Raw genomic sequence first — 72,089 nt, forward strand, 5'->3', positions numbered from 1 at the left:
AAGCATCTTTGCTCTTGTGTTTGCGATTTCTGAGAACTTTTATCTAAGCCCCATGATGGCGTTTCATGGATTTTCATAGGTTATTGGTTATGTGTACGAATTGTGTGTGTGCGTAATTAAATGTACAATAATAATAATATATTTGTAACGTCTATCCATCCATCCATCCATCATCTGCCGCTTGTCCGGGGTTCGGGTTGCGGGGGCAGCAGCTTCAGGAGAGGCACCCAGACCTCCCTCTCCCCAGCTACCTCTACCAGCTCCTCAGGGAGGACACCGAGGCGTTCCCAAACTAGCCGAGAGATATAATCCCTCCAGCGAGTCCCGGGTCTGCCCCGGGGCTTCCTCCCTGTAGGACATGCACGGAAAACCTCTCCGGGTAGCCGCCCAGGAGGCATTCGCACCAGTTGTCCAAACCACCTCAACTGGCTCCTTTCGACGTGAAGAAACAGCGGTTCTACTCTGAGGCCCTCCCGGATATCTGAACTTCTCACCCTATCCCTAAGGGAGAGCCCAGACACCCTGCGGAGAAACCTCATTTCGGCCACCTGTATTCGCAATCTCATTCTTTCGGTCATTACCCATAGCTCATGACCATAGGTGAGGGTAGGGACGAAGATGGACCAATAGATCGAGAGCTTTGCTTTTTGGCTCAGTTCTTTCTTAGCCACGACTGACCGGTTAAGCGCCTGCAAAACTGTAGACGCCGCTCCGAATCGTCTATCCAGCTCCCGATCTCGCCTACCCTCACTCGTGAACAAGACCCCGAGATACTTAAACTCCTCCACTTGAGGCAGTACGTCTTCCCCGACCCGAAGAGAGCAAACCACCCGTTTCCGGCTGAGAACCATGGTCTCGGACTTGGAGGTGCTAATCCTCATCCCTGCCGCTTCGAACCGCACCAGTGCATGCTGGAGATCCCCAGCAGATGAAGCCAACAGGACGACATCGTCTGCAAAAAGCAGCAAGGCAATCCTGAGGCCACCAAACTGGACACCCTCAACACCCTGGCTGCGCCTAGAAATCCTGTCCATAAATATTATAAACAGGACCGATGACAAAGGGCAGCCCTGGCGGAGCCCAACCCGCACTGGGAACACATCCGACTTATTACCGGCAATGCGGACCAAGCTTCTGCTCCGTTCGTACAGGGACCGAATCGCCCACAACAGCGGACCCCGGACCCCATACTCCCGAAGCACCCCCCACAGAGCACATCGAGGAACCTGGTCGTAAGCCTTTTCCAAATCCACAAAGCACATGTAGACTGGATAGGCAAACTCCCAGGCCCACTCCAGTACCCTTGCAAGGGTATAAAGCTGGTCCAGTGTTCCACAGCCAGGACGAAAACCGCATTGTTCCTCCTGAATCCGAGATTCGACTATCGATCTCACCCTCCTCTCCAGTACCCCGGAATAGACTTTCCCAGGGAGGCTGAGAAGTGTGATCCCCCTGTAGTTGGAACACACCCTCCGGTCCCCTTTCTTAAATAAGAGGACCACCACTCCGATCTGCCAATCCAGTGGCACCGTCCCTGACCTCCACGCACTGTTGAGAAGGTGTGTCAGCCACGACAGCCCCACAACATCCAGAGCCTTCAGGTACTCCGGGCGGATCTCGTCCACCCCCGGGGCCCGGCCACCACGGAGCTCTTTAATCACCCTGGCCACCTCAGCCCCAGTGATGTGCAAGCCCCCCCCCAGCACCCTCGGGATGAGGACAGTGAGCAGGCAGCAGGAAGATGGCAGGATCAGGACAGCATGCAGGCAGCAGGGAGATGGCAGGATCAGGACAATGTGCAGGGAGATGGCAGGATCAGGACAATGTGCAGGCAGCAGGGAGATGGCAGGATCAGGACAGCGCGCAGGACCAAGAGGTGAGTTAGAAATTAGGCTGTACTTTAAGATCTACTGTATCATCATGACAGATATTAGTCTAATAGGCATATATTTATTTCTGAAGGCTGTTGGAGCTGAGGGGCCTGAGAGGGCAGGAATAACACCAGACTGCTGGATCAGACCAGGCTGTTTGTAAATGTATAGGCTTATTACTTTTACTAGTATACTTCTTCTAGGATAATTCCTAGGAGTTATCAAAACCAAATTCTTTTGGTTTGGGATAAGGATAATGCGATCTTCTGTATTGATTCTCAATTTGTCTCATGTCCAGACCATGACCGTGTGTTGCATACATGTTAGTAAACACCCCTAGCACATCTTGCACTCTTAACATTGATCCTGGTGGTCACTATTCGTATTGACGCGGTAGCGAACCATAATGGTCATAGAAGTGTTATGAAGGCAGTACCCCCCAATTATGGAGGGGTAATTCACACTCTGACTCCACATGAATACATTTTCTTGATGAGGCTGAATTTAACCTCACTATAAAAGAAGGACATTATTGGGTAGCATGCCATTGTGGAAATTCTTGGGCAGCGGGGAGGTAATGTGACCATGTGTGCAGCCATAAATGAATATGGAGCTCTCCATCACCATTCCATTCCGGGCCTTACAACATAGCACATCTGTTAAACTTCCTTGATCACCTTTTTGAGAACAATTGCTGAACAACGACAATAAATTGAAGCTAGCAGGGCAGAGTTGATTCTGAGTTGACTGTTTGCTTTTGGGCTGGAAGTCTGGGATTTGCACAGATGAATGAGTGTTATAGTATTGTGTTGAAACTTCTGAGAGAATGAGAGCACCTTCAGGAAAATGTGTTTAAACAGCTGGGAAAACTGTAATAAGTGCGTCAAATGTTCCGCCCTGATGTTGGTAGGGTTTATTTTTGTCTTACACTTTGCATTGTTTTCATTTTCTGTTTTCCAACTCTAGCATCTGATGCCATGGACCAGCAAAACATGCTTCCCAGTCAACACTTTCCTCACGCATCTGACCTGTTACCATCAGTCCATGGACAACAGATGTAAAATAGCCATTTTGGCTAATTCTGGCACATTTACATTCTATGTTTATTAATGTGCACTGTCCATGTCAAATAAACCATAAATAAAATAAATATGCATATGGAAATTAATCTAGGGCAAATGCAGCTGAGTGATATCATGGTTCTTAGAATGGTACTATACTGGATCAAAGTGTGATGTTCTATTTTGCGTCAAAGTTTCAGCCACGTGGTGTACACATGGTGTGTTCATAGGAAGAGTCTCCAGAGACATGAATGTGGCTGCTAAGGTAGGTGAATCTCTCGACAAGGTCGACATTCTCCCCGCAGGTAGAATCACTACTGATAGCTATGCCTAAGAAGTCATTAAATGCCTGGATCTTGGTCTTTATCCAGGACACCCGCAATCCCAGACACTCAGGCACCTGATCAGGGCCTCCACTGACTCCGCTAAGATCACCACATCGTCGGCAAAGTCAAGATCAGTAAATGTTGCTTCATCAACAGACGCCTCACAGCTGCTGGACCCCACAACCCTGCCCAACACCCAGGTCATACAAGCATTGAACAGAATAGAGAGATTGATAGATAGATGGATGGATGGATAGATAGATAGACTTTAATTGTCATTGTACAGTACGTGCTTATGCAGCCTCTAAAGCAATACTCACATACACACTCACTCAACAAATAAATACAAATTGCTAATAACAACAAATCACAATTGAGTCCCATTGTATTACAGTAATTTTAAAATGCAACTATACAGCTGGAGGGGTGGTATGTCTGTTCAGTTCTGCAATGGCCCTGGGGTTAAAGCTATTTTAAGAACATAAGAACTATACAAACGAGAGGAGCCCATTCGGCCCATCGAGCTCGCTTGGGGAGAACTTAACTAATAGCTGAGTTGTTAAAATCTTATCTAGCTCTGATTTAAAGGAACCCAAGGATTCAGCTTGCACTACGTTATTAGGAAGACTATTCCATACTCTGACTACACGCTGTGTAAAGAAGTGCTTCCTTAAATCCAGTTTGAAATGTTCTCCCGCTAATTTCCACCTATGGCCACGAGATCTTGTATTTGAACTAATGCTGAAGTAACTATTCGTTTGACCAGCATCCAAACCTGTTAGAATCTTATAGACCTGGATCATGTCCCCCCTCAGTCTCCTTTGCTTGAGGCTGAACAGATTTAGCTCAACTAACCTTTCCTCGTATGACATTCCTCTAAGACCAGGAATCAGCACTTTTTCTAAGGCCGCAATGTCCTTTTTAAGATATGGTGACCTAACCTGCACACAATATTCTAGGTGAGGTCTCACCAAGGAATTGTATAATCTTAGCATTACCTCCCTTGACTTAAACTCCACACACCTGGAGATATACCCCAACATCCTATTGGCCTTTTTTATTGCTTCCCCGCACTGGCGAGAATGAGACATGGAAGCATCAACATACACACCAAGGTCTTTCTCATAATCAGCTACCTTTATTTCAGTAGGTCCCATAAAATACCTGTACTTTATATTTCTGCTCCCTACATGGAGTACCTTACATTTGTCTATGTTAAATTTCATTTTGCAACCTAGAAGTGCGGGCTTTAAAGGCCCTATAACGCCTCCCAGATGGGAGCAGGGGAAAGAGTAAATATGTGGGGTGTGCTATGTCCTGCAAAATGCTGTTTACCCAGTGGAGACAGCAGGTCTTAAAGATGCTAGTGAGGGCAGGGGAAGTCCAATGATTCTCTCCGCAGATCTTATCACCCGACTGAGAGGCTTCTTGTCCTTGTCTGTGCAGTTGGCATACCATGCAGTGATGCAGTATGTGATGACGCTCTCAATGGAGCATTGGTAAAAGTTTTTAAGCAGCTCGGCAGATGATGATGACGGTGATGATGATCACAGAGCTCTCTCGTATGGTTGACCTGGTTAATATATCCAGTCTGACTTCGTCCATCTTATTTCCGAGAGATTGCACATTCATGAGGAAAAGACTAGGCAGTGGTGGTCTGTTCGGAGCCTAGCCAGATTGCCAGACCTGCAGTCCCGCTTCTGTTTACGTTCCCTCCTCCGTCTCTTGGACTTACCACTCGGTGAAGCAATCCATGGAGATGCCATGTATGTTTGAATAGGAGCAAGAACACTGGCAAACCCTAGAATCAACTGGGAAGAACATACTGCACACTCCCTCCACTCTACACAGCACTCACAGTACCAGTGTACAGGCTGACCATGACGTCCAGCAACTTTGGGGGATCCCACGAAGTCCTAGGATGTCCCACAGGGCAACTCGATCAACTGAGTCAAATACTTTATGAAAATCAGCAAAGGGAGCAAAGAACCTCTGCCGATATGCATGCTTATGGTCGATAGTACGGTAGATGGTACAGTCGATAGTAGACTTCTTAGTAAATCAGCTGGCCAGTATTTGGCATTTTTTAATGTATTGGCATCGGCTGATATCCGAGTGTAGTATGCCGGTTTACAGACAGACACATCTGTGGGCAGCCCAGTGTTATTGTTGCTGGGAAAAACGTGACTGCCTTGTGCAGGACCCCAATCAGAAGGTTTGGAAGTGTCCTGGGAGAAAACGGTAAGGCTTAAATTCTGATCTGTCAAAGACCTATTTATTTAACTGGTTTGCTATGAAATGTTGCTTTAAAAGAAAACAGGAGCACTTTTGAAAGAGAACGCGAATTATGCTGTCGGGAACTGCCGTAATGGTAATGATCCTGCGTTACATTTGCCTTGGGATCTGATTTTCGGATTCCGAGATTATGTCATATCCGCTAAAAACTGTGGGAAAACCCATTTCATTTGCTGTTGGCCTCATGGCTCAACACATTGAGCATCCAGTTATTTGTGAACCATTCTCTTCTGTGTTTGAATCCCGCCTCCTCTGTTTTTGTATTTTGCTCCCTAGTGTCTCATTTGAATTTTTCTAGTTCTTGTGTCTGGTGATTTTGTATTTGGTTTTGGTTTCGTTCCTTGTGCCCCTGCTTGTGTTTTTACCTGTCTATTTCCCCAGTGTTAGATTCTGTTTCCCTGTTTCCTGCTTAGTTCTTAGTTTCCCTGTTTTAGTTCCTTGAGTTAATTAGTTTCACCTGTGACCTGTTTTCCCAGTCTTTGTTAATTAGTCTCACCTGTTCTGTGTTAGTCTTGTTACCCAGTTTTAGTTTCAGTATTTAAGTCCCTGCTTCTGGGGGGTATTCCAGAAAGCTTGGTTAACTTACCATTTGGTAAATCTTAACCTCTGGGTTGATATACCCCAAACCCGCATACCATGAGTATGTCGGTTCCAAAACACCTGAGAAGAGTAAGTTCAATCAACCTCCTATTGCTTACCCAGAGTTAATGCGCGTGCACCGTGCATACATAAAGACGTTTTCAATTGATCGCCGATTTCACGAGTCAGAATGGAAAATCAAAGTGAAAAAAAGAGAGCGGCATACTTCACAGAGGCGGAGTTGGAAGTTTTAATGCACGCATATGAGGAATTCAAGCCAATAATAATGAAAAAAAGCAATACGGCTGCATCGGCTAAAGAAAGAGTTGGCTTGGCAAAAAATAAAGGACAGAATAAATGCGTGTGTATTAAATTGCAAATTTGACATCGCCTCCCCTTTTATTATAATGCAAAATAATTAAACACATAACCCTTCCGCATCCTTTTTACTGTTAAATCACTATGAAAGCATTTACTTTTCCTGCCATTCATTTCTTTAGGTTAAAATAACAATGTGTCTCGACTAGGAATATATGGTTTCTTATTTAATAAGGTGTAATCCTTCTGGAGACAGAAGAACTTTGAGCCAAGTCAAAATGAAACACAAAAACATTCTGCAAAAAGGTTATTGATTACACGATCACTTAACTATTTATTAAACACGATTTAGTATATTCTTTCTGTCATGTAGCTAATAGAAAAAAGGCTGAAGCCCGTCTAACTGGCGGGAGCCCACCACCACCTCCCCTCACCCCATCTGAGGGCAACCAGTGGTAACCAGCATTGTACTGTCCTGTAATGATTACCTATAGTTAGTGGAAAAAAGTAATGAGTTTGATGATTTTAACAAGGCAAAAAATTAAGGATACAATAATACTAGCTATCTAACATAGTCTCCCTCATTTATTAAAGGAGCTTTAATTGGAATGTAGGTGCCATCAATGCACCCAATTATGAATAAATGAATGAATGCCTTTTATTGTCACTATACATGTATTACATGTATTCCAAATTACATTTGGAAACCCTGAAATAGAAAGTCATATAGGGAAGTATCAAGTGTGTGTGTGTGCAGGATGAATACATGTATGCTATAGATATAAATAGTATGACTATATATTAAATATGCATCATAGATTTTACTACAAAGGACAAACCTACCACTCTGTGGAATTCCTCTTTAATAACACGCAGAGCTTTATGGACAGGGAACTGTATAAACGTGTGTAAGAAGCGTTAAGTACCAGACATACTGTGCGAACGGCTCTACACACAGTTGCCTTTCCTATATGCTCTGCGTCGCCCATATTGTACAAAAAATGCCCTGACGCAAAAAACCGAAGCGCTATGTACAGAATGTTTTCTGTGCTAAGCGCAGACCCGCGGTTTGGGTTTGTGACATTTGCAATATGCGGTTTCAAGAGATGTTAAGTAAATGAACGATTCTTTTGAAAACTGATAACGCTTTTTCAAATAATCATTAGGAAATGACAAGACATCAATACGCGGTCTTATAACTCTCTCCCGGCGAAAAAAACCTTGTATAATTTATGCCTCCACGTTCACAGGATCGTCATCAAAAGGGCACGCCATGCTCAGTAACCTTCTGCAACAAACTGACCCTGGAACATAACCTGATCAGTAGCAGGTTATCTTCAGAGAGTAAGCTGCTATGGTTACGTACATACCCAGAAAGTTAACCTCCGTTTTTGGAACCGAAAGTTGAGGTTATCCACTAACTTACCCTTAAACTTACCCGGGTATGTCACATAACCTGCTTTCTGGAATACCCCCCCGTTCTGTTCCCCAGTGGTTTGTTTTTTGATGTTTGTGATGTTTGTGATGTTTGTGATGTTTGTGATGTTTGTGATGTTTGTGAGTAGTTAGTTGTTGATATTCTGTTAGTTGCCTGCCTGCCTGACCGACCCCCTTTGTAAATTTAGTCTTTGTTTATCCCCTTTTTATTTTTGACCCTTTGTGGTCCTTTGGTTTTGTTGTGTTCATAGTGTTTTCTGTTTTGTTAAATAAACCCTGTTTCTGTTCTTGGAGCCGCCAGTGGGTCGTCTGAATTTCTGCCTGCACCATGCCACGTTCTCGTGCCCGGACCACCCGAATCCCTTACACCAACATCCCATACAATGTTATAGGTTGTACATTATTTCATTGTGGATAACATAATGATGTGGCCTCAAAGTACACTTTATCATTTAACTTTGACTGTATTGCACTTTTGTTGTATTCCAACTTATTTATTCTATTTTACATTTTCTTTTGTATTATTCCGTATTCTTATTTTTAGCCACCATTCATTTCATTGCTATTTCTGTTCTTGGGCTGCTGGAATACCAAAATACTACTAAATACTACAGTAACTTATTCATATCCTCAGTATCCAAGTGAAATATTAAGTGCTCCATGAAAAACAAAACTTAAAAAAAAGACACAGAATCACAAATGATCAAATCTTCTGTTCCTTTTATTTTGTAATATTGCCACATACTGTACCTTCTATTATCAACAATTTCCTGGCAGAATGTCAACATGTCATCGATGCAATAGTACATAAACTTGAAAGGCTCCAGGATTGCCTCACTGTCCTGCTCATCCATGTATTCATGGCACAACTTTCCATACTTTACAGCAGCCTCTGCCTATTTCTCTTCCCCCATGTACAGTACAGCAGGTGGGTCCACTGTGGCAGAGAACATGTGCTTGTTGGCCTCAACCCACTCTGCTGCATGTTTACAATTAAAGAGGATCAGAATCTCACAGCTAGATACTGGGAAACAAGCCCACCCCTTCAACTATTGTCTCCACATCTTCAGGTCTAGCTGAGTCTTCAGCCTGCAATGAAAATGTCCCACATTCCTGCAGCTCAAATTGCAGCAGCAGATCACCTTATCTAAGAGCAAGTCAGGAAACAGTGTATATTAGCCAATGGCAAAAAAGTTACATGTACATGTGTATCTTTTCTATAAAATTTTATTGCATTGCCTTCAAATTTAATGCTATTTTTTATGTGGACCTCCAGGTGCTGCTGAAGCCTGGATGACTTACTGCTGACTCCGAGGACATTTTCGGACATTTCTTTGCCGACTTCGCTATTATGCGATGTGTATTATGTGTATGGACTGTGAAGCGCTGGCAGTGTCCGTTGAGAAAATGTATACAATGTAACACGTTTAAAATAGATGCATCTGACTGGTTGCATTTGAATTGAGGCACGTCCTCTTTTTTTTTCCTCATCCCATCGAGACTGCTATGTCTGAGATCAAGACAAGACCGAGACCAAATAGAGTCGAGATCAAGACAAGACCAAGACCACTAAAAATTGGTCTTGAGACCAAGACCGGTCTCGACAACTACAGCACTAGTAATACAACAGTTATTTTATTTTCTGCGATTGCTAGATTCTGATTGTGAGTTTGGCTTGTAAGCTTGTCTGCTAACAACATAAACAATATGTTAATGAAAGGTTTTGGGCCTTGTACACAACTCATCATACCATGATGCACTTAGTTACTAGTGTTTTTTTTTCTTTCAAAATGTGTTAGAGTGTAATTGTTTTAACGTGCATGGAATACTGGAATTGTAGAATGAACTGAAGATGAAGGCACTATAATAAAAATGCTAACCTTGCATTTTTTCTTCTGTTTTAGTAATTGCTGTCTGATGGCTGAACAAAAATCTAATCCTGTATGGCAACATTTCACCAAGTCAAGTTTGAGTTACTGTCAGGGTCGGCCTCCCGCTGTGGTCCTTCCGTGCCCCTTCCCCGTTTGACCAGCAGGTGGTGCTGGTCATCCCGTCCATATGTCAGTCCTTGTTTCTCCCCTGTCTCTTGTCTGGTCTCCTGGCTCAATGTATTAAGCATGTGCTGTCTGTTTGCCCCTCGGTCCTGAGTTCCCTCTTGTTGTGAGTTCGAATCCCGCCTCCTCTGTTTTTGTATTTTGCTCCCTAGTGTTTCATTTGAGTTTCTTTAGTTCTTGTGTCTGATTTTGTAGTTGGTTTTGGTTTTGTCCCTTGTGCCCCTGCTTGTGTCTTTACCTGTTTAATTCCCTAGTGTTGGTTTCTGTTTCCTTGATTAATTCTTAGTTTCCCTGATTGTTAGTGTCTTTGAATTAATTGGTTTCACCTGTGTCCTGTTTCCCTAGTCTTTGTTAATCAGCCTCACCTGCCCTGTGTTAGTCATTACCCCTGTAGTATATTAGTTCCTGCCTTTGTTCTGTTCCCCGCTGGTTCATCGCGTTGTGTCTCGTGTCTATGATTGTCGTTAGTTGATGGTTTTGATATGTTCAGTGTTCTGCGTGTATTCGGTTTTTGTTATTTAGTCTTGTTTATTCCCCTTTCTGTTTTTGACCCCTTGTGGTCTTTTTGGTTTAGTTGTGTTTATAGTGTTTTCAGTTTTGTTTAATAAACCCTGTTTTTGTGTTCCTGGAGCCGCAAGTGGGTCGTCCGCCCCTTATTTGTGCACCAAGCACTGTTATCCCCCTGTATCCTCAAGGACCCAGAGATGTCCAACATCCTAGCTGGATGGTCAGTTTTAAGCAACAGATCAAAGTACAGTGCCTTGCGAGATGAAACACCTCCTTCTGGGTATACTGGTAACACCAACACAACCCCTGGCAACCTTCAGGGTCTTATCATAAAACATATCACATTAGTGTCAGCAGTCGCACCCAAGACTGCAAGTTCCTCACACAAATTGCGTGCAGATTCATCAGAAACAGCTTGATCTTGAAGTCCAACCTCCTTCTACTAGTAGAAGGCAGCCTACTGGATCTAAGCTGAATCTTCAGAGTAGCAACAACAAGTCTATGGTCAGACTTCATAAACTGGGCACTTTCGCAGGAGTCTCAAGCATCTGCCCACGAGGATGTAATTGATCTCCTTCGCCGCACCACCAGCATTGGAGTACCAAGTCCAACGATGCATCTCAAGGCGTTGGAACCAGGATCCAGTGACCCACAGCCCCTGACCTTTCGCAAAGTCAGGGAACATGGAGCCACTCTCACCCCAGTCTGAAGACCCATGGGGACCAATAGAATCCTCATAGCCAGACCTGTAAGTGCCAATGGTCGCACTGAAGCCACCCATGACCAGAGGAGTGTCACCTTATGGGCACCATTCAACCACCAAGTGAAGTTGTGAGTAAAATGTCTCCCTCAACAAGACATCACTCACCGTGGTCAGACCATACACTGAGACAACAGACAAGACACGCAAGGAGTATGCAGCAGCTGATGCCTAAGCACCACACCAGCTCCAATCCCCAACAGACCTAACCCTATTAGCTCTCCACTGATTTTGACTCATCCAGGGATGAGGCTCCCGACGGCTTTCCCCCATCCCCTTCATGGAGCATGCAGCCTTCCTGCAGGCAGCAGAGCTACTCCCGCAGTGAGCAGAAGGGTATTGTGTCTGTTTAAATCAAGCAGTTGTGAGTTGTTTTGCAGTGGCTGGAGTGCCAACCCACCACCAACCCCCAAAAATTGTTTCCCTGCAAGACACTCCATGACTTGCAAACAATTGTTTAAATGTGGTTGCTGTTTCAGGGTCTGAGGATGTCAGCTCCACTCCAGATGATCTTGAAACAGGGGTTGGATGCCAGACTCATCTGACTCTGTATGAGTCATGTGCTGCCCCCAATAAATATACAATTAATATATGCAAAGACCATTGATATAAATGCAAACAAATATGTCAACATTACACACAAATGTGTGAACTTCTCCATCTTTCTTGGCATGAAAACCAGTTGTTGCAGGAGTAATGGAGACTCTCTGGGAGTGGTTAAACAAGTGAGTAACATCAGCAAATATATAGATCTTGAAACAAATACATTGATCTGCAGTTTACCTATAAAAAATATTCACTTATATGCAATCAGACCAAATTTGTTGTAATGACAATGAAAACAGGCACAGCAATGTAACATTAACATTACAGCTCAGAACAAAGTAATGGCTAAACGTTATTAAAAAATGTGAAAAATTACAGTTTTTCTTAGGTGCTGAACTGTATTGATCAAGCCATCAGTGTGTGTTGTCAATTCTAAACACATATGAGCAGAACAACAAACATTTTTGCAAACACTGTCTTATTAGTTTCACGTCAGTTGGTATTCCCAATGAACTTTTGCCAAACAATAGACAAAGTGCTTATTTCTTCATACGAAAACCAAATGAAAGCATCTGATCAAGCAAACCTCAACAAAATGGCTGCAGCTGCTAATTCCCAATCCCAAAACACATCCTCAAATTAGGCCAGCCATTCAATTGCTTAACCATTGCCTGCAAATCTAACTCTAAACCAATCACCAGATGCTAACACAATATAAAAAAGGGTTTTGGTTGTTATGTAGTTTGACTTTAAACAAATGTTTATGGGAGGTACAGGCTGCTGTAATTGCAGACCACATAATATTCATTCAGTACTGTAAGTATATTAACTGTTGATAGGGTCTTGAAAGGTCCCAACATAACCATGTACTGTAACATATACAGAGTGCCATTTACAGTTTTTCTCAGGCACTATGCCATTAGTCCAAGTACATTGACTATGCCATTAGTCCAAGTTATCATTTCCAAATAAATATAAGCAAATCAGCAAACTTTTTTGCATAACAGATACCATGTTATCATTGCTTGCACATCACTTTTCATTGTTAAAGGATTTTTGCAAAACACTAGTCACAGTGACCATTTGGTAACACCAAAATCACATCAGAGTGTCTGATTAAGCAATTAACTTCAAAAAAGTGGCAGCTGCTAAATCCCAAACCCAAAGCACTAACGAAACTGGGCCTAACTTGCAATTGTTTGCACTACTTGCTACAAATCTAACTCTCAATCACTCATAAGTTGCTAATAGGGTATAAAAGTAGTAAGAATGATGTGTAATTTTTTAACACACAATGCAACAAGGCCGGAGAGGACGTGGACGTAGGTGTGGAGGAGGAAATGGTGGGCAACGTCAGAGACAACCAAGAACAGTGGTCAGCCATGAAATTAGAGCCACCATCATTGACCATATCATTAATCATGGGCTCTACTTGCATGAGGCTGGTCAAAGGGTGCAGCCTAATATTTCCCGGTCATGTGTTGCATCAATTATTTGAATATTCAAGAGGGACAAGAGGTATGTACCATTCACTTATTGTAATTCAAATAAAGACCACAGTTCTTACATTATCAGATCTATATTTACTGCAGTATTCTACATTACATATATGTTTCTATAGAATTGACAGACCTGCAGCTGGCGGGCGTGGCAGGCTGTTCACTGCAGACCAAGAAGCAGCAATTGTTCAGATGGTGCTGAGGAACAATACAGTCCATTTACGGGAAATACAGGCTGCTGTAATTTCAGACCACACAACATTCCACAACATTGATTCAGTCAGCTTATCAGCTATTGACAGGGTCTTGAAACGTCACCACCTGAGCATGAAGCAAATCTACAGGGTACCATTTGAAAGGAACAGTGACCAGGTGAAGGAGCTAATATACCAATATGTACAGGTAAAAAGTCACTATATGAGTTCACTATGTGTTTACTGTACGTCTGTGCAGGACCTGCAAAATTTCATATGCATTCATGTGTTCCCTTTGGGATGGATGTTGTGATTTCAGAGGATCATGGAGTTCAAGTCCAGTGCTGAACCTCCTATATTCTTGTATGTGGATGAAGCTGGCTTCAATCTGGCCAAGACCAGGAGGCGTGGGAGGAATATCATTGGGCAACGAGCAACAGTGCAGATACCAGGGCAGAGAGGTGCAAACATTACAATGTGCACAGGTATCAGAGACCGTTCCGGTGGTATACATCCCAACAGTTGGGCCATATAACTCTGAGAAGCTTTTTGCGTTCCTTGATGAGCCTTTCAGAGCACTTCTGGAGTCTGAAGGGAGAGAAGATGCTACAGTCACAGCTCAGCATAATGCTGTCATATGGGACAATGTTCCTTTCCATTACACAGCTGCCGTGAGTGACTGCTTTGTCGCTCATCCACACATCGCAATGGAATTCCTACCCCCATATTCTCCATTTCTCAATCCAGTTCAAGAATTCTTTTCTGCATGGCGAAGGAAAGTCTATGATCCGCATCCATATAAGCAACGGCCACTTTTAGATGGCATGACAGAGGCATGTAGAGCGGTCACAGCGGCAGACTGCCATGGCTGGATCAGACATTCTCGGAGGTTATTCCCACAGTGTATTGCCAGGAAAATATTGTTTGCGATGTTGATAAAAACATGTGGCCTGATTTCGGAGATTGAAGAGATCAGGCAGAGTAACTCACATGGCTTTTTTTTATCACATGGCAAAATTTATTTTCTTGATATTCATGTTTGCATAAACAGCCAATAAACCCACTTTACCTGCAGAGAAGATGTGTGTTCTCATTTTTGTACGTTGTTGCTCCCTCTGTGTCACAGATTTTACTGCAGTGAGTATTTTGTCTGAGTGTGTTCACTGATTGCTTGTATGTGTCTCCTGTTTGACTGGGTGTTACTGTTTGAGTTTTGCAATAGCTATTTAGTGTTTTGATTCACATAGAGGAGTTGCAGGGAAAATGGGGAGTTCTGCCAGATTTGTTAGTGTTATGCATTGGCTAATTTGAGAATGTGGTTATTGTTCTGAAAGTGCCTTAGAAACTGTAAAAGGAACAGTGACTGGAGGAAGGAGCTGAAACATCAGTATGTACAGGTAATAAATCATCATTGAGTCATAGCCATTCACTTTAAGTTTCCTGTAACTCCATGCAGGACCTATGTTTCTTTTCATATGGGTTTTGGTAGTGGGTTGACTTCATGTCGCCCTAACTAGTGGCCCCAGATAGGAAGAGCGGGGGGAATCCATTAAATAGCGCAGCTTTGTACAGTAGTAATGCACTTAGTAAAATAAGTCACACTATGAATTGACTACCAAATAACCACACTTTATAATACTGGGAATATATAGTTAGACAGACATATTCTATTTTTTTCGGATATCATTTATTTTAGACCAATGTTGTAACGGTGGGCAGAACGAGACATCGCACCGACAACAAACGATAAACCGATTTCTTCAGTCCTGAAAGATCTAATGTGCAACGAACCCAAATACAACACCGAAACACAGGGAGGTCAGACACTGGACTGTGATGCTCATACTGTACATGGTGGGTAATCTATACACTAAACACTAAAGACAAGCTCAGATCATACAGCGTTCACACAAGACACGGGCAAACACACGCGCGACGATAGGGAAATACAACACGAGCATTTACATTAACAAATATATACAAAGGGCTATTTACAAGTGCTCGCAGCATGCCTAGCACTACGCGGAGCCATCTCGCCGGCGCTACAGTATAAAACCAGTCTGCACGCCACCAAGGTGTACTGGTTTACTTTCTACTAATTATTGACAGTGTTGGGGGATGGGTAATGTATTGATGCTCGACCGTTTAAATTAACACAAATGAATGAGAAAAGGTCTAACCATAGGTGCCCAGTTTAGAAAAAAGACGAAAGATGGGGTGAAACAATATACACAGGGGCGGGCCCTGGTCCCAGGGCCCTCCCCAGGATCATAGAGGGCCCTCCCCCTAGCCATAAGAGGCCCCTCCCATATACTAAATACACACGAAATTATGCCGATATAATTTCTCCCGAACTGTTAATTAAATTTTTTTTTTATTTAAAAAAAAAAAAATCTGTAAAATCGCTACAACAAACTTATTGTTTGTTATATTTTTTAATTAAAAATATATAATACATAGTAATGTTTTGAGGTCAAACTAAGCTGTTCCTTTTGTATTTAATGGTTTATAATGTCTTTAGAATTTGCAAAAAACTGCAGTGCATGATGGGTAGGATCTAAAGGCTGCCTAACTACTAGGAAGGTGCATGCCTGGATGTGTTTGTTGGTCCAGAAAGTAATTCAATTTCATCATGTAGGCTACGTTCTTAAAAACTGCTTTTTGTTGGATATAGCCCGATAATATGCCGTGGGCCTTTTAATTTGCTTGTCTGCAATTTCGCCAGGTAGGCTACCTTCTTTAAACTGCGTTTTGTTAGACTACATATTTCGTGATGTTTTAGTGTAGTCTTTGTGAATAGGTATATAGTTTAGCCTAACCCAGCCACTTAAGGGAGCAAGCCAGCTCAGCTAGGTGCAGGTGTTCTGTCGAAAAATACTACCTATCGAGACGTGCTATCGAGCCTTTCTGCGCATGTGCAGTTCCACCGTTTTGGGATTAGGGTTAGGTTTTAGGGGTTAGGGTTAGGGTTAAGGTTAGGGTTTTGGGGGGTTAGGGTTAGGGTAAGAGTTAGGGTTAGTGCTATCTATTAGCACTACGGTAGCATTTTTCGACAAGGCAGCATATATCGACAGAACACCTGTCCCAAGCCCGGATTAATGGGTAGAGTTGGCGTCAAGAAATAAAGAGACTGTCTCTTCACTGCATCACTGATGTCAAAATGTGGGAAATATGTGGTTGTATAAATAAATGCGTTAAAGTAGGTTAATGATTCTGTGCTGTCTAAATTGTATAAAAAGTTAGGGTACATAACATTGAATGGGCTATACCCGGATGCATGGACGCATTATGAGAATGAGATAGACGGTGCGTGCACACTAATTAACCTATACCCTATTTACTTACACAATACACTGTAATTTTTGCAACAGAAATGGATGAGATGGGCAGGCAGCTGGTAACAACGTTGTTTTCTAGGCAGAGCCAAACAAATCTCCTCCTGTCTGAAAAGGCATAGAAAATGCAATTTAGCCACTGAAAACTTTAGTTTTTCTGGCGACCTGCTCAGGGTGTACTCCGCCTCTTGCTCGATGATGCTGGAATTGGCTCCAGCTTCCCCGCGACCCAGATGGATAAAGCGGTATAGATAATGGATGGATGGAAAACTTTAGTTTTTGTGATGGACAGTCAAATTCTCTCGTTAAATGTTTTGTGTTCTTGCACTCACTTTAAAATTCATTTCAGCGCCACCACATATACGTATACGTGTGTGTGCGTGTGTGTGAGCACGGGGGGGCCCGATCGGTGTTTTGCCCCGGGGCCTTGTGTGCAGTTGTTCCGCCACTGAATATACAATAATACAATATAGTATTATATGTTATGCATATAATGAAATAAGCTAGTATAACACTAGTATATGTTTCTAATAGTGTAATAATTTGATTGTTTTTTATTTACTACAGTTTGTTTCTATTTGTCTTTGATACTGCTTTGAAATTTATGAATCTTAAGTACTGTATATAATATAGTAGTTTGAAATGTAGTACTTGAAATGACAGTGCCGGATAGTGCAGTTTTGATAGCGAAGGGGCGGGGCTGGGAGTTACGGGGGAACCGCTAAAGTTGAGGTTTGTCCAAGGCTCCGTGGCGCGCCATACAAGCTAGAACCGTCACATAGGTGTTTGAAGGGGAAATGGACCGGCCCTTATTAAAACTAGTGGTACAATATTCCAGGGAGTAAAATAGTCTTTTTTAATAGCAGAAAATAAGAATTAGTTCGTTATTGAATGAGTAACTTTAACACCTCAGATCTGCAATTTTAAAAGAAAGGATTAAACACATGAAAAATCAAAGGCATTTTAATGAGATTAGTGTACTTATATCGCGTGTTATATCATACTGTTGCCTCACATGGAAGGGAAAATATTACCATTAAACTATAAGCGCAAAAAAGAAAAGGAGGAAAGAGCGAAACGTAATACGGAAATGCAGGCTCTCTGCTTCCCTCCTCTGGAGGGCATTAGAGTCGCTGTGCCTGTGTGTAACACACCCCCTCGATAAGATCGGCCTTATTAGGGGGAAGGAGCGCTCCTGCCATGGCGCCTAGGAGCCAGCTGAAGGTAAGTACGGACGCCGGACGCACTGCACAATGGAGGATCGGCGGCCATGCGCGGAGCCTGCTCATTTGGGACGGACAGAGAGTGAACGTGCAGGCGCGGCGTCATTTTTAGTCCGCAATCTTTTCGGAATAAGTGCAGGCGGTGGGCCGGAGGTTGACATTGCTGAATGACAGCGAGATGGATATGGGAAACATATGGCAGGTCGTGACACTTTGATTCATTCATTTATAACAGGTCGATGTTCTTTTCTTTACCTTTATTTGAATGTGTCCAAGTGTAGATGTGTGTTTTTGTGTCACTGTTACGTATTTATTTCGGGCGAAATGCTACTGCAATCAATAGCACAGTCGGGGATTTTGGCGTACGAACACTGTGCATCAGCTGTTGCATCCGAATCGGTAAGCCCATAACATTGAATATAGCTTTTACTCAGAAAAAGACGTAATTATTTAGGAATGTCATTTCTCATCTGCTCTCTTAGAACGCCGGGTACTTTGATCAATAGGATGTTATCTGCTGAGAAGCTTTACGGTCCTCACATTCGGTTTCTAGTGTGAGGGCATCAGGGACAGAATCTCAAAACAGAATCTCCGTGATCATTATTAGCCTCTGCTTTTCCTACAAGACGTGTTAGTATTGAAGTCAGCGCACAGCCCGAACAGTGATTCAAATATGTGCAGCTGCAATACATATTCTGACTATATTTACAATAGTTTTGCCTGGGTATTTTACATTTGTTTTACAAGAGTAGTCCAGTCGGTATTTTGCAATAAAATGTGGTGTATGTTACTATTTTCTCCCAAAGCCTCAATTTTGAGGATATTGAAATTGCTAATGTTTTTGATCAAATAATTAACATACATCTTACCGTTGTCAACTGAGGCCACAGTGGACACCTTTCTAGGTCTCTCTGCTGTTATAATTTTGAAGACAGTAGGGGAGGGGCTTGTCATGCAGACAACCTCATTTTCACGATCAGCCTACTTTACCATCACTCTGTCCCCCTCAACTCCATGTAGAGCAGGGCCACCATGTGGCATTTATCTGTATCGTGAAGAGCAGGGTCACCATGTGGCATTTATCTGTATCATGAAGAGCAGGGCCACCATGTGGCATTTATCTGTATCATGAAGAGCAGGGTCACCATGTGGCATTTATCTATATCGTGAAGAGCAGGGTCACCATGTGGCATTTATCTGTATCGTGAAGAGCAGGGTCACCATGTGGCATTTATCTGTATCGTGAAGAGCAGGGTCACCATGTGGCATTTATCTGTATCATGAAGAGCAGGGTCACCATGTGGCATTTATCTGTATCGTGAAGAGCAGGGTCACCATGTGGCATTTATCTATATCATGAAGAGCAGGGTCACCATGTGGCATTTATCTGTATCGTGAAGAGCAGGGTCACCATGTGACATTTATCTATATCATGAAGAGCAGGGTCACCATGTGGCATTTATCTGTATCGTGAAGAGCAGGGCCACCATGTGGCATTTATTTGTATCATGTTGGGCAGGGCCTCTGTGGTATTTATCTGTACTATATAGAGCAGAGTCACCATGTGGCATTTATCGGTACCATGTAGAGTAGTGCCACCTGGTGGTATTTATCTGTACCATGTAGGGCAGTGCTACCTGGTGGTATTTATCTGTACCATGTAGGGCAGTGCCACCACATGGAATTTATCTGTGCCATATAGAGAAGTGGTCACCAACCCTGCTCTGCCACCCTGCAGATCTTAGGTGCAGGGCTTAATTTAACGCACCTAATACAGATAATCAGGCCCTTCAGCAGCATCTCAGTATTCAGCTATGTTGAAGCTATTTATCAGGTGTGTTAAATTAGGGTTTCCACCTAAGCTCTGTAGGGAGGTAGATCTCCAGGAACGGGGTTGGTATCCACTGATATAAAGCAAGGTGACCATGTGGCATTTACAATTAGGCCCATAAGTGATTGGACATTGATGAAATTTTTCATAATTTTCTGTCTGCATACCATCACAATGGATTTGAAATTAAGTAATCAAGATGTGACAGAAGTATAGACTTTCAGCTTTAATTTAAGGGGTTTAACAAAGGATTTCCAATTAGCTTTTAGAAATTACAGCCATTTTTCACAGTCCCTCCATTTTCAGATGCTCAAAAGTATTTGGTCATGTCAGTACAAGTAGTTTCATTGCCAGGTGTGATCTATTCCCTTGTTAGTATATAAAAGGTCTGGAGTTAATTGTAAGTACTGATTTTGCATTTGGTAGCTGTTCACTGGAACTCGACAGGAGGTTCAAAGAGGTGTCAATGCAAGTGAAGGAGGTCATCATTAGGCTGCAAAAAGAAAATAAACCAATCAGAGAGATCTATAGCTAAAACTGGAGGAGTGCCCAATTCAACAATTTGATACATTCTTAAAAAGAAGGAAAGCACTGATGAGCTTTGCAACACCAAAAGGCCTGGGAGACCACAGAAGGCAACTAATGTGGATGATCACAGAATTCTTTCCTTGGTGAAGAAGTACTCCTTTACAACATCTAGTTAGGTTGTGAGTACGTATGAGGAGGTAGGCACATCACTGTCAAAGTGTACAATCAAGAGACACCTAATGGTGTCAGTGGTGGCCTGATGGTTAGGGAAGTGCTCTTGTAATTGAAAGACTGCTGGTTTGAATTCCCGACCAGCAGGGTACCGCCCCCAAGCACTGCTCCCTGGGCACTGAATTAGTTGCCCCCTGCTATGTCACGGTGTCACATATGGGTTAAATGAAGAGGATACATTTCGTTGTTGTACACTGTGTGCTGTGGTGTGTCAACACTGATCACCAAATTCTTAAAAAAAAAAATAATGAATGAACGTAAATATAGAGGGTTTACCTCTAGAAGCAAACCACTGGTAACACTGAAAAACAGGAAGGCCAGATTAGACTTTGCCAGAAAACATGGTGGAGGCAGTGTTATAGTGTTATGGCATGGGCATGTATGGCTGTCAGTGCAACTGGGTCACTGGTGTTTATTGATGATGTGACTCCTGACAGAAGCAGCAGGATGAAATCTTAAGCACATAGTGCTGTACTCTTTGCCAAGATTCAGCCAAAGGCTGCAAAACCGATTGGAAGGTGCTTTAAAGTGCTAATGGATAATGACCCAAAACGTACTGCTCAAGCAGCCTAAGAGTTTCTCAAGGTAAAGACATGGGATATTCTTCAATGGCCAAGTCAAAGCATGAAGGCGGAATGACCAACATCAAGCAGCAACTGAAGGCGTCAGCAGTGAAGGCCTGTCAAAGCATCTCAGGACAGGAGACTCAGTGTATGGTGATGTGCATGGTTTCCTGACTTTAGGCAGTCATTGACTGCAAAGGATTTTCATCCGAGTACTAAAACATATATTTTATATTATATTACATTGTCCAATTACTTTTGAGCCTCTGAAAATGGAGGGATTCTGTGAAAAACAGATGTAATTTCTTAAAATTACAGTTTAATGCAATACTTTTGTTAAGACCCTTAAATTAAAGCTGAAAATCTATACTTCCCTCACATCTCGATTGCTTAATTTCAAATCAATTGTGGTGGTATTCAGACAGAAAATTACAAAAATTGCATTAGTTTCCTAATACTTATGGACCTAACTGTATCTGTACCATGTCGAGCAGGGTCACAGCATGGCATTTGTCTGCACCATTGTCATATTTTTTTTTTTATCTTTCTGTGTTTCTCGTCTTCTCCCCCTTCTTGTGTCTCCCCGTTCCTCCCTCCCTCCCACTGTCTCCCCCGGTATCTCGTCCTCTCTCGCGACGCCCCATTGAGGCCAACACGAGGGCCTTGGAGCAGGAACTGCAGTGCCCGCTGTGTAAAGGCCTGGTAAAGCAGCCCATCCTGTTGCCCTGCCACCACAGCGTCTGCCTTCACTGCGCCTCTCAGCTGCTCATACAGAACGGATACCCAGCCCCAGACATGTCCCCCGAGCCCAACTCACCCGCGTCAACCCCCAACAGCCGCTCCCCACGCCTGGCCCGGCGGCCCATGCCCAAGTCGGACCGCGTTGAGCGCGTGCTCCGAACAGGTCTGTGTTTGTGTTATTATGTTACCGTAAGGGATCTGTGTGTGATCTGTGAGAAGTTTGAGCTGCTGCTGAAGCCCAGCTGTCAGTCTGCCTCCCTGCTTGTGGTAGCCCTTACTGTCATTCTTTCAAAATCAGACCTGGAATAAACAACTGGTCTGTGAGCAGATTTCAGTGAAGCTGACTCATGATGTCCCATTTGCCCCCCTCCCCCCTCAAGGCAGCGGAACATACCCGGGCCGGAGGCGGAAGGAGCCCCCACCCCCTATGGTGCTGTTCCCCTGCCCGCCGTGCCAGAGGGATGTTGAGCTGGGGGAGCGAGGCCTGGCCGACTGCCTGCGCAACCTGGCTCTGGAGCGTATTGTGGAGAGGTACGTCCATCCCATGCCCGCGCCAAGTGTCCCTTTGAGCCAACTACTCAGAAGGCCTTATTACAAGCCTGGATGTGGAATAAATATGGTTTTGGTATCCTCTAAGTGAAGGAGCCAAGAGATAAAAATACTTTTCATTTGTAAATACCCTTCCTGTTGATTGTAGCTAATCCTGTGTAAATAATGTATATAAGAATGTTTTTTTTTGTTTTCTTGTTGTGCAAAAGTCAGTGTAGTCATGCAATTAGATCTTTTGGGAAATGTGAGGATTGGAGTTTGCACCCATTATGTATGCATGATCGCCTGTATTGGGGAAAAAAAAATTGTGTCTGGTCCGGTTTTGAACCAATATGGGATGTGATTTATCTCATAGTTTTGGGGAGCATGACTAATGTCCCCCCCTCCCCAGTACATTTTATTGAAAGAGGCAACCTTAGTGAGGATTTACAGTTCATCAATGAGGTCCATCTCCAGTCAGCCAGACAAAACGACATGCAAAGGCCATGAGATTCTGAAAAGGCTGGTTAATTACCACAAAGCGTACTTTTTGTCCATTAAATAAGCTACAGAAGAATAACTTTGGAATGGGAGACATATTGTGCATTATTATAAAGATATAGGTTCAAAGATGTATGCATATATTGGTTATCACAGCCAACATAGATTTAGGAGAGGTAGGTCCTGTTTAACAAATCTACTTGAGTTCTTTGAGGAAGCTACAGTACAAGTGAAATTGATCACAAAAAGTCCTACGATGTGCTCTACTTAGATTTCCAGAAGGCCTTTGATGCTGTCCCCCACAAACACCTCTTGCTTAAGCTCAAAGCTGTAGGGATTTTAGGAACTGAAGCAGTTTGGATCGAAAACTGGTAAACAGACAGGAAGCAGCGGTAGTTATTAAAGCAGGGGTGCCCAACTGCAGTCCTGGAGGGCCAGAGCCCTGCACATTTTTGGGTTTCCCCTCATTTAACACACTTGATTCAACTCCTTGTGCTAATTACCACACAGCTCTTGACCTGAATCCTTTATGGTGGAACAGGGAAAGAACTAAGCTACACAGGGTTCCGGCCCCCCAGGACTGGAGTTTGGCACCCCTGTATTAGAGGCACAATGTCACAGTGGGCCTGCGTTCATAGTGGGGTACCGCAGGGTTCAATTTTAGGACCACTATTGTTCCTAATTTACATTAATGATATTCACACCAATACATATACTGTAGTAAACTGGTTAAATTTGCAGATGACACCAAGGTGGGTGGTGTAGCAGATACTGATCTAGCAGCACAGTGGCTACAAAGGGATCTGGATTTAATTAGCGACTGGGCTGATACTTGGCAGATGAAATTTAACATAGATAAATATAAGGTAATCCATGCAGGGAGCAGAAATATAAAGTACAGATATTTTATGGGTTCCACTGAAATAAAGGTAGCTGATTACGAGAAAGACCTCGGTGTGTATGTTGATGCTTCCATGTCCCACTCTTGCCAGTGTGGGGAAGCAATATAAAAGGCCAATAGAATGTTGTGTTATATCTCTAGGTGTGTGGAGTTTAAGTCAAGGTAGGTGATGCTACCATTATATAATTCCTTGGTAAGACCCCACCTAGAATATTGCGTGCAGGTTTGGTCACCATACCTTAAGAAGGACATTGCTGCCTTAGAAAAGGTGCAACGGAGGGCTACGAGAATGATTCCTGGTCTTAGAGGAATGTCTTATGAGGAGAGGTTAGCTGAGCTGAATCTGTTTCGCCTCGAGCAGAGGAGACTAAGGGGGGACATGATCCAGGTATATAAGATTCTAACGGGTCTGGATGCTGTTCAGCCAAATGGCTATTTCAATATTAGTTTAAATACTAGAACTGTAGTATGGAATAGTCTTCCTGCTAGTGTAGTGGAAGCTAAAACCCTGGGTTCCTTTAAATCAGAGCTAGATAAGATTTTAACAGCTCTGAGCTATTAGTTAAGTTCTCCCTCAAACGAGCTTGATAGGCTGTATGGCCTCCTCTCATTTGTAAATTTCTTATGTTCTTATGTTCTTATTACTTGTGCAGTATTAAAGGTGCCACAGGACAAAAATCTGACTTTATATAGTTGAATAAGGAGAGTTCAGGGCATGGAACTGGCATACCATGAATCTGAAACACTGTTGTTCTCTTTTTCAAATATAAATCCTGCATTTGTAAAAAAAAAAAAAAAAAAAGGTGATAAAACGGGCAGATTAAAAATCCTAGACTGTTACATAACAGTCATAACTACACCACCAAGCTTAACATACACTAGCCCACTTTCAAGCCCAATGGATCTGCACATCCTGCAACATACATTTTCTCTCTTGAGGGGGGAAGGCATGTACAGTTACCACAGGTGCACCTGGCGAGGAAAAAATATATACTGACAGTCATGGATTTAAGGGTATTTATTACTAGTAGGCTAAGAAGATAAGTTCTGCTCAGGGATATGTTTCTGAAACTGCTCACATTGGCAACTTCATCGTTGGACCCATTCAGCTGTGTATGGTCCCAACTGCGTAGTTGCTAACATTAGCAGCTATGTTTTTGGGAAACGTACCCCAGGCTAGCAGGTGAGCAGTAAACAACATTACAAAGTCTGTGATACTGACATTGACAAGAGGCTTATGTACTGCCTGTAGCCTACTGCTGGTTAGCTAAACAAATATATAATGGATGCTGAAGTAAAAAAATTGGAAGCAGATGTTAAAATTGATTACACAAAACACATTTACGAGCTGTTCTGCTTGCTGTTTGGAGTTCTTGATAAAAATTGCATGACTAACCTAGCACTGTAAAATCATTTGACAGATGCAATGACAACATGTCCAGGCTGAAATGGGAGTATTACAGTTACGTGTGGCAAAGCAGAAAGAGTACATTTTAAAATAACAATAAGAAGTACAGTATAGTACTTGTGTGTGAGTATGTGTGTATGTGTGTGTGTGTGTATGTGTGAGGTATGATATATAATATGCATACCCTGAGTGTAACATAACATTTCTGTGAAAAAGGCTGTGTCCAGATAACGGAGAGATGATTCAGAATCTGGGCACCAGTTATATAAAAGGATGTTTGTTTTGCTTGATGTCTGTCAAACTTTGCTGAAACTGTTTGAAATCATCCAGAATCTATTTTCTTAATTTTTCATAAAAATGTTCATTTTTAAATTTTTTAAAAATTTTTTGGGGGGGGGTATTTAAGGTAAGTGGAGAAAACAATGGAGATGGGGTGTCTGAGGGTGTAACTCAGGTGCTGATGTTTCTCTGGCCTCAGGTACAGGAGCGCAATTCACATGTGCGGCGTGGTCGTCATGTGCCAGTTCTGCAAACCCCCCCAGACCCTCGAGGCCACCAAGGGCTGTGCCGACTGCAGGGCCAACTTCTGCAACGAGTGCTTCAAGCTGTACCACCCGTGGGGGACACCGCGGGCCCAACACGAGCATGTGCCTCCCACACTCACATTCAGGCCCAAGGTGAGCTGCGTGTGCATGCAGACTGGGCTTGTAGTGGTGTGTGTGTGTGCAAGAGGACACATGTGAGTAAGTATGTGTGTGTGAGTAAAAGTGTGTGTGTGTGTCTGTAGGTTATGTATATACTGTATTACATTGTGGGGAACAAATGTCCCCACAATCTGATAAAATCTTGTTATTTTGATGTTGTGGGGACCACTTTTCAGGTCCCTACAAGGCAAAACTCAGTTTTATAAAAATCTGCAACTCTAATAAAAAAACAATAATTCCAAAAGCCTTGTATTTTGTTTGGTTACTTATGGCTAAGGTTAGGGCTGTGAAAGGGTTAAGGTTGTCATTCTTAAGATTATGTTTTTTTCCCATAGAAATGAATGGACTGTCCCCACAAAGATATGAATACGAATGTGTGTGTGTGTATGGGTGGGTGGAAGAGCATGTGAGTGTGAGGAGGAGTGTGTATGTGCCAGGGTTGGGGCCATTCCCGAATGCATTGATCAATTCCAGTCCAAATCAGGAAATGGAACTGGAGTTGGGATTGGAAAAAAAACTACGGGAAACAGAATTGGAGTTGAATTTGAATTTCAGGGAGATTTAAGTTCCAACTCCAGTTCCATTTCCTGATTTGGACTGGAATTGATCAATGCATTCCGGAATGGCCCCAACCCTGGTATGTGCAGAAGGGCATGCGGGTTTAGATCCCAGAGTTTACTATTAATTATGTTTGATCTCACCTGCAGTATGGACAGCTCTCCTAATCTGGACGCAGCAGGTCCGATGTGTGGGGCAAAAGTAATGAAGCACATGGACATTGTGGCAGCATGTTTCCTTTTTCTCTCCATGTTATCTCTGCCTTTCTCATTTATAACCCCCCCTCCCCCCATAGATGCTAACCTGTGCAGAGCATGACCAGGAACGGCTGCACTTCTACTGTAAACCCTGCCAGCGCCTCCTGTGCTCCCTCTGCAAGCTGCGGCGAGCTCATGGTGGCCACAGGATCGTCCACGTCAGCCATGCCTACCAGAGCCTCAGGGTGGGCAGCAGCCTGTGAGAAGACAGGCACTCACTGCTGTGTGCAGAAAGCTAGTCACTTTGTATAGTGTCTACTGGGACAGGTGCTCTTTCCAGTGTGCAGAAAACTACTCACTGATTACAGTGTTTACTCAAACAGTCACTCGCTGCAGTGTGCGAAAAACTAGTCACATATTACAGTGTTTACCGGAACAGGCACTCATTCCTGTGTACAGAAAGCTCATCACTGATTACAGTGTTTACTGGGACAAGCATTTACTGCAGTGTGCAGAAAGCTAGTAACTTATTATGGTTTTTATTGGAACAGGCGCTCATTCCCATGTGCAGAAAGCTAATCACATATTACAGTGTTTACTGGAACAGGCACTCATTCCAGTGTACAGAAAGCTAGTCCCTTAATCAGTATAGTATTTCTTTGGACAGACGCTATTAGTATCTTATTTACATTACGTACTACACTGTTGATTTTCACTCAATAATTCTTTTTCTCCATCCAAACGAATATGTAGACATATGTTTTACATGTATGGGAGCTGTTTCTGTACAAACAATATGATCTCTGACCCCATAGGACAAGATTGCCAAAGGACTTAACTATGTCTTAGCCAATCAGGAAACAGTGCATACTCAGCTCAGCCAACTGGAGAATGCCATCACTCAGACTGAGGTAAAACGCTCAAACCCACCTACCTGTAGTCAATATTGTATGATGAATGTTCAGAAACATTTCTGTAATCATTCCTTGTTTTTCCTCTGGTTACTGCGCCCACCCCGTGCCAGACTGTGCTGTGCAACCCTGACCCAGCTTTAATTCCCCTTTTGTTTATTAAGTTGTTCTGTGTATGTTACTCCACCCCTTCTGTTTCATTATTATTACTCTTTTGGTGTAATAACACACTATTGGAGTTAAAGGTGCCAAGGAATGTTTGTGTATTTTTTGTCTGTGCATGTAAGACTTGATATCTGAGGAAGTGTTGTGATGTTGTGGCTCCAGCTGTCCAATAAAGCTTGTATTTTAAGGATTTACATTCCCCATAAATGGTTGCCAAGGCTCTTCTACGATTGCAATATTGTTTCTGATTAAGGAAGATTATTTTTCGATTAATATGTATTCTGTGTTTTGGTTTGTGCATTGTGTAATGGGTTTTGGATTGGTTGTTTTTCAATTTGAATTTCTTTTGGCAACAGTTAATCCAACTTGTCAACTTCCATTTGGAAAATGCAGATTAAATGCTCTAAGGTCACCTAGTATGCAGAGTTATGGGAACGATGGGTAAAACGATAAGTGCTCAGTGACTGTGGGTGATCGTAGTCAGATGGCATGAAGGGAGTTTAGTGTGTTCTCTGTGTAGTGAATGTATATACTAAAGGCTTTTAATCCCATCTTATATGTTTTTGCTTGCACAGTGTACTCTGTGATTTACCTTATACTGAAGTAGTTTTTTCCCCATTTTTCATTTGGAAGGGATATTGCCATGCAAGGGCATAGGTGTGGTTTCAACATTGGTAGGGACCTAATCAACCCCGAACTCTCCCCCCGCCCCTCTAAACGCATGGTCCCTAACACCCATACCCAAATCTACTGTGTCAGTCCGAGATAACAGTTCATACAATTTGGAGAGCAATTTGTTGGTGGCTATTACCGTTTTAATTTGTTCTGTTGATGGGGCTGGTGGTCGATTATTGTGTTTACTGACTTTAGATTTAATGACCGATTTTAGTTGAAGGTATTTGACCTTATGTGTTTCTTCAATGTCAAGGTTGTGGTTTCAGCTCCTGTGGCTTGTAGAGTAATGATATCAGTTGAATGCCAGCTGATGCATGAGTCCTGGATGCCCCCGCTCTCTCAGTCCAGGCTGTCCTCACTTACACAGGACCAGTCAAAAGTGTGGACATGCCAAGCTGTCTACAAAGGAGAGTGATAGTGATAGTGGACCTGGCCACCTGACCTAATCACAGAAGAGATGGTTTTGTAAGGAGTCTGACTAGAGAGTGAAGGAAAAGCAACCAACAAGGGCTTAGTGTATATATGGTATCTGGGAACTGCTTCAGGACAGCCGGAAAGGCATCCCAAGAGGCCACCTCATCAAAGAGTGGGGAGACAGTAGGGTCAGACAGTCTTTGTGCAACTGGGGATCAGGGCCTTGATCTCTGCTAACCACAGAATTTAAACCAGCAACTTTCAGAATACCAGCCATTATTTAATTCTATTTTTTGTTTGGTCTGTGCATAGTTCCATATATGCTATTTTATAGTTTTTATGTCTTTTATAATTATTTTAAAATGCAAAACATCACAAATAAACTGGGTAGGTTTGTCCATACTTTTGACTGGTACCACATGTTGCTTTGGACTGCTGAATTAATAAATGCCCAGTAATAGATCAGCCAGGAATATTTGCATGTGAATTAGCTGCTTCTTGAACTTTAATTTTCTGAAGAGTAACTTAACTGCTTTGATCCTGGGTTTTTGATTTTTTTCAATAATTTTTTTTTAGTTTAGAATGTCATATTACTTGGTTTTCTTCTGATGATTGGAAACAACAGTAACACTACTTGATGGGACACAAATACTTAGTAATAACTCAGGTACTACTGAAGTACAAATCAGGAACAAACATAGTCTACTTCAGATAAAAAATGCATCACGAGTCATTAATAATGAACAAACATGAGATCAGTATTTCACGTGTTATTCATGACTTGTTCCTTATGTTTTAGAGAATTACCAGATATAGTAACAGATATAGTAACTGCTTGAGATAAAACATGTTAATTCATCATTAATGAATCGTGATATGAGATCACTATGTATATATGTATATTATTTGTGCTCTGTCAAGTAAAGTGTTACCGAAATAACACTTTACATAGTGGACTACCTTGTCATTGGGAATTGAAGGCACTGGTGCAAGATCACTAATCTTGATTCATTGTATGTTGTAGCCTGAGATGATTGTAATATCTGTATTATGGGTGTAAAGTTTTCCCAAACCAATGGTTCGGTTCATATCTCTTTTCTTTGATTTGTTTTGTTTTTTTAGGGGGGAGGGAGGATGGTTTTTTGGGGGTGAATAACAAAAAAAAAATGGGGAAAATGTTTGGGTTTTATTAATCACCAACTAACAGAACAACATTAAAGAACATGTTAGATTACCTTAACTTTACATAAAATAACTATGTAAACAATTTTTTTTTTTAAATAATACAGTAGTACCTCAGAACTCGAAATTAATCTGGACCAAATCCTAAAAAGTTTGAATTCTGATTGAATTTTCCCCATAAGAAATAATGGAAAACCAATTAATTGGTTCCCGGCCCCAAAAACACCGAAATATGTCTTTTTTTTAGCATTTAAACACAAAATGAACCGGACAAAACAAGAAAAGCATATAATGTACTAAACACATCTAAGCACATTTATCAAAACAGTCATTTTTAAAGTAAGAAAATAAATGTATCCAAACAATGTGTAAAGTTAAAAAAAAATGTGTCCTGCCCCGATCGTCCGCTCCTTCCGTGTGCCACGCCCCCTCGTTAACCCCGTGTGGAATCCCCGTGTGATCAGCTGTTTCTGGTTGTTGTATTTAGTCGGCATTTCAGTTTGTTTCCCCAGTCCGTCTGCGTTTTGCCTGCCTTACCTGTAATTAAACCCCGTATTCCCCGATACCCTGACGTCTGCGCCTTTGTCTCCGTTCCGTCCCTGCTGGGCACGACAATATTATTATAATTATATGTATTAATGGTTTATTATTAATATAAAAATAATTAATATGAAATCTTTATTTTTAAATGTATCTTATTATATAATAATAATTACTGTTACTGTCTATCATTGTCTAAATGTATTTTTACTGTCTAAATATATGTATTCAGCTAGTGTAAACATGCACGATGCTATCACAGCGAATGCAAAGCTGAGACTGAAGCGTTACCCTTTGTTTTTGCTGAGAGAGGTGCCGCGTGACTCATTTCCCCGCACGTACAAGTTATCTTAGGTCGGCGTTCACGGTTTGACTCCTGAGATTCAGATCGAGTTTTAGGTAATGTTTTTCAAACTAGTTGGTTTGACTTTTAAGAAATTCAAGTTCTAATGAGTTCGAGAACTGAGGTACCACTGTGTATATATATTCTCTTCTGAAGAACCACACCGCTGATGTGAATGTGCCTTGGGGCTCTGCAGTCTCAGGGTTATTATCCATCTTAGCTTAGCTTTTGCCACAGGATCGAGTGACTTTCCCAGGGATCAGATGAGCACAGTGACAGAGCTTTACTTGATGCAAAGATTGAGAAAAGGGCTTAAATCATAAATATCCCACCAAAGTGGGTGTAAAAGCTGGATAGTCTACATCAATGTTTCTCAACCTGGTCCTCAGGGACCCCAGATGGTCCATGTCTTTGCTCCCTTCCAGCTCCCTGCCAGACTGGGTTGAAAAACACTGGCCTACATCATAATATGTGCTTTTCTTCCTCTGGGTAGCTGAACAGCGCTTCTGCACAGGAGCAGCTGGCGCAGAGCATGCAGGAGCTGGCAGGGACCCTGGCTGGGCGGCGTCTGGAGCTGCAGCAGGAGCTGGATGGTGCGCGGCTGAAGCGGGGGCGGGCCCTGGCGGCACAGCTAGCCATCAGGTGGAGCCTGCTAGAGAACGCAGGCCTGCTGGCCTTCTCCCAAGAGCTGCTGAAGGAGGCCGACCCCCCCTGTTTCCTGCAGGCTGCCCTGCCCGCCCACTGCAGGTGGGCCATATTCCCTCTCTTTCCACCCCCAGCCTGTGTCTCACTGTATGTGTTAAAGCGAAGGAAAATTAAAGCTCTTTCAGGGAAAAAAGAAGAGAAAGGGCTGCTCTATAGTCTGTCGACTGGCTGTCAAGTGACAAAACACAGTGGCAATGTCCCCGACATTATATACTGTCACATGCAGGATTGCCTGAGGTAGACAAGTGGAAAACACTGATTCCGGATACGTCACACAGCTGCAGGGATGCATGCGCACCTTATGGAGTACAGTGTTACAAACTATACAGACAGGCACCTGTGACAGGCACCAAGGAGTAAAATGTTATAAATGACACAGATTTCCGTCTGTTTTTGGGGGACTGGGACTGTTCTTTATGCATTGCTTAATTTCCTAGTTGTGACGGCCCAACCCCCATCCCCCCTTACTCTGACAGGCTGATGAAGGCAATCGAGTCTCTGCAAAGCTTCTCAGTGTCTGCCGATCCTTTTCTGCGACACTTCCAACTGGACATCACCCATGAGCTGCAGCTTCTCACTAGCCTGGATTTCACTGGGGGTATGAGCATGAGAGAACGAGCGAGTGAGAGAGAGAGAAAACAAGTGAGACTGATGAAGGACATGAGGTGGTGGGCTGGTGATATTATACATTATACGTATGCGATTCAGTTTGATCCATGGTGACTTACAAATATCATAGTTGGACCTGAAATATGATGGTACCCTGTGAACTGTACAGGAATGAGATGAACAAGACAGAGAAGCAGTATCGACAAATCACTTTGCTCATTATAATCTCTCTGGAATCCAAATTGTTTCCATCCATCCATCCATCCATTGTCTGCTGCTTAACTGGGGTCTGGCCACAGGGGATGCCCATACCGCCCGCTCCTCTGCCACCTCCTCTAGCTCCTCCAGGGGAACAGCAAGGCATTCCCAGGCCAGCTGGGAGATATAATCGCTCCTGCATGTCCTAGGTTTGCCCAGTGTCCATACATGCTATGAACAGAATCGATGACAAAGGGCAGTCCTGGTGGAGTCTAACACTGGGAACAAGTCTGACTTACTGCTGGCAATGCAAACCAAACTCTCACTCCAGTTATACAGGGACCTGATGGCCCATATTCATGAAGCACCCCTCAGAGGACCCCCCAAGGGACATGGTCAGATGCCTTTTCCTAATCCACTAAACACACAGCCTCTTCTGCAATTAAGTCCTGTAACATCACCCATTCAGACTTAATGTCTCCGGCTATCCTCGAGATGCATGAGAACTTCTGCTGGAGGTGCACAGTCCCAGGTGTATCAGGCATTTCCCCCCCACAATCTGATCCAACTCACCAACTCACTCATCAATTGAGTGTCCGACAGGAGAGGAGGAGGCCATTCGGCCCATCAAGCTCATTTGAGGGAGAACTTAACTAATAGCTCAGAGTTGTTAAAATCTTATCTAGCTCTGATTTAAAGGAACCCAGGGTTTTAGCTTGCGCTACACTAGCAGGAAGACTATTCCATACTCTAACTACACGCTGTGTAAAGAAGTGCTTCCTCAAATTCATTTTAAAATGTTCTTCCGCTAATTTCCACTTATGGTCACGAGTTCTAGTATTTAAACTAATATTTGGCCAGTTTCCCAGTCAAGGATTAAGCCTAAGCCTAGACTAGCTTTGAGTTTCAATGGTGAATCTCCATTGATACTGCAATTTAGTCCAAGACTAGGCTTAATCCTTGTTTGGGAAACTGGCCCATAGAAATAGCCATTTGGCTGAACAGCATCCAGACCCGTTAGAATCTTATATACCTGGATCATGTCCCCCCTTAGTCACCTTTGGTCGAGGCTGAACAGATTCAGCTCAGCTAACCTCTCTTCATAAGACATTCCTCTAAGACCAGGAATCATTCTTGTAGCCCTACGTTGCACCCTTTCCAAGGCAGCAATGTCCTTTTTATGGTATGGTGACCAAACCTGCACACAATATTCTAGGTGGGGTCTTACCAATGAACCCAACATCCTATTGGCCTTTTTTAATGCTTCCCCACAATGATGAGAGTGGGACATGGAAGCATCAACATACACACCAAGGTCTTTCTCATAATCAGCTACCTTTATTTCAGTAGAACCCATAAAATATCTGTACTTTATATTTCAGCTCCCTGCAAGGATTACTTTACATTTATCTATGTTAAATTTCATCTGCCAGGTATCAGCCCCGTCGCTAATTAAATCCAGATCCCATTGTAGCCTCTCTGCTGCTAGATCAGAATCTGCTACACCACCCACACACACTCAAGTCCAACAATAGAGCTCTGCTCGGTTTCAGATCAATCACTGGTGTTCGGTACAAAAGCACAGACAGCAGTAAGAACCTGTCAAAAGTCAAAGAAGGCAATGTCCTAGCACTGAACCGGGGGGCTATAAGTAGGCCCACCCATGCCCGGCACCCATCATGGCCAACTCCAAAGTAGAGTAGAGTCCAGCCCCTCTCCAGGAGTCTGGTTCCAGAGCCTCAGCCATGCATTGAGGTAAGCCCGAGTATATCTAATTGATATTTTTCTACCTCTTACACCAGCTCAGGCTCCTTTCCTACCTGTCCCTGAAGCCACATCTGGTAGCTGACAATCATTCCACTGAGGCCCCTGCCTTCAACTGCCACCTTATCTACATCACACCCGACCCCCATGGCCCCTCTGCAAGTGGTGGGCCTAAATGAGGGTGGACCTGTGTTGCCCTTTCGGGCTAATTCCAGGCCACCACATGAGAATGAATAAACCACAAACTTATTAGATAATGGATAATTATATCCATTATCTAACACAGGTTTATATTGCTGCCAAATAAAATATCTAATTTGTTATTTGATTTTTTTTTTTTTTACATTTTATTTTATACACGTTCTCAAATATTTGAATATTCAACAATGCCAACTCATCTCTAATGAGGACTTGAGAGAGGGATTAGGATTGACTTTACAGGATGCAAAGAAAAATTAAAACAGAAATGTACAAGTTTCTCAAGGATGAGGGAGGCTAAAGGTGTCAACCCTAATAATCCCAAGACTGGCAACACTTTCCCTCACATTTTTCATATGGGCCATCTGCTGTTAGGCTAGATGAATAGTCACCATTCAGATAATACATTATGGGCCGGTTTCCCGAACTAGGATTAAGACTATTCTTGGACTAAATTGCCGTTTCAATGGAGATTCACCATTGTAACTCAAAGCTAGTCTAGGCTTAGGCTTAATCCTTGACTGGGAAACTGGCCAAAAGTTGTCTACCATTTTTATCTGCTGGGGTCAGAATAATGGGTTTGCCTAGAGGGTCGCCCTGTTGTTTTACACCTTTATGCTGGGGGGTTTAAATCCCATCTGCATTGTTTGGGAGTGTGGCTCAGTATGGTATGGTTGTGCTTGCAATTGGAAGGTTGTGGGTCAAATTCCAAGGTAGGAAACTGAGGCCAGTGTTGGGCAAAGCACTTAACCTCCAATTGCTTCATGGGTGCTGGATGACCCTATGCTGCGACTCCCAAAACTTGCTCTTACCTGTATGTGTGTCTGTGTGGCTCATGGAGAGCAAGATGAGACAGGTGTAAAAATCAATTTCCCCATGGAAATCAATGAAATATTGCTATTCTGTTGTATTATTGCTGTACACACAGCCATTTTGACCAGAGGTCATAGCTCAGCACACAGGTTTATTTGTAGTTACTCATGCATACCTGTGCAGCAGTTTGCAACTAATACTATATTGTGCAACCCCGTGGCCTCGGCAACATATGAGCAGGTTTTTAAACCAGATTATTAAGGATTGAAATGTCCTGAAACTGTAAAATCAGTCATCCAGACATAAACATTTTAAACATCTCCATCCAAGTAAAGTTTCAGCTGCACTAGTGTTAGTAAGAGAAGATGAAAGTATGGATTGTGGTCTTTTAGCAAGTGAATTGTTTTTCCTCACTGTTTTGATCCTTTAAAATGCTGAAAATCAATAGGACATAGTCAATACCTTCCCTAATGCTTCAACTCATGCAAACAAAAAACCGAGAGAAACTGCAGAGCAAATGTACTGATATTTGCTCTGAGGGGGATACCTGTCCTTTTCATAGCCAAGCTCCTTACAGAGCTGCCCATTCTGACATGAAAACATTTGGGTTAGACACAGATTTGCACAGAATCATCAGTATGCTGATAAATGGAATAAATAAGCACCTCCTGTTGTTTCAGCCCCTCTGGCGCCTGTGATTGATACCCAGCGCACTCTGGCCTATGACCAACTCTTCCTTTGCTGGCGCCTGCCCCCGGGCTCTGCCCCCGCTTGGCACTATTCCGTGGAGTTCCAGAGACGGGAACCGGGGCTGCGGGGGGCCGGTGGGAGAGGTCGGCGAGCCTGGCAGCGCCTGCAGGAGGTGACGGGCACAAGCGCAGTGATCGACAAGCCAGAAGCTGGCTGCGTGTATGCGCTGAGAGTGAGGGGCTGCAACCGGGCTGGCTTCGGAGATTACAGCGAGGAGGTGTACCTGCACACCCCGCCGGCACCTGGTGAGTGCCGGTCTGACCGTCCTCATGTGGAAATGCACCCTGAGTGGTACTTATGAGCTCCTGCTTCCTGCATGCTGTGATTATTTCAACATTTGTGACACTGTGTGTGATGCTGTTTCCTCTCCAGGATCTTTGTTAAGTGTTTTGGGACAGCTTTGTTTGGGAAGAGCACTATAATAGAGTAAGAGCATTGTGTAAGAAACACAACACTACAGAAGAGTAAGAGCATTGTGTAAGAAACACAACACTACAGAAGAGTAAGAGCATGGTGTAAGCATAACGGCACTATATAATAGTAAGAGCATTGTGCAAATATAACAGCACTACATAAGCGTAAGAGCACTATACAAGAATGAACTGTATGGATTTCAATGGGTGGTCCAGTGAAGATTTCCTCCTACAGCCTAAAGATTGGTGAACTTTATTTATAAAGCGTCTTAGAATCACTCCTAACAATCGCACTAGGATTAGACTTTGACCTACCTCAGAGTAGGACGTCAGAAGAAAAAAAGCTTCCTACACCCACGGAGCTAGGAGTAGGAGTTTGTGTTTGATAGAAAGTAACATCATGATTTCAGGGCTCCTGGAGCAGACAAATGGCATTCACAACGGCATTTTGTAGTTCTCCTTTGAAATCGCGGTGACGTGTAGTTATTTGATATTGCATAATAATAATAATAATAATAATAATAATAATAATAATGGTGATGATGATGATTTTGATCATTACCATTACCCACAGATATGTTAACTGTCCTACTGATGTAACCAATACTTTAATATTGGCAGAGAGCACATGACTTCTCCTTGTAGATGGAGCCATGTACTAGATTGATGACAAATCATTTTATAATATTACAGCAAAGAAATAACATAAGGAGAAAGCAGAAGTAGAACTGTAATGCGCAAAAGCTACTACTACTACTACTACTATTCAGGGGCATTTCTAGCCACTGAAATGTTCAGGGGCTAAGTTGAGTTTACCTTGGGTTTGACTTTTGTTTTTTTTTTTGAAGATTGGCATCTGGGGTAAAATATTTGGGGCTAGGCTTAAAATACTTGGGGCTTAACCCATCATGGCGTGTAACACACTGGGTGCGTGGCGTGTGCGTTGCAGAACTGCTGCAGCACGGATCCATGTTTTTACATAGCTCAATCAAAACCTGAAAAATAGAACCAGGGGCCTGTATTACAGCTGGATTACTTGCTTAGCCAGATAACTTGTCGGATTTAAGGTAGTCTGAGCTAAATTCAAGTGAACAAAAAGTCCTTTTAAACCAGGGTACCTTAAATCTGGCAAGTTTATGCGGCTAAGCAAGAAATCCAGCTGTGTTACAGGCCCCTGTTCTTCACTTAGTTCAGGGTACCCTAGTTTAAATCGATCTTCATTCACTTACATTTAGCACAGACTACCTTAAATTCAACAATTTATCCCAGATAGACTGTTACAGACAAGCTCACAACAGACAGGAACAAATATGATTTTATAAATTAATAAAAACACTCCTCCTCCTACTACTGAAAGTCTAACCAAAATCAAATCACTATGAGAATTTTGGACCAATTACAATTGTTTTCTTACTCAAAGATGCTTTATCAATATGGGCACTGGTGTCTCTCATTGTTTGATTGTGTCCTGTAGACTGGCACCCCATCCTGGGTGCATGCCTGCAAGAAGCAGTGTCATGCCTAAGAGAGGCCTTGGGCCTCCCATCACCCTGACTGACTGACTTACTGATTGATTGATATTGATTGGATTCCTGGATGTATGGTTGTCAGATAGATGGATGGACAATGACCTGAATTGGTAACTCTTCTGCTAACCCTCTTGCTTCACCCCCTCGTCAGTGTTGGGCTTCCAGCTGGACGCGCGATGGGCCCTGCATGCCGACCACCTGCAGCTGAGCCGGGAGCAGCGCAGTGTGCGCAGTGTCCCGGGCCTCTCACTGCTGCAGGCCGCTGGTGAGGCCCTCACTTCCTGCCCTCTGACCTCTGACCTGCTGGTGGGCAGTGTGGCTGTCACGGAGGGCAGACACTACTGGGCGTGCTCTGTGGACCCTGGTTCCTACCTAGTCAAGGCAAGTGGGGGCAGATTTTTGGGGGGAAGCAGCAGGTAGGGGTAGGGTTGGGTACCGAAAACCGGTGCCAATACGGCACCGGTACCTATATAACCGGTATGTACCGGACCGAAACAAAACACGAATTTCGGTGCCACTTCGATGCCTGAACTGTCGATTGAAATATTTGTTCTCTGGGGCTATGATGACACAGTTGTAATAAGCATAAGATTCATCAACACACACGTGACATCATCAGGAAATGAGACCATCTGAGATGCGCGTGAATGCAGCAACTAACGTTAAACTTGCTCTGACGGCAGCAGGTGGTCTACCGCTATCTTAGCTTGCTAAATTAAACAACTTTTGTTAAAATGCCTAAAACTAAACGGTCGAAAGTGTGGCTATATTTCACAAGAAAGGATTCCAACACTTTATAGTCTCTGTCCATTGACCATGTTTTCCTTCTCAATGTCTCCTTCGTGGTGTTTCTGCCCTCCAGGTGGGGGTGGGTCTTGAGGCCAAATTGCAGGAGTGGTTCCAGCTGCCTCAAGACATGGCAAGTCCTCGGTGAGACTAGCTGGGAAGATCTTGGCGGGGGGAGGGGTTCGGATATGATACATTCCCAGTATTTCATGTATAGGAAGTGTCACTGTGTCACAGCTAGGCTGATAGTGTTACTGTGTCACAGTCTGACAGGCAGTGTCACTGTGTTACACTTGTACAGGCAGTGTCACTGAGTCACACTCGTGTAGGCAGTCTCACTATATCACATTCAGACAATGTCACTGTGTCACAATCAGACAGGCATTGTCATTGTGTCACACTTGTACAGGCTATATCACTCTCAGTTCGTTACCATGCACCCTAAGAAAACCAAATTATTGTGTTAGTCCGACTAAAACCGGACTAAATCGAATGTCTCAAAGTCAGATTAAGACACCCAGATAATGCGATTGGGAGTCGATTTACTCCTGTATACATTGTCAAATGACTCAAGCTGGCCTAGGCACTCTGCTCATGCTCCACCGTTCTCCTGCTGCCCATTCCCATTGGTACTTCAAGAAGGTATCAAAAGTCCGATACTTCAAGGTGTTGGTTTTCCACTGGCGTAAAAACTGGTACCGGTGCTGAGTGACATAACACGAGGAAAGTATTTTGTATTAAATTCGAGAAAGAGTAGGACTGGATGACCTGCAATATTAATACCAGCATCACATGCATCGTTATACACATCCAACTCTTACATCATTAATCAGTTGGGGGTAGCATGTGGTTCAGTGGGCTAAGTCTGTGTGCTTGTAATCACAAGGTCACCAGTTCAAACCCAGCCTCAGCACATATTGTGGGTCCTTGAGCAAGGCCCTTAACTTCTGGCTCCCTGGGCACTGCTATGGGTGGCAGCCCTTCACAGACAGCTTACTCTACAAACAGCAAGTTGAGGGAGGCATAAAGATAATTTCCCCACAGGGATAATAAAGTATCAATTATTATTAGCTAGATAAAGATCAGACTTATTCTTACCTTCAATTTGGTACAGATATTTTAGCGCAGGGACTTTAAGTCTCACTAAAACATTTTTACCCTGTTATAGGAAAAAAAAACTTTAACATTTTTTAATGATTATTCCATTTCAAGATTATTTAATATATGCTTAAAAGTCAGTCAAAATCAGTCCTAGACATGAGAAATTTATTTTGAACTCCTTTTTTGTTTCATAAATACCCCAATATTTATTACAACAAAATAATCTTGCAATATTTGACAAATTTCCAATACTGTGCTGTCATAGTATATTAAACAAAATACTTAACTTCTTGTTATGCCATACTGATCTTGTTGTATCTATTCTTTTGACCAGATCGCAATTAAAGCTTGCATCACTTCATTTGTCCATGCAGTCATTATTACCAATTTTATTTATTTTTTTAACGTCTGTCACATAATAGGTCAACTGGAAAAAGCCCAATACTAACAAGCTGAAAGGAGCCATATCGCCACCTATTGTAGCGGAGTCAGACATACTTCCATCAATAAATCGATTCCCCTCCTTGCATGTATACTGGGACAAGGACAGAAGTCTGATTAAATGGCGTAGTCGAGCTATAACCATAGCTTAACTTAGCTTTGCATGTAAACGTATTTTGTGATACAGTCAAATAGGCAGTGTCACTGTGTCACACTCATACAAGCTGCGTCACTGTGATACAGTCAGACAGCACTGTATTCTTCTAGCTTGTTTATCATTTAGCTTTCTTTGCGTCACCTCCTTCCAACCAGCTATGACCCAGACAGTGGCCATGACAGTGGAGCTGAGGACAGTCCAGATGGCCCGCCCCCCTTCTGCTTCCTCACAGTAGGAATGGGCAAGCTCTTCCTGCCCCAGGCCTGCATCGGCGACTCAAACAGCCCCAGCAGCTTGGCTCTGCCCCTACCCTCTCGGCTGGGTCTTTGCCTTGACTTTGAAAAAGGCCGCGTCGTCTACTATGATGCTCATACACTCCGCCCCTTGTGGGAGGGGCCGGTTGATTGCACCGGCCCTGTTTGCCCAGCTTTCTGTTTCATTGGTGGAGGGGCACTACAGCTTCAAGAGATGATGGCCAATCGCATCACAGAGCCAACCACCCCAAGAAGGGTGACGATCCAATCTCACACATCTAGTCTGAACAACTGAGATGCAGTAATTCAGTGGATTTTAACATAAAGTTACCTCAAGTTTTTTTTTTTTTTTATAGAGCTTCCATGAAAAGATTACTTTTTAATAACAAAGTATTAATTTTATTGTCATTTTAATGCTTTTTTTGTTTTTAATAAGAGCTTAATAAGAGCTTTCTCTGGGAGTTACATAAAACTTATTTATGCTTGCTACTTACATGGGTGAATTTGATATATGTGATTACATTGATATTCAGGTGATGTTCATCTTTCAATATCCGCATCTTAGGCACTGTGTACACATGGTTCTATAATGTGTCTTGGGCAATTGGATCACAAATGGAAAACCGAGACACATCACTGGACACACGTCCATCACGTGTCTCCAAGGTGTCCAGTTGGCCACTTGTGTTCAGATTTTGTTACTGCCCCACGCACAGTTTTCTGATATCCCAGATTTTCTTTGCTGGGATGCATTAAGCCACATTAGCATTTTCATAACAAAACAGATGTGGTCACATGTTTCCCAGACCACCTCAGCTAGAGGTTTGAGTAATCTGATCACAGTGTGTCTTTGTGCTTGTTTACACTTGTATTTAGCTCTGTCCACTTGCGATCCCATCATCCAAGATAAATTTTGAAGCCAAGTGTAAACAGGACCTTAAATTCCTCATTCTTACATGAGTTTTGTTTTGCTGAGGCTGATGAAAAGGAGACATTCCCACTCCTTTTGCAGAACTTCATTCAATATTTTCACTTACACATTATCAGTTAACTTATCTAAATGGTTGGTGTTTGTAAATTAGGGCAGAGATCAAGTGCTTGAGAGGATTTAATTTGTATTTTTTTTCTCAGGCCTTTTTATATCAGTCATCATCAGGGGTGGACAGTAACAAAGTACAGTAAAACCTCGGATTGCGAGCATAATTCATTCCGGAAACGTGCTCGTAATCTAAAGCACTTGTATATCAAAGCGAATTTTCCCATTAAAAATAATGGAAACACAACCACAACCCAAAAATATTCATATAAAAATGATTAATACAAAATATAAAGTAAAAATACATAAAACAAATTAACCTGCACGTTTACCTTTGAAAAGAATCGTGGATGGTGTGAGGGAGACAAGAGAGAGGAGAAGTGGAGGGTTATTTTGTAGGACAACTTTCACTATAACTAACGGAATCACTGCTATCTGTTGGCTCACTGGAATCTTTTTCTTTTTGTACGAGTTTAACAAGGAACCTATCCAATGGCTGCTGCTTTTGCCTCCTTTACAATTTCGCAGAAATGTGGACATTGCATTGTTGTTAAACAGCTTCATGGCTCGCACTGCTACGCCCTCATTCAGGTGGTGCTTTTCTACTAAATTTTGACTATATGAGTGAGGCAGTCTGACAGGCAGTGTCACTGTGCCACTGAGCATGGGAAATGATTAGCCACAACCCCGCAGCGAGAGAGAGAGAAGAACCATCGGCTCAGTTGTGATTACGTGACGCTAGGCAGACAAAGCGTATACGTAATACTCGTATTGCAAGACCTTGCTCGTTTATCAAGTTAAAATTTATTAAAAATTTTTGCTTGTCTTGCAAAACACTCACAAACCACATTACTCGCAATCCAAGGTTTGACTGTACAGTACATTTACTTGAATACTGTTAAGTCCATTTTTCAAGTATCTTTTCAAGTTTTTTTCTAAACTTAAGGTTTTAATTCTACTACATTTGAAAGACAAAGATTGTACTTTTGACTCCAATACATTTCTGTGATGGTTCTTGTTACTCATGACCTTGAAGCATAGTCATCACAACATGCGAGACAAAGGACTCAAAGATGGGTGTTAGGAGAAAAAGCGGTCTTATTAACAGCAGCAGGGAAACAAATGAGACTACAAGGACTCAAAACAAGAAGACTAGTATGGGGAAGGACATCAGCAGACATGAGGAGTGACATCAATGACCAGTCTGGAGCTGATGAGACAAACAGGTTCTTAATTGCAAAGACTAATGAGGGGTAACAAGCAACAGGTGTGGCTCATCAGGGCTACATCAGGGAGGAGACAGGAGGGTCAGGCGGACATGATGAGCAGGACGTAACAGCTTTGAAGACAGCGGACAGATTTTCTAACATGCGATAGGCCATTGTTGTGTTCATCATAGAAGAAAAACCAATCACAGTAAACTACTCCTGCGCTATCAGTCATGTTGCTGTTGGGCAGTTATAAAGCTAGAGGTGTGTAACTGGGTTGGCTGTTTCATTATTTTATTCTAAGGAAGCAATCTACAGCAATTCCACACACACACATATATACATTAGGTTAACTATATCTTTGTAAGGACCCTCCTTTCATTCCCATGGGCATAACCCTAATCCCATCTATGACAGCCCTAACCTTAACAATAAGTAACCAATCAAAATACAAGACTTTTGGCATTGTTTTTCTTAGTGGGGACCAAAAAAAAATGTCCCCATGAGGTCAAAATAACACGTTTTTATCACATTGTGGTTCCCACAATATTGCATATACATGACCACACACACATACACACTGCCGGAGTTGTGTTAGATCACTGCCATGCTGTTTTGTGGGTGTGGGGTATTAAATTGAAAAAGTGAAAACAACAATGGCTGTCCTTTTGACAATTTAACAATTGTGTTTCTAAAGACATTGTAGCATGTTTCACAAGCTTTTAATTCTACAGATTCTACCACCAAATCAGTGCAATTCTGTAGGTTGTTTCAGTCATTGGGTTCTCTAAATGCATTGTGGCAACAACACAACAATGCATTGACATAAAAAATAAATGTACTTTTGAATAGTTAAGTTTAAGTACTCCAGTACTTTAACTTTCAAGTAAAAATTTGACTGAACAACTTTCACTTTTATTGAAATATTTCATTATGAGTATCAATACTTTGACTTAAATAATAGAGTTGTGTATTTTGTCCACCTCTGATCTTCATATTCTTTCTTTTTGTCTCCATGATACTTAGACTTTACAGCAATAAATGTGAATACAATATGAATGTAGACTTCATTTAGTCTTCTCAAAGGTAATTATGCTATAATAAAATTTGTAACTAGTATATATTTAACCTACTGTAATGTAATATAATATTAAACTATAGCAATGTAATTACTTTGTAATTCCCACTATATACACATTTTTAGTTTATATAGGCAATATAAAATGGCCGGCTAAGATATTATCAGATCTATGTAACCCCAGTTAATATGACCTGTGTAATACAATACAGGCACTTTAGTGCTAAGTTCTTGTAGGTTTACCTCTAGTTGTGAGACAGTTAATGACAGATAATGCTTTAATCATTTGCCTATCTAATAGGGGGTCACTGAGGTTTTCCCCCCTTTCAGTTTTTGTGTGTGTTTTTGTGTTTATCTCCATTCTGTGCCTCTATGCTTTGAATGAATGTGCCAGCATGTCAATATGCGGCTTGTGTGTGCCTAATGGTAAAAACTATTAACTTATTTTTAATTAAATGTATTTTTTAAATTTATCATGTTTAAACTAGGCTAGTTTGATAACTCATGGCTTATGTGATTTTACGAAGCGGAATGTTTCAATTAATTACTTGATTTTTTTGGCTCATTTTAACAAGCAGCATAGTATTTAAATGACTTTAGACTGTTGCATTTAATGAAGGATGGACTATACTGATGGAATTGTTGTAAAGCCAAAAAGTATATAGTAATAATAAACAAAATGCTTGAAAGAAACACGGCTAAGCTGAGAGCTTCCTTCTGAATGCATATACGTATATAAGGGTGGGGTGGGTCTGACTTTCAGCCCTGGGGTGACATGATAGATACCAGCCCAGGGGGTGGATGGGTGCAGGGGCTGTCCTCCATGGTACCAACACAAAGAGCTCTACTTTGACAATCTAACACAAAGCGCAAGTAACATTTATGGGCATGTCCAAATCCATTTAGCTATTTTGATGCCAGAAAAAACAGACTTTGCACCAGCGCAAGGCACAAAAAGGTTGTCCTAACTCTGTTAATCATTCAGAGGCATGTTTTGGGTGTAACAAGCAATAAACCAATCGGAATGACGCGTCACCTAACCTGGCAGTGGTGCATGATGTACAGCGGGTTGCTATTACAATGGTGCGTCTGCCCGGCAAGCCAGATGGAAACGGACCTGCTCCCGCACTAAGTGAAAATGTGCATCATTTTCGGAAGCACCACTGTTCCACCTGAGCCTTTGGAGGAGGAACAGGGTGTGTGTCTCATTATCTGGCATCATTAGACCACCCAGTCAGTGCCGTAAGCGGTATAATGATGTCAGAAGACAGAGGAAAAGAGAAGCTGGCTGCTGAATGAGCACAGCGGCTGGGAACAGGGACTTAATTATGCTTGTGTGTTTTTTATTTTCATTTTCAGTCTGCAATATGCAAAATATATAAGTGGAATCTTTGCTCAAACAAAACACAACCTACCATTTTTAAGGTGTTTTTGGCCCAATCCCATTTCTCCTCCCTTACCGTGCGTTCACACCGCCGGCGGCGAGAGCGTCAAAATTCGCCCTGGCCGCCCTGCCAACGACGCTGTACAGAGATTTTTGAACGCTTTGACGTAGATTGAATGCTTGTCTTGTATTTAAAGGGGCCGCAAATCAAACAAGCTTGTTAATCTTGTGCATACTGACCACAAGGAGGGTATAAGATAACCTCATGAAATATATTGAATGTGAAAGTAAGAAATTGATCGATGGAAAGAACTTTTTTGTAGTTACATGTTTTCTTTCAATTGAAAGCCATTTGTGTGGTGTGTAATTTTTATGTTCATGGTTAAGTGCTAGTCTAATTTCAGTATTATAGGAGACATGTATTTACTAGTCTTGGTCTTTAACATTAATTAATTAATTAATAATCCAATATGTTTTGATATGTCAAAATATTCTGCAGCAGTAACAGCTTTGCATGCTCTGACGCTAAAGTCAGCTTGAAATTCCCGCTTATTTTCAGAAAATACATAACGTTAATGCACATTAGAAACTCACCAGGAACCCCAACAATCTCGGACACCTTGGTCCATGCATCATTTTTTTTATTTATGTCCCTGTATGCAAACAGGGACACGTCGTAAATTACTGGGAAACCCGGCACAGCAATTATTAACCTCTCCTCCATTCTGCATGGGATCTTCTTCTTTATTGCTTGATGGCGGTCGGCCATGGGAACTAATGTGGTCGGAACCAAAGTTTACAGGACTGCGTTATCTGGAATCTGCTCAAGCGGTGGACTTCTACATTTCGATTGGTTGCCGCCTAACCGCGTCATAGCTCATTACCATAAAGTTGACCTGATTTCAACTCTCCTTGACGCCTTCGCCGTCCAAGACGCGCCGCGCCGCTGCTCGCCGCATCTCGCCGCCGGCTCACATTGAAAATGAATTACTTCCGGCCACTTTGACGCTCTCGCCGCCGGTGGTGTGAACGCACGGTTAGCCCTACCACTAGATTTCGAGGCCCCTCCCTTCCGAAGCTGACTTCACAGCTCCTAGCCACAAGGGGTAAGGTTTGAAATCTTTACCTAGGAATCGGGACACCAGCTCGCTTATGAGCTGCCTGGTTTGCTCGGGAGTCCCTGGAATAGTACAACATGCTAATAACATGGACATGTCACTTTAACATTTCAAAATGATTATACCACTGACGTGTCCCTAGAATATTACAAAATGATTGTGACAAATTCGATTTGTGGATTAGCATTCCTTTGGCAATGGCATGCAGATTTAAAATTAAGAATATTGCATGCAATATTTCTATAAAACAAGCACACATTTTGCATAAGCAATATGTCAGGAACAATGTCTTTTACATATTCCACGATGTAGAATAATGCACTTAGAAGACTATTGCACGAAACACAGTAAATAATCGGGGGTGAGTTTACCAAAAGTGTCGTAGCCAAAAAACTACATAAAAAGGACTTTGAACGCTCTCTTTCTGAATAAATACGTTCTTAATTCTTCGACGGTTTTGTGAAACTCACCCCTGCTCGGTTCTTTTTCTATAAATACTAGAGATACTGCTCTGTCTCTACGCATGAAATTTTTCAGAAAATTGTTTTTGAAAAATTCAATCTCATACTCCGTTTCACTTGCATTAAACTAAGATATTCCGCTAAAATTTGATTTTGTTTTTGCAAGCGTATTTATAAAGATATAGAGCTTCTTTCCCCACACCGCTAGCCAATTTTTTTCTTGTCTGGTTGTGTATTGCAATGCGTTGTGGGAATTTTCTTCTTTCACTCGGTTTTGAGTCAGCATCTGAAAAATCTCTGTTTCGAGGGCTATCTTGAGGGCTGAACACCACTACCCCTCGCTGCTAAAAAGGAATGGGACAACACTACAGTACCTCACAATATAGCTGTTGCCATGCATCAGATCTAATAAGCTAATTAAGGTCTGAAACCTTGTAAAAAGAATCTGAGACTTTGGAACTCTTATGCTACGTTCACACTGCGAGCGGCGAGAGCCAGTGTTTCCAACTATTTTCAATGGAAAGTAGCTAAAGTCTGCTGGAAAAGTCGCCAAAAATCGCTAGATGACGTCATGCGTATATTTGCATATTGATGACGCAATAGACCTTTTTCACAACTTCCGCATTTTTGACTGGAAATACGTAATCGTAGGGTATCTTTACTTCCGCCGGTGTAAAAAAAATAGCGCATGCAGCGACCTCTTCTCCTTGCAGTGTACCGGGCTGTTCTTGTAATGCCCAAAAGCAGTCACATCTATCTTTTCATTCCTTCCCTGATAATGGTGAAGTTCGACGTAAATGGATTCAGGCTATCTGGCGGGATGAAGGACCAAACTTCACAGTTAAAAAGGGGAGCACTTACGTCTGCAGCAGACACTTCACCTCAGACAGAAACAAACACCGTATTTTAAGCACAAATGACAAAAGGCCCAAACTTTTAAATAACTAGAGGCATGCCCGAGCGAAACACTGTCAAAACGAGCAAATGCGAAACAAACACAAATATTTTAGCCCAAGTTTTTAAAAACGAGAGAAAGCCGTAATCAGCTTAACAGTTTTATTTCATTGTAAAATACAAAAAGTATTTCACCAAACGCGAAGATCCATTGATAGCGGCTCTGAGTTCCGTCGATGTGCTTAGAGTGTTTTATTTTAAATAACACATTTGCCGAAAAGTGCTTCATTACTTTAAAAACGTTATGGTTAAGGGGTTTATTTGAAACATGGCAGTAGTCTAATATACCGGGCACTAGTTCCTATAGCTAATAAATGTAATTAGAAAAAATGGGGCCAACTTCTTTAAAATTAACAAAACACAGCTAAAATGTTTTTTGATGCTTGTTGCTAAATTTTGCTCACTAGTTCCTACAGCTACTCAATTCTTGTTGCCTAAATGATTTACATCACACTCACACTATTTAAAAATTTCGCTACACCAAAGCGATCCTTATACATTTTAAATGTTTTTTGATTTAGTTTGATTATCAAACTCTAAAGCCCCACTCTTGGTTGTGCGTTTGTGCAAATGTCCGGGCTTTTCTGTGTGCGTGTGTAGGGTGTTCATCTTGCGTCTAATGTTAAGGTATATATATTTACAGTATACTCATTTAAAATAACACATTTTTGTTTGCCTATTAACAAATACATCTAAAGTTTTTCTACCTTTAAACATTAACAAAAGCCGTTAATGTCTTTCCTTTAAAAATTACATGTGGTGAGCAATTCAGTAACAGTTACCTTGATACTTATGGACAAATTCTTCGTGGAAAAATTTGTAGCCTTTATCAAGTTTGCTCTTTCTCGTGACGGAGTTTCCTCCATGAGTTTAGCAACATCCGCAAATGTAAATTTGGGCAAATTTGTCAGATAGGTTGTATATATTCTCTGCTGAATTTTCTCTGATCCCGGGTTTTCTAATGCATTGACGCTTGACCGGAACTAAGTTTACCCTACGATTACGTATTTCCGGTTTTCGTGAAAAAGGTCTATTACGTCATATTTGCATTCTGCGTGTTCTCCCTAATCCTACCTCACGTGTCCAATATAAAACTATCAATTACGTTACATATTTTCTGTCAGACAACATTTATATTATACGTATATATGTTTTTTATGTGTATATGAGTTTAATAAGTTTAATGAAGTTTATCGTTGTGTATGAGTAAGTAGAATCACGTACAGTCAATCAGATGTAGCTCAGTAAACGATCTCAGACGAGTTCAGAAACTGGAATGAACTTAAGCTCTGTAACAGTGAGTAATATAAGTGCATCAGAATAGGTATGTGAAGAAATTTTTCAAACTCAACCAAATTAAATGCCAATGGTAACATTGGAAAGAGCTTGAATAAACAAAGACAATGACACCAAAATCACTCAGATATCTATACAAATAAGGAAATTATTGGCAAAAGAAGTTCGCTAATTAGCCCTATTTTTTAAAATGGAATGAGTGTAGAAAACTGTGACCAAATACCTAACTTTTTATATAAAAACGCTTGTAGTTTCCTTCATAATCAAGATATCTCAATGAAACTTTCAGGGAAGGCGTATCTCTTTATATTCTTCAATCTGAAAGAATAATATATATTCCAAGTATGTCCTTAGTCTGAAATAAAATTGATAGAAGGTGAAGACTGGAATGGTGTATCAACAGGCGCCGCTGTTGGTTTAGGTCACGTGACCATGTGAATATCTCTTATCTTCTGCTTAATTAAATGCGACTCAGTGGATATAATCATCTTTTTCACATCTTAAGATATTTCCTTAATATCATGGCATATTGATGCAACAAATCACTGATGAAGATACAGCAGATTTCAGGATTTTTGGCCTGTGACGATCCTGTATGCTGCCGGTCCGGGTCAGTAAACTTTTTTTCTGATCCATAGAAAGCTATGAAACTATAGGATTAGAAAGATGAAATGATAAACAATATGTCAATTTAGCTTTCAAAAGCGTCACTTAATCCTTTGAAGTGGTTTTTGTATGTTGAAATCGAGTGTATTTTTCAACGTTTCCGGGAAAGGTCTAAATGTACACAGAATTGAAAAATTCAAAAGGGAGGACGAAGAGGGGTTCCCCATCTATGTTATCAGTGGGAATACCGCGGAATTCCGCAATGCGATACAATAAGAATGCGTATTTTCCGGGGTATACCCAGCGCTCAGATGACCCGATGGTGGAACAGGAATCTGGAACAAAAAAGGCGGCCATGTTGGTCGCGCTCTTCACATACCTAATCAGAAGAAAAAATAAATAAATAAGAAAAAATAAGAAGAAACGGTCAAATTAAATAGTTTTATTTCAAGCAAAGGAGAAGCAGGTAAGTGATTGGTCCGTGGTAACACCGTTTGCACATGCGCAGCTCATTCACATCTATGTCAGCTGCCGTGCGGTCACGGGAATATGCTGCTCCTTTCAGCCGGAGCTAGCGCTCACTGATCAGAGCAGACACAGGGAGATGAGTAATTGTACCGGGAAAGCAAGACCTCGCGCTTACAGGACAGTACTGGCGACATTTGGAAAGTTGCTAAGGTTTGTCCAAAAGTCGCTACATTTGTCGCTAGGCGCTTTTTTGAAAAAAAGTCGTCAAGGGGGTCTGAAAAGTCGCTAAATCTAGCGACAAAGTCGTTAAGTTGGCAACACTGGCGAGAGCGTCAAAGCGACCGGAAGTCATTCATTCTCTATGGGAGGTAGCGCCGGGAGGCGTCGAGGAGCGGCGCATCGCGATCTGGGCGGCGGGAGCGTCAGACAGAAGTTGAATCCCAGTCAACTTTATGGTAATGAGTTGTGACGCGGTTCGGCGGCAACCAATGGGAATGTAGAGATGCTCCGCTAAAGAGAGCGCCGCAGAACATAAGTGTGTAAACTTTTGTTCCGACCCAACCGTTCCTAGGCACAATGGAGGAGAGACTTATTATTGCTGTGGCCGGGTACCCAGTTATATATGATGTGTCTCTGTTTGCATACAGGGACATAAATAAAAAAAAATGAGGCATGGGCCAGAGTGTCCGAAACAATCGGTGTTCCAGGTGAGATGGTGAAGTGCATAATATATTTTTTTGTGAAAAAGGAAAGAGATCAGTAGTAATTTTGGCGCCATAGCAGAGAAAACAGTGCAAATTGTCGGTAATGTTAAACCTATTTATAGCATTAGTGTTTGTCAAAACATAATTATGTGTTTTAGTAGAACTGTCGTGAAACATTTTAAGTACTATTTATGTTAACTAAAGAAACATAAAGCACAAGCAACTACTTGGTGATCATCCATTGTGATCCAAGGTAAATTTGAAAAGAAGCGCTACACTATTTATAGGTAACATTTTCCCTCCAGAACGCTTGATTTTAAGTGAGAATGCAAATAACTGGCTCACAACAATATTTATTTGACAAATTATGTCCTATCAGGAGTCGGTGCAAAGATATAAGCTGACCGGGTTTACACAAACATCAAACAGGCATTCAAGGCAACTCCCCACCCCCACCTTGGGAACTCGGACCATCTCTCTGTCATGTTAATTCCTGCTTACAGACCGCTGCTAACTAGCAGCAAACCATCTACAAAGCAGATTCAATCCTAGCCAGAGGGAGCTCTTTCAGCACTCCAGGACTGTTTTGAATGCACGGACTGGAATGTGTTCAGAGAGGCTGCCACAACTAACCAGCACATCAATGTATGCAGAGTCTGTGACAGGATTCATATCCAAGTATGTGGAAGATGTGACAGTGACTAGGAACATCACCACACGTGCCAACCAGAAACCGTGGCTTACCAGGGAGGTGCATGCCCTCCTGAGAGCACGAAATACAGCCTTCAAATCCGGGGACAGAGACGCTCTTAGGTCAGCTAGAGCTAACTTGAACCGTGGCGTGAGAGCAGCAAAACATGCTTATGGACATAAAATTCAGAGTCACTTCACTGATTCAAAAGATTCCAAGCGCCTATGGAAAGGCATTCAGGCAGTTACAGACTACAAACCCTCCCCACCTCCCTGTGATGATAACACAGACTTCCTCCAGGCACTTAACACACATTTTAGCCGGTTTGAGGAAAACAACAACACAACGGCAAAAAAAGCCACTCTCACTATGGACGATGCAATACTATGTCTCGACCACAGTAATGTTCGGAGGACACTGAGCAGGGTCAATCCCCGGAAAGCCGCGGGTCCCGACAACATACCAGGGTGTGTACTTAGAGGTTGTGCTGACCAACTTACAGTTGTTCTCACTGACATCTACAACATCTCCCTAAAACAAGCCATCGTTCCTCAGTGCTTCAAAGCCACAAATATTATTCCACTGCAAAAGAAATCACCAATATCGTCACTGAACGACTATCGCCCAATAGCACTTACACCAATCATGATGAAGTGCTTCGAAGGGTTAGTCAAAAACCACATCTCATCCAGTCTGCCTGCCACGTTTGATCAACTTCAATTTGCATACCGCCCAAATCGCTCCACTGATGATGCCATAGCAACTGCACTCCATCTGATTTTGGCTCATCTGGAAAATACGAACAGTCATGTGAGGATGCTTTTTATTGACTTCAGCTCCGCCTTCAATACAGTCATCCCACAGCACCTGGTAAAAAAAACTGGAGTCACTAGGCATCAGCACCTCTCTATGTAACTGGTTGTTAGACTTTCTCACGAACAGACCCCATACAGTACGTCTTGGAAAAAACACCTCTGAGACTATCATCATGAACACTGGAGTTCCCCAGGGCTGTGTTCTAAGCCCCCTACTGTTCACCCTGTTGACTCACGACTGCTGTGCCAATCACAACTCGAATCACATCATAAAATTCGCAGATGACACAACAGTAGTGGGCCTCATCAGAAATGACGATGACTCCGCATACAGAGAGGAAGTTGATCAACTCATTTCCTGGTGTGGTAAAAACAACCTGGCGCTGAATGTCAACAAGACAAAGGAGATCGTTGTCGACTTCAGAAGAAAGCACATCCCACACCGGCCACTTACTATACATGGAAACAGTGTGGAGACAGTGAAAAGCACCAAGTTTCTGGGAGTGCACATCACTGATGACCTGTCATGGTCCACGAATACCTCTTCTGTGGTCAAGAAGGCACATCAGCGACTTCATTTTCTCCGAAGGTTGAAAAGAGCAAACCTCACCTCCCCTGTTCTCACAACTTTCTATAGAGGAACTATAGAAAGTATACTGACCAGCAGTATCTCAATTTGGTATGGTAGCTGCACTGCCACTGAACAGAAGATACTTCGTAGAGTGGTGCGGACGGCGGAGAACATCATCGGGTCATCGCTCCCATCTGCTCAAGAACTATACCACTCACGTTGCCATAGCAGGTCCATTAAGATCATAAAAGATCATACACACCCAGCACATGGACTGTTTGAACTTCTGCCGTCTGGAAAACGCCACCGCAGTATACACTGCAGAACAGCCAGATTTAACAGGAGTTTCTACCCCCAGGCCATCAGAATACTAAACTCTGTTAAATAACCTTTTGACCTTTTACTCTCCTACCTATTGTGCACTTTATAACCACTGATAGGTCTCAAGTTTTCATTCTACTTATATAGTGCAATAACTAATTCACTGTGAAACGTAGTGCAATAATTTTTCATACTATATATCACCCACTGAATATATTCGTGTATACTGTATATATTTATTGTTTGTACTTTGCTGCTTTATGTTGCCATGCTGTCTTAACTACCTCTGTAATGTGAAATGTCTGCATGTTGTATGTATGTTGTCTTGAGTGCACTTGTCCCTTATGTCCGCACACTGAGCCTTGGAGAAACGCAATTTCGTTCTGCCTGCATCCGTCTTTGTACTGTTGTATGGTGTGAATGACAATAAAGTTTCACTTTACTTTACTTTACTTTACACGTTTGTTTGTTTTGCGGCCCCTTTAAAAAGTTCTCAGAGCCTGGCATTCTGAGCGGCCTTGTCCCCGCCCACTCTATGACGTCAGAGAGCGTCTCCGGCGTTGGCTAGCGTCACGTTCAGGGCGGCCGGAGCGACGGCTGGCGTCTTTCACGCTCACGGAGTGAACGTAGCATTAGGGTGTCCAAACTTTTGCAGAGTACCACAATAATGTTTTTATTTTTTATCTTTGTTCAATTTATGACATAAAAAGTAACTATGCATAAATGTTTGGTGTAAATATTGTGCATTTTTTCCATTTCCTACAGAGACTGTGTTTACATCTTTTCCATTAAAAAATTACCAAAATATGTTATTTATCGAGGGGTGCCCAAACTTTTGCATACTGTATTTAAACTAAGAAAACACCATCCTCATCGCCATTGTTAGGTTCCCAACCTTCATACCATGAGTAATCCACTTGCTCAGTCACAGATACGAGTTTAGAACTGCAACATTATTCATTATCTTTTCCTTCTTTACACCTTTGCTGTCCCTAGCGCATGTTTTCCATCTAGTGGAAACATCAGTACATGACAAGTATCACTTTTTATCAGCCATTCAGCCTATTTACAGGGAAAGAACATGCCACTGTGTTGTTTGGTATCATTGTGTGCACCACACTGAACATGGCCAGCAAAAGCAAAGGAGAGAGCTGTCTGAGAAGCTCAGAAAGAAGATTGTAGATAACCATGTTAAAGGTAAAGGCTATAAGACCATCTCCAAGCAGCTTCATGTTCCTGTGACCACAGTTGCTAATATTATTTAAAAGTATAAGGTTCATGGGACTGTAGCCAATCTCCCAGGACGTGGAAACAAGAGGAAATCCCAGGCTGATCAGAAGGATAGTGCGGATGGTAGAAAAAGAGCCTAGGAAACCATCCAAATGCATTCAAGCTGAGCTCCAAGGTCAAGGTATGTCACTTTCTGATTGCACCATCCGGCACATTTTGAACAATAATGGGCTCCATGGAAGAAGATCCAGGAGGGCTCCACTATTGATAGAAAATCATAAAAAAGCCAGAGTGAAATTTGCCAAAATCTGTATCTGTGCACAATGAAGTCTCAAGACTACCAAGGCATCCTGGAGAGAAACATACTGCCGAGTGTCAGAAAGCACAGCCTCAGTCGCAGGTCATGGGTCCTCCTACAGGATAATGACCCAAAACATACAGCTAAAAGCACTCAAGAATGGCTGAGAAATTAACTATTCTCCATGAGCCCAGATCTTAATCCTATTGAACATCTATGGAAAATTGCAGTGTGGCGACGCCACCCTTCAAACCTGAGACACCACCCTTCAAACCTGAGACACCTTGAGTAGTTTGCTCAGGAAGAGTGGGTCAAACCACTTGTTGGCAAATGCAGACGTTTCATCGTGAAGTACAGAGATCGCTTGTTGGCAGTGATTGCTGCAAAAGGTGGTGCCACAAAATATTAAATCAAGGGTACCATCTGTTTTGTCCGTGCCATTTTAATTTGTTTAATTATATAAGATATTCACCTGACTCAATCAAAAGCAAAGTCTGATTATTTGTGTTAAAATGGAATAAACAATAACAGATGCCATTAAACTTCTGTAAGTTTCAAGTTATTTCAGAGATAATATGATATATATATATATATATATATATATATATATATATACACACACACACACACACACACAAACACACTGTATTGCCAAAAGCACTGGGATCATTGAATCATTGAATTCAGGTTATCACTTGAATCACTTCCATAACCACAGGTGTATAAAATCAAGCACCTAGACATGCAGACCGCTTCTACAAACATTTGCAAAAGAAAGGGTAGTTCTCAGGAGCTCAGTGAATTCAAGCATGGTACCATGATAAGGTGCCACTTGTGCAATAAGTCTATTTGTGAAATTTCCTCACTACTAAATATTCCACAGTCAACTTTTAGTGGTACTATAACAAAGTGGAACCAACTGGGAACAACAGCAACTCAGTCACGCAGTGGCAGGCCATGTAAAATCACAGATAGGGGACAGTGCATTCTGAGGCAACAGTGTGCAGAAGTCCCCAACTGTCTGCAGAGTCAATAGCTACAGACCTACAAACTTCATGTGGCCTTCAGATTAGCTCAAGAACAGTGCATAGAGTTCAGTGGTGTAAAGCACGCCGCCACTGGACTCCAGAGCAGTGAAGACATGCTGTCCGGAGTGATGAATTACGCTTCTCTGTCTGGCAATCTGATGGACGAGTCTGGGTTTGGTGGTTGCCAGGAGGACGGTACTTGCCTGACTGCATTATGCCAAGTGTAAAGTTTGGTGGAGGGGGGATTGACTGCACACCAGTGCACAAAGCAAGGTCCATAAGGACATGGATGAGTGAGTCTCAGGTGGAGGAACTTGACTGGCCTGCACAGAGAATCTGATCTCAACCCAATAGAATCCCTTTGGGATAAAATAGAGTGGAAACTGCGAGCCAGGCCTTCTCGTCCAACATCAGAGCCTGACTTCACAAATGCTCTCATGGAAGAATGGTCAAAACACACAATAAACACACTCCTAAAAATTGTGGACAGCCTTCCCAGAAGAGCTGAACCTGTTATAGCTGCAAAGGGTGGGCCAACTCCATATTTAAAACTATATGGATTCAAATAAATGTCAATGTAAATGCAGTTTCATGCTCCCCGCTCGCCCAGAGGAGGATGGGGTCCCCTTCCGATTCTAGGTTCCTCTCAAGGTTTCTTCCTGCTAGAGCGAGTTTTTCCTTTCCACTGTCGCCTCAGGCTTGCTTGGTGGGGTTCTGGCCGGTTAAATGTAAAGTGCTTTGTGATAATGACTTGTTAAAAGTGCTATATAAATAAAATTGAATTGAATTGAATTGAATTAAAGCCTATGTATTAAGACTGGGATGTCATTAAAGTTCATGTGTATGTGTAAAGGCAGGTGTCCCAATACTTTTGACAATATAGTGTATGTCATTTAAAGGATTATTTAAATTACAATTTAAATGATTTTTAATATCATTTAAATCATTTTAAATATCTTTTAAATAAATGTAATTCAAATAATTATTTATACATTAAAATCTGTCAGTTACCCATCAAACTAGTGTGTTTGCTCCAGGGGTGTCAGAAGCATTTTGAATGTGAGGGGACACACACACTGGAAAACAGCACTGGGTGAACTAATATTTTATGTTAAATGTTGGGGGGGTCCAAACGAATAATTATGAAATGTGAGGGAATGGTGGCGATGCCCATGGTGTGCTCTAAACAAAACCTTTCAAGCTTCATAGAGGCGGTATGCAGTGCCCACAATACATTTCCATACACAGTCCCGCAGTGCTATCATCAGTTCCAGAGGTGTACAGTAGGCGTCGCCATTGCTTCATTACAAAGCAGTGGGCAGTAGGGGGTCTTGCTACAAATGTGACTCAAGATCAAAACTCGAAAGTGCTTTATTATCAACACATTCATGTACAAGTACACCATGCATTGAAATACCGTTTCCCTTGCCCTTGTTCCCTTGTCTTTTCATTGTTGTACATTATGGGATGATTCCTTACTTGTTTTTTTTCATTTGAGTGCTATCACCTTCTTGGTTTTCCTGAACCTAATTTTTTACCACTACAGAAATTTTATATTTTTTTTTTATATTTTATAGAAATATATAAAAAATCTCTTCCCATTTTAGAGGTAATACGGCAGTAAAACACTGAAAAGAATTACCCTAAATAGGACTAACAAAAGAGTGAGTTGACACATTAGGTAAGTGGGGTTATCAGATGGTGTTTAAATTATGGCTGAGTTAGTTAAACAGAACTGTTTGACAAACTTCCTTGAAGAGCAATGCTGTGTGCACAATGGGACTGAGCATAAACACAGAAAATAATATGTGGCCCATAAGACGGGGCAGAGAAAGATCAGGGAATACAAAAATGTTTTAAGCAGAAAAGCCATTCATCTCTTAAATGTCTGTGACCTTTCACCCTAGTGGTTACTGAGACAACAGTTGAGGGTTTGCACCTCCCCCCATCTAAAAGGTCAAAGGTTGACATGTGCCTTTGGGAAATGGCGGGTTACGTGTACTTGGACTCAGGGGTGAACAGCAATCAAGAATGGAAGAGGTCTTGTGTTGATTCCAAAAGACAAAGTGCCCCCATTCCAGTCTGTCTCAACCGCTTGGCCAAACAAGGTGCACTTTGATACCATATACAGGTAATCTATGACTAGCACAGAGGTGCCTGATCAAAAGCAGTCCTTTTGGTTAATTCCTAATTTGCATAGAAAAGTGATTTAAATGAATCTGAAAAGCTACTTCAGCAACAATGAACACTGATAAATATTCACAATCAAGTTTACTAAAATTTATTGACATTCTTCCTACATCTCATCTATCTTTATAAGTATTTTCTGTGATTTATACTCAATAACTTTCAAATCATGAGACAAGGAGTCATTTTCTATTATTAACATAATGGGTTCTCTGTTTTTTTTTTCCAATTGCCTTGAAAAAATGCCTGTACCATGCCTTGAGGGAACTTTGTAAAAGGTTCGCTACCAAGTGAATCATGAAAGACTAATTGAAGACAAATACGGGAAGAACCACAATAATCATGACAGAAATATAAACTATTATGAACAAAGGATGGAGTGAGAAAGGAAATAACAGACCAATGAAGTTCCAGTTAGTGGCGGAAAATGGGAAGTTAATTGTTAGAAAGAATTTCAGAAGAACATTCCAGACTTTTTGGTCAGAGTAGAAAATTTGAATGCAACACCACATGATGGCACAACACAGACACACCCTGACAACTACACACAACACAACAAACAATGACAGTTATATACAGTACAGATACACACAGTTACACATAACACAACCATACTGTATATCTGCATGCTAGGATGCTACAACACGCAACTCTACAGTGCTAACATAATCTGCATGGCCCATGATCTGTTAAATGGTCTACTAAATATTTGCAAAATCAGATTTAATATAAAATCCGATTCCACACTGCTACTAAGTTTAAAAAATGCTTCCTTTGCTCTGCTGATTGGTCTTCTTTACTCAGCATATGTGACCTATTAACTTGGACTACCCCCCCCCCGAAAGGTCAGTTACTCAGGACTAAAGTGATAAAGTGATTGTATGGAAAGATGTTTGCACTATGTAGATATTTCTCTAAAGCAGAATTAACCTTTCAGGTCCCCAGATCATACATGGTGTTCTAGGCAATGCCATATTCAGGAGTAGCTTGGTGAGGCCATATTTCTGTATTGTAATTCCTCAGTGTGATTTTTTAAAACTTTCAGGCTAATTTTTTTTCATTATCTGGAATTTTCTCATTCAGGGGAGACTCTCTAGTTTCCCAGATTTAGGGTTTTGGTGACATCCCCAAATTTATTACATATCAATGGCAAGTCCACAACACACCTGCTGAAATACATTTCATAGTATACCACTGGTAAATCCTATCCTATTGCCCTCACCGCAAACTTACATAAAAATTAGGCATCTGAACTACTTGCAGAAAGTAGAAGAATTCATGATGATGTGTGTGTGTGTGGGGGGGGGGGGGTGGTTGCATTGATCACATTTGGGGACCAAAATGTCCCCAATCTGTGGTAAAACCTGATACTTCCTTACTTTTGGGGACATTTTTCAGGATGCCGTTTGGATAACCTCAATTTTATAAAAAAACAGTGACTGCAGTCAAAAAAGTAAAAATGCCAAAAGTCTCGTACAATGGACCCTTGACTTACGAACTCAATTCATTCGTGAGAGCTGGTCGTAACTCAAGTTAGTCATAAGTCAAGAATATTTTTCCCATAGCAAATTATGGAAATACCCATAATGCATTCTGAATCTCCCAAAGCACCTCTTACCTAACCTATTCATAATAAAAAGGGTTGTTTAATGTGCGTAATTTACCAGAAACACCAATAATTTTCCTAGTGTACTCACCAAAAAGTTACAAAATGTGCCTAGCCTACCAGAAACAACAATTTCATACTGTACTCACCATTCAAGTTGACATCTTTGGCTTGTAGGAAGGGAGGGGGGGGAATGGAATGGAAGGTGGTTATTGTCTGCTTCACCATGTCTAGCTATGCTATGAACCCCAATTCTCGCTTTAACATTGTGAAACCACCTCTTACTGGCACAAAATGTTTCACCATTGTCACTCGTTGATGGCTTATCCATTACGAGATCTGCATTTATAACCCTAGCTTTTTCACAAATTATAGACTCAGGTAAGCTATCACTTGCCATCTGCCTTTCGTTTATCCACACTAATAATAGCCTTTCTACCTTCTCTAACTCTGTTGATCATGACTTACTAATTTGAGTAACACCTTTAGCATCGCTAGCTTCCGTATACAAATATTTTATTTGAAAGATTGTCGAGAATGTGGATTTCAACATGTTGCACATTTCGATTGTGATTGCTTTCTTTACCGTCAGGTCAGGTCAGGTTGGGGAGCATGCACTGGTGCAGCGCATCGCATGACCCACCACACAGTGAAACTTCTCGGGATCCTGGCCAGCAATCCCCCAGGCAGATACACGGTCTAGTCCCACCCTCTGGAAATGGCCATCAAATTGCCGCAGCCAGGTGTTACGTGGGCCTCCCCTTGGCCTGGTCCAGCTGCTTGGGTACTCAGCAATGAGGATCCTGCAAGCCGTCACCCACTGACGCTTCCTTACAATGCTGGTAATGTGCCTCATTCAGGACTCCTTTAGCAACCGCTGGTTTGACTTTGTGTACCCAAGGATTCTCCAAAGAGTCACAGTACCAAAGGAGTCCAGTCGTCTTCTCAGGTCACTGGATAGTGTCCATGTCTCACAGCCATACAGCAAGACAGGGAGCACCAGGACTCTAAAGACTTGGACCTTCCTTCCTCTTGCAAAGATATCAGAAATGCCACACACCCCTTTCCAGCGACTTTATGACCCCCCATGCTCTTCCAATCCGTCTGCTAACTTCATAGGAAGAGTCACCAGAGACATGAATGTCACTGCCGAGGTAGGTAAATCTCTAGACAAGGTCAACATTCTCCCCGCAGACAGACACACTACTGATGGCTGTGCCTAAGAAGTCATTAAATTCCTGGATATTGGTCTTTAACCAGGACACTTGCAGTCCCAGACACTCAGACTCCTTGTTCAGTCCCTAATGAGCCCCGATCAGGGTTTCCATTGACGCCGCTAAGATCACAGCATCGTCAGCAAAGTCAAAATCAGCAAATCTTTCTTCACCAAAAGATGCCCTGGCTGCTGGACCCCACGACCCTGCCCAACACCCATACATACAAGCATTGAACAGAGTAGGAATAAGATTGCATGCAATGCTAGGAGGACAGCCTTACCACCAGCCTGGAGAAGTTCGCCCTGGATACCACAGATCCCTGCGGCCTTCCCTACCCCCAGCTGATTCAACACCTGTGCAATCTCAGTTAGATTGGGTGGTCCACAGCTGATCGGAGGTGACCCAGAGATGTCCAACATCCTAGCCGGAAGGTCAGCTTTAAACAACTGCTCAAAGTAGCCAGCCCAGTGGGTCACAACTGCAGTGTCATCCGTAAGGACCGTTCCATCACTAACTGCAAGTCTCCTAGGAACAGATTCAGATGTGCATAATACTTTGATTCCCCTGTAAGCAGGACGTGGGTCACTAGACCACAGATGGTGTGTCACCTGCTTACAGTTTTGTCTAAAAACGCCTCCTTATTTGCCTTCCGAGCCCTCAGAGCCGTCCTTCTCAGTTCCCGGTACAGACTGGAGTTGCCACCAAGGTGTGTGCTGCTACTCCTCTAGATAATATCCAGGGTGCCCTGCGAGATGAAACAACTCCTTTTGGGAACACTGGCAACACCAAGACAACCCTCGGCAACCTTCAGGGTCTTATCATGGAAGGTCTCCCACTTCACATTAGAGTCAGCATTCGCACTCAAATTTGCAAGTTCTTCATATAAATCGTGTGCAAACTCATCAGGAACAGCCTGATCTTGAAATCTGGTCAAGTCCAGCCTCATTCTCCTAGTTAATGGTAGCCCACTGGATCTAAGCTGAATCTTCAGAGTAGCAACAACAAGTTTGTCATCAGAATTCACAAACTTGGCACTTCTGTAGACCCTGCAGTTCTGCAGGAGCCTCCATCGTCTGCCCACGAGGATGTGATCAATCTCCTTCGCCGCACCACCAGTATTGGAGTACCAAGTCCAACAATGCGGCTCAGGGCGTTGGAACTAGGATCCAGCGACTCAAAGTCCCTAACATTTCACAAAGTCAAGGAACATTGAGCCACTTTCACCATGGTCTCCAGACCCATGGGGACCAACATAATCCTTGTAGCCAGCCCTGTCAGTGCCAGTGGTTGTACTGAAGTCACCCATGACCAGAGGAGTGTGACCTTGTGGGCACCCTTCAAACACCGAGTGAAATTGGGAGTAAAATGTCTCCCTCAACGAGACATCACTCACCGCGGTCGGAGCATACACTGAGACAACAGACAAGACACCCAAGGAGTGCCTTAGCCTGAGTCTCATAATATGCTTGTTGAAAGGACATCATCAGGAAGGAGACGATCTGCTACGGCAACAGCTACTCCCTGAGGATGGCAGCCATCAGACTAACCAGACCAAAAGTAGGTATACCCACCTACAGAGATCTGACAACTCCCCCTGTGTACCTCAGAGAGTGCTGCCACCGAAACTTGGAGTTTACAAAGTTTACAAAAAGGAGGAAAAAAGGAGAAAAAAGAGAAAGAAAAAAAAGCTCCCCTGACAGCAGAGGAAGATAATTATCTTGCTGGAGACAAGACGTTCCACGCGTGCACAAGAATGGGTCGCCTCAAACTGGGACCCAAATGCCGCCATGTAGCAGGCATCACACCACCCCCGATCCCCAACAGGCCTGACCCTAATAGCTCTCAGACGGTTTCGACTCATTCAGGGATGCGGTTCCCGAAAGGCTTTCCCTCATCCCCTTCATGGTGCGTGCAGAGTATTGTGCTTGTTTGTATCGAGCAGTTGTGAGTTGTTTTACGGTGGCTGGAGAGCCAATCCCGCCACCAACCCCCAGAAAAAATTGTTTCCCTGCAACTTGGAGGACCACTTGCAGGGCCAGATGCAGTTTAATGTCATTCCAATTAGCAAAATTAGTTATATAAAGTACTGACCGAAATTACGTCCGCAAACGTGTATCTGGGCTCAGACTGACGCTTATGAATGCCTCTCGGGCACCTAAGAACATAAGAACATAAGAAATTTACAAACGAGAGGAGGCCATTCGGCCCATCAAGCTCGTTTGGGGAGAACTTAACTAATAGCTCAGAGTTGTTAAAATCTTATCTAGCTCTGATTTAAAGGAACCCAGGGTTTTAGCTTCCGCTACACTAGCAGGAAGACTATTCCATACTCTAACCACACGCTGTGTAAAGAAGTGCTTCCTCAAATTTGTTTTAAAATGTTCTCCCACTACTTTCCACTTATGGCCACGAGTTCTAGTATTTAGACTAATATTGAAATAGTCATTTGGCTGAACAGCATCCAGACCCGTTAGAATCTTATAGACCTGAATCATATCCCCCCTTAGTCTCCTTTGCTCAAGGCTAAACAGATTCAGTTCCGCTAACCTCTCCTCATTAGACATTCCTCTAAGACCAGGAATCATTCTCGTAGCTCTTTGTTGCACCTTTTCTAAGGCAGCAATGTCCTTCTTGAGGTATAGTGACCAAACCTGCACACAGTATTCTAGGTGAGGTCTTACCAAGGAATTATATAAGTGTAACATCACCTCCCTTGACTTAAACTCCACACACCTAGAGATATAACCCAACATTCTGTTTGCCTTTTTTATTGCTTCCCCACACTGGCAAGAGTGGGACATGGAAGCATCAACATACATACCGAGATCTTTCTCGTAATCAGCTACCTTTATTTCAGTGTGACCCATAAAATATCTGTACTTTATATTTCTGCTCCCTGCATGGATTACCTTACATTTATCTGTGTTAAATTTCATCTGCCAAGTATCAGCCCATTCGCTAATTAAATCCAGATCCCATTGAAGCCTCTCTGCTGCTAGATCAGTATCTGCTACACCGCCCACCTTGGTGTTGTCTGCAAATTTAACCAATTTACTGTATGTATTTGTGTCAATATCATTAATGTAAATTAGGAACAATAGTGGTCCTAAAATTGAACCCTGCGGTACCCCACTATGAACGGAGGCCCACTATGACATTGTGCCTCTAATAACTACTCGCTGCTTCCTGTCAGTTAGCCAGTTTTCGATCCAAGCTGCCACAGTTCCTAAAATCCCTGCAGCTTTAAGCTTTAGCAAGAGCTGTTTGTGGGGGACAACATCAAAGGACTTCTGAAAATCTAAGTAAATCACATCATAGGCCTTTTTGTGATCAATTTCACTTGTAGCTTCCTCAAAGAACTCAAGTAGATTCGTTAAGCAGGATCTACCTCTCCTAAATCCATGTTGGCTATCCTTTATAATGTTATTTGCATCTAGGTAATCTACCATTTTCACTTGAATTATAGCTTCCATTATTTTTCCAGTAATGCTAGTTACTGTAAACTGATTGGTCTATAGTTTGCTGGATTACTTCTATCCCCTTTTTTGAATATGGGTGTTGTATTAGCATGCTTCCAATCTGATGGTACCACACCCGCAGATAACGATTTCTGGAATATTAAAGTTAAAGGTTGGCTAATAATATCCCTCATCTCCTTTAAGACTATAGGTAAGATGCCATCAGGGCCCTGCGATTTATTTATTTTGAGTTTAGCTAGGCTTAGTATCACATCAACCTCAGTTATACTTATATTGGTCATAGACGATGCTGTATTCGTATTAATTGGTGGTAAGTTACTTGTGTTCTCTACTGTGAACACCCTTGAAAAATAATCATTAAACTCATTTACTATATCAATTTCGTTATCAATTATAAGGCCCTTACTATCCTGCAAATTAGTGATTTCAGCTTTTAGAGCTCTCTTGGAGTTAAAATTGTCACGTCACAGGGCGGAAGCAGGCGACGGGACTCCAGGAATAGGGGAACACTTGGTTTAATTCAACGTAAGGCAGGTGAAAACACATTGACAATACAACATCAATGACCGGACTGGGGAAACAAACGGAAACGCGGACTAAATACAATGGACTAATTGACAACGATCAGGAACAGCTGGTAAACACGGGGAATTCACATGCGGTTAACGAGGGGGCGTGGCACAAAAGAGGAGCGGACGATCGGGGCATGACAAAAATATTGGAAGAAACCTTTACTGTCATCCTTAGCCTCCAAAGCAATTTTTCTTTCTACATCCCTCTTGGATAGCCTAATGTCATTTTTCAACTCTGCCTGTAGACTTAGATACTCCTGCTTAATTTTGAAATCATTAGTTATTTTCCAATTGTGGAACAGAGCCCTTTTCTTCCTGACTTTATTCTTAATTTCCTTAGTAAACCACCTTGGTTGTCGTTTCCTAGATTTAGTTTTGCTGGAAAAAGGTATGAAGTCCTCTTGTACTTGCAACAATGTGCTTTTGAAAAATTCCCATGCCTCTTCAACTGTTTTGCTATTTAACTCTGTCCAGTTTACAGTTTCTAATTTCCGTCTCATACCATTAAAGTTAGCCTTCCTAACATTGTATACTTTTAATTTCGACTTTGCTCTTTGGACACTGAAATTAACCTCGAATTTAACCATGTTATGATCACTACCGTACAATGGGTCTAAAACCTCTAATTTTCCAATCCTATCCTGGTTATTAGAGAAAACCAGATCAAGAAGGGCTTCTCCCCTGGTAGGAGTATTAACAAACTGAGTAAAAAACAATCCTGTACTAATTCCACCATCTCAAGTTCATTTACAGAAGAGCCACTGTCCCACTGTATCCCAGGTAAATTAAAATCACCCATAACCACCACATCATTTTTATTACTCATAATCCTGATATCACCATATAACATTCTGCTTTCCTCTACAGCTACATTAGGTGCTCTATAACAAACCCCGACAATTAAGCCATTTGAATCTTTAGCATCAAGTTTTATCCATACAGCTTCTGAATTTTAATTTTTATCAGTGAGTTCCCTTGCCTGCAAGTTTTTTAAGTCTTTTACGTATACTGCAACACCACCTCCCTTCTTGCTTATCCGGTCTCTACGGAACAACGTATAACCATCCATATTATATTCATCACCATCATTGTCACTCATCCATGTTTCAGTTATTCCTATAATGTCGTAATTGTCTGAAGAAATTAAAGCCTCTAAGTCATTAATTTTGTTTCTAATACTCCTAGCATTCAAATACAGACCACTAATGGTAGGCCTTTTACAGTGTCTACTTTTAATATTTATTTGGGCTTTCCGTCTCTCCCCACATAAATTCTTAACTGACCTCCCTGCCCCCCCAGTCCTTAGTTTAAACATTCCTCAACTATTCTGCACATACGCCTCCTCAATACACTGGTTCCCCTATGGTTCAGATGCAACCCGTCCGGCTTGAACAGGTCCCACCTGTTCCAGAAGGTCTTCCAGTGCCCCATAAACCTGAACCCCTCTTTCCTACACCACCGTTTTAGCCACGCATTTAATCCCCTTATCTCAGCTAACTTTGCCTGACTTGCACGTGGCACGGGAAGTATTCCAGAGAATACCACCGTGGATGTTCTGCTTCTATGCTTATCCGTGACTTCTATAAATTTATCTTGCAGAACAGCCCTCCTGCCCTTTCCTATGTCATTGGTGCCAACATGCACCACGACCACTGGATCCACCCCGGCTGGGGCCAAAAGCCTGTCCACTCAATCTGGAAGGTCCCCTACCTGGGCACCAGGCAGACAAGACACCGTACGGGACCCTCTATCACGGGTGCACACATAACTATCTACATCTCTTATAATTGAATCCCCTACTACCACAACCTCCCTCCTACTAGGGTTAGGCGGCTCCTTGGTGCCCAAGGGCCCACCTTCCTCCCCAGTCTCTTCTGGCTCTAGAGCTGGAAGCACCTGAAAGCAGTTAGACACTGTTACTTCAGGTGATGCCGCCTCTGTGAATTGTGTACGCCCTTTTCTACGTCTACGACCTACGTTCACCCAGCTCTCTCGACCTACCTGTTCATCATTCTCCCCCCTCCCCGCTTGTGACGTACACACAGTCTCCCTAGAAGGCGTATTAACTCTCTCCTTTAACTCATTGTTATGTTGGATGAGAGCCAGTCGCTCCTCTAGGTCACGAACCTGGACCATGAGTGAGTCAACTAACCTACATTGCTTGCAGACGAAGTCCGACTGGACGCAAGCATCCAGAAGGGCAAACATCTTGCAAACACAACACTGAACTAACCCCATAATTACCTAACTCACTATGTCCCCGTCCTTTACTCCCAGCCCAGTATATTAATATAGAGTATTTAAACTTTTAGTTGATCTAATTAACGTATAGTTAAAACAAAGTGCCGAGTACACTAAAACACTAAATTAACACTTGCGTTAAATCGATACTTTATTATAAATTATCCAGCAGCGTCAGCGATAACAACCTTTAAATTAAACTTTTAAGATAACCAAATTAACAATTACTTACCCGAGACTAACTTCCTGCTGAACCACGTTTAGCTAAACTAAAGTGAAGTTGCTCTAGGGAGGCCAAAAAACCACAAAAAAAACCCTCTCAAAGCAGGCTACTGCCGGAGCGGGAAAAAAAGTGGAAAATGTCCTCCCGGCCCCGACCGGTGACCGAGCAAAGCTCAGGAGCAACTGTCCTTTTAGAGTTAATGTTACCGATGTTCGATAATATTACCCGCGGGTGTTTGATGCGAAGGACGTAGACAGAAACACCGCTCGCGCCCGCAGCTGTCGGTAACACTCACGCTGTCAATTAACAAGGACAGACAAGTGCACACGTAAAAATAAAAGTTAAAAATGAAACAACAACAACAAACACCCACGTAACCGTGCTGGCACAAAGCATCTCAGAGCATCTCAGGTTTTTCTTTACAACCGCACAAGTGGATAGACATGTTGGCCTCGACCGGCATTCGGGTCTTAACTTAAGGTTTTGATCGTAAGTCAAAACTAAAATTTTGGTCGTAACCCAAGTTGTTCATATGTCGGGCCAGTGGTAACTCAAAGGTCCACTGTATTTTGTTTGGTTACTTACGGTTAACCCTCTGGGGTCGTCGGCATTTTCGGTGATGCTGCGTATGTTTCTTGTGTATTTCAGTTCATAACTCGCTGAAATCTTATTGTAGAAACATGAAAAAAATGCTGACTAAATCCGTAATAGGTCTTCTTTTCGAAATGTCTATTGTCGGAAGTATTAAAGTTTTTAAAATTAGGTTATCCATCCATCCATTTACTGTCCGCTTATCCGAGGTCGGGTCACGCGGGCAGACCCAGACTTCCCTCTCCCCGGCCACTTCCTTCAGCTCCTCTGGGAGAATCCCGAGGTGTTCATAGGCCAGCCGAGAGACAAAGTCCCTCCAGCGTGTCCTGGATCTTCCCCGGGGCCTTCTCCCAGTGGGACATGCCCGGAACACCTCACCAGGGAGGCATCCAGGAGGCATCCTAAGCAGATGCCCGAGCCACCTCATCTGGCTCCTCTCAATGCGGAGAAGCAGCGTCTCTACTCTGAGTCTCTCCCGAATGACTGAGCTCCTCACCTTATCTCTAAGGGAGAGCCCAGCCACTCTGCGGAGAAAACTCATTTCGGGCGCTTGCACTCGCGATCTAGTTCTTTTGGTCACTACCCACAGCTCATGACCATAGGTGAGGGTAGGAACGTAGATCGACTGGTAAATCGAGAGCTTTGACTTTTGTCTCAGCTCTTTCTTCACCATGACAGACCGATGCAGCGCCATCATCACTGCTGACGCCGCACCGATCCGCCTGTCGATCTCCCGTTCCATCCTTCCCTCACTCGTGAACAAGACCCAGGGATACTTAAACTCCTCCACTTGGGGAAGGACCCCCTCCCCGACCCAGAGAGAGCACTCCACCCTTTTCCGGCTGAGGACCATGGTCTCGGATTTGGAGGTACTGAATTTCATTCCAGCCGCTTCACACTCGGCTGCGAACTGTTCCAGTGAGAGCCGAAGGTCATGGTCTGATGAGGCCAACAGAACCACATCATCTGCAAAAAGCAGAGACCTAATTCTGAGGTCACCAAACCGGACACCCTCAACGCCCTGGCTGCGCCTAGAAATTCTGTCCATAAAGGGTATGAACAGAATTGGTGATAAAGGGCAGCCCTGGTGGAGTCCAACCCTCACCGGGAACGAGTCCGACTTACTGACGGCAATGCGGACCAAGCTCTAACACCAGTTGTACAGGGACCGAACAACCCTTATAAGGCAGTCCGGCACCCCATACTCCCGGAGCACTCCCCACAGGACTCCCCGAGGGACACAGTCGATTGCCTCCTCCAAGTCCACAAAGCACATGTAGACTGGTTGGGCAAACTCCCACGCACCCTCCAGGACCCTGCCGAGAGTATAGAGCTGGTCCACTGTTTCACGGCCAGGGCGAAAACCACACTGCTCCTCCTGAATCCGAGGTTCGACTTTCCGACGGACCCTCCTCTCCAGCACCCCCGAATAGACCTTACCAGGGAGGCTGAGGAGTGTGATCCCCCTATAGTTGGAACACACCCTCTGGTCCCCCTTCTTGAAGATGGGGACCACCACCCCGGTCTGCCAATCCAGAGGCACCGCCCCCGATGTCCATGCGATGCCGCAGATGCGTGTCAACTGATGCTACGTTTACACTGCGTGCGGCGAGAGCGTCAAAGCGACCGGAAGTCATTCATTCTCTATGGGAGGGAGCGTCGGGAGGCGTCGAGGAGCGGCGCGTTGCGTCGCGATCTGGGCGGCGGGAGCGTCAGACAGAAGTTCAATCCAGTCAACTTTATGGTAATGAGCTGTGACGCGATTGGGCGGCAACCAATGGGAATGTAGAGATGCTCCGCTAAAGAGAGCGCCGCAGAACATAAGCGTGTAAACTTTTGTTCCGACCCAACCGTTCCTAGGCACAATGGAGGAGAGACTTATTATTGCTGTGGCCGGGTACCCAGTTATATATGATGTGTCTCTGTTTGCATACAGGGACATAAATAAAAAAAAATGAGGCATGGACCAGAGTGTCCGAAACAATCGGTGTTCCAGGTGAGATGGTGAAGTGCATAATATATTTTTTTGTGAAAAAGGAAGGAGATCAGTAGTAATTTTGGCGCCATAGCAGAGAAAACAGTGCAAATTGTCGGTAATGTTAAACCTATTTATAGCATTAGTTGTTGGGGAAAGCGCCGAAGCTTTGACCCCTTTAATACCTATGTGGAGAAAGCGTACTGGCTTCTCACTCCACACTTTGCACTTCTCGGACTCAGGAATAAAGAGACAGCACGCTTCCTATCTTTTACTTGCGCAAGGGTGCCCACTCACATAGATGCAACAGACAATATCTGCGCCTCAGTTCAGTGTCACACAGGGCAGTTCCTTGGCTTCTTTATTTATACAGAAGGGGAGTGGTTACAATGGGGAGTATCCTAAAGCTATAATGCTGTTTGTGCTTCTTGCGAAGGGGTTAAAACACAGGACCTTGCATTCCTCAGAGTGAGCCCCCTTGATGTATCGACAGAGTCTATTTCCACTCCCAGGGTGATTGTTCCTTTTTCACAATCTTACAGAGTCACAGAAGATGTCCTGTTCTAACAGGTCTCTGCGTCAAAGCTGATAAACTGTTTGCCTACATTCACACAATTAATATGATAAGAAATGTACATTTTCATTCTAACATTAGTGTTTGTCAAAACATAATTATGTGTTTTAGTAGAACTGTCGTGAAACATTTTAAGTACTATTTATGTTAACTAAAGAAACATAAAGTACAAGCAACTACTTGGCGATCATCCATTGTGATCCAAGGTAAATTTGAAAAGAAGCGCTACACTATTTATAGGTAACATTTTCCCTCCAGAACGCTTGATTTTAAGTGGGAATGCAAATAACTGGCTCACAACAATATTTATTTGACAAATTATGTCCTATCAGGAGTCGGTGCAAAGATATAAGCTACACGTTTGTTTGTTTTGCGACCCCTTTAAAAAGTTCTCAGAGCCTGGCATTCTGAGCGGCCTTGTCCCCGCCCACTCTATGACGTCAGAGAGCGTCTCCGGCGTTGGCTAGCGTCGCGTTCAGGGCCGCGGGAGCGACGGCTGGCGTCTTTGACGCTCGCGGTGTGAACGTAGCATAAGACAGCCCCACAACATCCAGAGCCTTGAGGAACTCCGGGCGTTTCTCATCCACCCCCGGGGCCCAGCCACCGAGGAGCTTTTTAACCACCTCAGCAACCTCTGCCCCAGAGATAGGCGAGTCCACCCCCAAGTCCCCAGACTCTGCTTCCTCATTGGAAGGCGTGTCGGTGGGATTGAGGAGGTCTTCGAAGTATTCCTTCCACCGACCCACAACGTCCCGAACTGAGGTCAGCAGCGCACCATCCCTACCATAGACAGTGTTGATGTTGCACCGCTTTCCCGCCTTGAGACGCCGGATGGTGGACCAGAATCTCCTCGAAGCGGTCCGGAAGTTGTTCTCCATGGCCTCGCCAAACTCCTCCCATACCCGAGTTTTTGCCTCAGTGACCTCCGAAGCCGCGTTCCGCTTGGCCCGCCGGTACTCATCAGCTGCTTCCGGAGTCCCACAGGCTAAAAAGGCCAGATAGGACTCCTTCTTCAGCTTGACGGCATCCCTCACCACCGGTGTCCACCAACGGGTTCGGGGATTGCCGCCTCAACAAGCACTGACCACCTTACGGCCACAGCTGCGGTCAGCCGCCTCCACCGGGACATGGGTGAAGTTCTGCCGGAGGTAGGAGTTGAAACTCCCTCTGACAGGGGATTCCGCCAGACGTTCCCAGCAGACCCTCACTATACGCTTGGGTCTGCCAGGTCTGACCAGCTTCCTCCCCCACCAGCGGAGTCAACCCACCACCAGGTGGTGATCGGTTGACAGCTCCGCCCCTCTCCTCACCCGAGTGTCCAATACATGCGACCGCAAGTCCGATGACACGACCACAAAGTCGATCATCGAACTGCAGCCTAGGGTGTCCTGGTGCCAAGCGAGGTTATAATAGTTTTGGATTTTTCATTATAGTTTAGTTTTATTTAGTTTTGACCTTTTAATTTAGTTAGTTTTAATTAGTTTTTAGAGCAGGTTTGCTAGTTTTAGTTAGT

The 72,089-nt window shown here is 42.8% G+C and overlaps 1 protein-coding gene across 4 annotated transcripts; it reads left to right on the forward strand.

Annotated features, from left to right (window-relative positions):
• Positions 1-17,595: 17,595 nt before the first annotated feature.
• On the forward strand, positions 17,596-44,659 carry LOC111858206 (tripartite motif-containing protein 46-like). 4 transcript variants are annotated; one of them, XM_023839768.2, is made up of 12 exons: positions 17,596-18,006; positions 21,807-22,062; positions 22,280-22,430; positions 25,716-25,914; positions 26,795-26,941; positions 27,512-27,607; positions 31,420-31,673; positions 32,108-32,229; positions 35,894-36,208; positions 38,057-38,286; positions 38,768-38,835; positions 40,546-44,659. In XM_023839768.2, exons 1-12 carry the CDS (start codon positions 17,983-17,985, stop codon positions 40,937-40,939), a joined length of 2,256 nt encoding a protein of 751 aa, XP_023695536.1. In that variant the 5' UTR covers positions 17,596-17,982; the 3' UTR covers positions 40,940-44,659. The 4 variants fall into 4 exon arrangements, with proteins under 4 accessions (XP_023695536.1, XP_023695533.1, XP_072561735.1 ...); XM_023839765.2 differs by lacking the exon at positions 17,596-18,006 and adding an exon at positions 18,021-18,404; XM_072705634.1 differs by lacking the exon at positions 17,596-18,006 and adding an exon at positions 18,021-18,404 and having other exon boundaries at positions 38,768-40,674.
• The last annotated feature ends 27,430 nt before the right edge of the window (positions 44,660-72,089 follow it).

Source organism: Paramormyrops kingsleyae, chromosome 23, assembly GCF_048594095.1.
Source record: "Paramormyrops kingsleyae isolate MSU_618 chromosome 23, PKINGS_0.4, whole genome shotgun sequence".
NCBI lineage: Eukaryota > Metazoa > Chordata > Actinopteri > Osteoglossiformes > Mormyridae > Paramormyrops > Paramormyrops kingsleyae.

Excerpts from the sequence above, each read along its gene's own strand:
- LOC111858206 (XM_023839765.2), top strand. The coding sequence starts at position 18,201 with ATGGCAGGTCGTGACACTTTGATTCATTCATTTATAACAGGTCGATGT. Across the intron at positions 22,431-25,715 it reads CTGGAGCGTATTGTGGAGAG|GTACAGGAGCGCAATTCACA; the intron begins GTACGTCCATCC and ends CTCTGGCCTCAG. Across the intron at positions 36,209-38,056 it reads GCACACCCCGCCGGCACCTG|TGTTGGGCTTCCAGCTGGAC; the intron begins GTGAGTGCCGGT and ends CCCCCTCGTCAG.